Genomic DNA, 72,089 nt, shown 5'->3' with positions numbered 1-72,089 from the left:
ACTCTGGTCATCGCCACAGGATACGAGGCGAGGCGAGGCTACGTCAGTAATGCCCCGCTTAACTAGATCACTGGCGGGTGTTTTGTGGTGAGAGGTGTGGGAGGGAGGGTGTAGAAGGGGGTGAGGTTAAAGAAGAACGAAGAAGTGAGGAAAGGAGTGAAGGAAGGAGTGGTGAGAGGAGTGGAGGGAAGGAGGGAGTGGTGAGAAGTGTGGAGGGAAGGAGGGAGTGGTGAGAAGTGTGGAGGGAAGGAGGGAGGGGGGTGAGGAAGTGAGAAGTAGAGGGAGTAAATTAAGTGTGTGTGTGTGTGTGTGTGTGTGTGTGTGTTTTCGCCTCTAGATTAGCATTACAGTAAGAGTGAGATGTGATGGAGAGGGGGAGAGAGCCTCAACCTTCCTGCCGTAACTCGACCCTCACCGCCAATTACGTCACGTCACTGTTTCATTCACCGTCCCGTCACATGTCTCACATCTCACCTCTCCCTCACGTCACATGTCTCACATCTCACCTCTCCCTCACGTCACATGTCTCACATCTCACCTCGACCTCATATCAACGTCACATCAATCACACCTTTTGTTATAACTCACGTCAGTTCAATCACATGTCACATCACCCACACCCCATAACCCCCTCATATCACATCACCCACACCCCATAACCCCCTCATGTCACAACACCCACACCCACCATCACACTGCACCCGTAACATCTCCGTAAAGGGCGTTGTGTCATTTGAGTTTTGTGATCATTTCTCAAAACATTACGTCACTTTACGTCACTTTTCTTTTAATTCTTGTCTTTTGTTTTCAAAGTCCAAGAATTGAACGTCACTTTTTGTTCCAGATTTAATATTTTTTCTTTTTCATCTAAGTTTCACAATATACGCGCGACTTGTACTGTAGGTTCATTAGTTCCTTGGCGGTGACGTAGGCGTGCGGGAAACTCTCTCCACATACATATATAAGTCGATTATATTAATTATCTGTTATTTGTTTTTCTTTCAAAGTTTCACCACACACTTGAAGGTATGTGGGAGAATCATCAACACACCACAAGTGATGTTAAGAATGTTGTTTTGAAGTGAAATACCGCGTTAGGCGAGTCCTATACGCGCGCCCACTACCAATCATAACTGCTGGCCGTCACTACCACACACACACACACGTCGGTCCTACGTCAGCGGCGCTCGGGTGGTGGCGCACACCGACCCTCACGCCAGCCCACCGACCACTGAGACTGAGCTGGTGGGTGGTTGGTGAGCCTCTCTAGCCCAGCCACCCCGGCCTGCCTGCCGGGACCCTGGCCTGCCTGCCACCACCACAACCACCACCGACCAACAAACCAGCCAACCAGTTCTCAACCCTTCTCTCTTACCATAACCAGGCTTGCAACCCAAGCCATCTGACCCATGATAGGCAACCCAACCAACCACACACACACACACACACACACCTCGGGTTTCAACCTTGAACCTTACACACCACCACCAACTACTTCGACTGATCCACCAAGTCACCCACAACCAAACAAGCCAGCCAACCATTCACTCGACCAGGTCTGCCGTCCACCCACCACCACCTACACACCATCACTATCAACCAGTCAACTAGCATTTACTGTTGGTCAGTATCCGGCAGCCAGCACCACCTACCTACCCCCGCGCACCAAAGGGTCAAACACAACTTGGCATAGGTACTTGTTTCCAAGACAATTATTCTAAAAGTCTGCCCAGTGCCTAAGGGCATTAGCCCACCCGGGCACAGGTCATTTTGAATGACCCACATCAAGGCCTGGGGAGGGGGGGCAATAATATAATTAAATAATAAAAATTATAATTATAATGATGATAATAATAATAATAATAATAATAATAATAATAATAATAATAAAATTAATAAAAATATATAAAAATAAGCAAACAATTATAATACAAGAAAAAAATAATAATAATAAAGACCCACAAATAAATACAAAATAAAAAAAAAGATCAACAGTGAGAAACAATATATGTGTGTTGTGTTGTGTTGTGTTGTGTTGTGTTGTGTTGTGTTGTGTTGTGTTGTGTTGTCAGAGTAAGAGAAACAATTGAGACCCTGCAATTGTGCGTAAATGAGGCAGAAAGTCAGATCAGCAACCTGGGACTTGGTCACAATTTTCGTGGTACCATATGACAGCAGGGTCTACCATTAGACAATACATTATGCTTCCAATATCTTCCCAGGCAGTAGTACCTCCCTGTTTGGTAGACATTAAACAAACACTAAGACTCATATTCCTTTCTCCTTTGGCCTCTCAGGCGAGTGTCGCGGGACAATTCGCACGGTGCGGACTGACAAAGATACGTACTGTAGATATTATTGTAACAGAAGATATAAGAATGTTCTTAACTCGCTGACTGAAGCTCAAACGCTAAAATACTGTAACACCCAAGAATAATCTCAGCACAGCACCGTTACTCTACCTTAACTATATAGTTCACTTAATACAAGTTACAGTATAACCCACGAGGAGTGTTCACCTGCACCTACGAGGAGTGTTCACCTGCACCCACGAGGAGTGTTCACCTGCCCCTACGAGGAGTGTTCACCTGCACCTGAGTGTTCACCTGCACCCACGACAGTGTTCACCTGCACCTGAGTTCACCTGCACCCCACGAGTGTTCACCTGCCCTGTGTTCACCTGCACCACCTGGTGTTCACCTGCACCCAGTGTTCACCTGCCCCTACGAGTGTTCACCTGCACCACAGAGGTGTTCACCTGCCCCTACAGTGTTCACCTGCACCTGTTCGAGGTGTTCACCTGCACCCTACGAGTGTTCACCTGCACACAGTGTTCACCTGCACACCTGCCGAGTGTTCACCTGCACCCACGAGTGTTCACCTGCCTGAGTGTTCACCTGCCTACGGTGTTCACCTGCACCTACGAGTGTTCACCTGCACCTACGAGGTGTTCACCTGCCCCTACGAGGTGTTCGCCTGCCCCTACCCAGACGAGTGTTCACCTGCACCTACGAGGAGTGTTCACCTGCACCTACGAGGAGTGTTCACCTGCACCTACGAGGAGTGTTCACCTGCACCTACGAGGAGTGTTCACCTGCACCTACGAGGAGTGTTCACCTGCACCTACGAGGAGTGTTCACCTGCACCTACGAGGAGTGTTCACCTGCACCTACGACGCGTGTTCACCTGCCCCCTGTCCTTCCAATTATATTCACTGACGTGTACGTACTGTACCTCCCGTCTGATGTTTTAAACAGGGATTTATTTCTCTTTTGGGCTTCCCTACAGCCTACGGGGGCCCCTGGATCATCTCAGGGTAAGGTGGGGCGCACAGGCAGCTTTCTGCACTCACAAGTTAACAGATAAAATCATCATCCTCGACTTTATCTTAATTTAACTGGCAGTAAGATACACACTGGCTAGTTTACTTACTTGATCAATTAGTACAACAGAACCACTATCATATTGTCATCTACGAAGACACAAAAATGGTGAATATAATTTTTGATGTTATAGTGTGTAGCTAAGACCGAGAAATGTGGCTTGATTGGGGAACACAACAACAGATACTGACGACTGAAGAACTTTACTGCGAGTGTCCAGTGTGCCCAGCCAGGCCTTAACACCCACAACTGTATACTGCGTACTTGTTGCTGTCACACACACACACACACACAATTTAAAAGGGTGTGCGCGTCTCCTTAAATGACTAATGAATTCTATGACCAATAATTATTCAAGAAATTAATTTAAAACTTCGAATAAGTTGCGTTAGGTGTGTGTATATATATATATATATATATATATATATATATATATATATATATATATATATATATATATATATATATATATATATATATATATATATAATAAACAACACAAACTTACGAAAGCCAAAGCAGTGAGATGTGTGTCGCCTCACCCATCACAGTGACCCACCACTACCGCCTCACCCATCACAGTGACCCACCACTACCGCCTCACCCATCACAGTGACCCTACTACCTCACTCAGTAACCCTACCTCCTCACCCTTCACAGTAACCCACTACCGCCTCACCCATCACAGTGACCCACCACTACCGCCTCACCCATCACAGTGACCAACCACTACCGCCTCACCCATCACAGTGACCCACCACTACCGCCTCACCCATCACAGTGATACCACCCACCCGCCTCACCCATCACAGTAACCCACCACCACCGCCTCACCCATCACAGTAACCCACCACTACCTCACCCATCACAGTGACCCACCACTACCTCCTCACCCTTCACAGTAACCCACCACTACCGCCTCACCCATCACAGTAACCCACCACTACCGCCTCACCCATCACAGTGACCCACCACTACCGCCTCACACATCCTGATGACCCACCACTACCGCCTCACCCATCACAGTAACCCACCACTACCGTCTCACCCATCACAGTGACCCACCAACTACCGCCTCACAGTGACCCACCACTACCGCCTCACACATCACAGTAACCCACCACTACCGCCTCACACATCACAGTGACCCACCACTACCGCCTCACCCATCACAGTAACCCACCACTACCGCCTCACACATCACAGTAACCCACCACTACCGCTTCACCCATCACAGTAACCCATCACTACCGCCTCACACATCACAGTAACCCACCACTACCGCTTCACACATCACAGTGACCCACCACCACAATACACCATTAGTACCAACACATCACAGTTCCTAGAATCATCGATACAAGTGGACGGTAAGTGTATGGTGCTCCGTGTTGACAGTACCAGGCTAGATGAAACACTCACTACAACCAGACGATATTATACACAAATAAATAACATCTATTAAAATACAACATTGAATTAAATTGCTCTTCTTTCTTTCTTTCTTGTCTGGTAATACTGAATCTAACGCTGGGTAGGAGTTTTTTTATTTTATTTACGTGCGTTATTTTCACACAATAGGTGAACCCACATCCAGTCTCCCCCATCCCAATTGATGCTCATAGCTACCCACCACCTCCTGCAAAAACCCAATCTCTCTCTCTCTCTCTCTCTCTCTCTCTCTCTCTCTCTCTCTCTCTCTCTCTCTCTCTCACCACACAAACACGTGCCTCCAGTCTCAGCCCCGCCCACCTGGATAATATGTCATCTAATGGGGTCAGGGGTTAATTATATTGCACACCTGAGTGGCCGCCTCAACACTCAGGTAACTAATTCACGTTGACGGGGTAAATCATTCGGTAAATTGCAATTATTACCCAATTATAAAAAACAAGCAGATAAATAACATCACATGAGGATGAGACACCCCAGCTTATTTCATCTTAAGATTTAGCATCCTAAAATTAACCTAACCTAACCTAACCTAACCTAACCTAACCCCCACAGGTAACTTGAGGGTATTTAATTATCAGGTGATATAAGTTTGTGGGTGGGGGTTAATCTTGAGGTGATCCGAAAAATAGAAACAAGATGGGGAGATAAATGTTGACTCGACAAATTATCCACAACTTCAATAACAAACACGACGATTAGAATTCCATGAAGAACACGACTAATTTAAGAACAGAATATATCACGAAGAACTCCACGGGGAGCAGGCAAGAACATCTTGGCTGGATTGAGTGTAGTTAAGTTTGGTTGTGTGAAGTAAGGTTAGGTTGGGTAGATCCCAGGTCAACATGACGAGTGATCTTGTCGATAATTGTGAGGTATACAAGGTGTGTGTGTGTGTGTGTGTGTGTGTGTGTGTGTGTGTGTGTGTGTGTGTGTGTAAAATAATAATAATATAATAGTAATAATAATAATAATAATAATAATTAACGGTTTATTGAAAAAGCAAGGCAGCCGGAAGTCTGAAGATATACAGTTACATAATGGGGAATGGGTCTCTTGATGGACAAATAATATACAAGTAACCTATTTGATACAAATGTGATATACAATGACTAAATGGGGAGAAGGTCATATACTACAGGGTATTTCAACATAGTGACAGTGCAAAAAGGTAAGATTGACTGGGAGGAAAACACTGGTTGATTACGAGTTGTTGATAATTTTTACAATGGTTAGGACTGGGCTGTTCTTAAAGCGATCAGTACGTGCTCGTATGGGCTGGGTGTGGTTGTGGTGTCGAACAGCAATTCGCAGACGAGGGATCTCGGGTGGTAGTAGGAGCCGGTGTCGAGGATGGTGTAGAAGGCTTCTCACCAAATTTGCAGATGAGGTCGTGATGATGGTCAGAGAGAACCGAGAGGGTCAGTGTGTTGAGCGCTTCTTGATATGGGGAGTAGGAAGGGGAGAGAATAATTTTGCACGCCCTCTTCTGCACTTTTTCTAGGTGTTTACGTTGTGTGGCATTTAGGGAGGATGACCAGGCAGGTGAGGCATAGGTGAGCTTGGGAAGTATGAATGTTGTGTAAACACAGAGGAGCTCGTGTGCAGGAACTCCGAGGGACTTGAGTCGGCGGAGGAGGTGGAGACGGAAACTGGAGGATTTGACAACTTCACTGACGTGTGTTTTCCAATTTAGTTTGTTGTCTATAGTGACGCCGAGGAGCTTAGTGGAGTCTACAACCTGGAGTGTGTTGGGGTCTAAAGTAATGGAAGGGGGTGGGACAACGTCGGAGGGGAGGTTGATGTGCATAACCATGGTCTTGGTATGGCGTGACGTGATTGTTGGTGGCCCAATTATGGAGACTTCAATAAATACCGGAGGGCGGTATAGTCGGGAGCGGAGTTGTTGACACTGATCCCAATGGTGGAGTCGTCGACATATTTCCAGCGAACAGGGGTATCTCTTTGGGCATCATTGATGAGCATAAGGAAGCAGAGCGGTCCCATATTGGTGCTTTGGGGACGCCACAGGTGAGTGACTGAAAAGTGGAGACAGCCCCTCGGAAGCGTACAGCTTGGCGTCGGTCACTAAGGAAGTCTGTAAGCCATAGTATGAGACTTCTTCGAAACCCGAGGTCGATAGCTTTGTTGATGATTAAATTGTGGTCGACTAGGTCAAATGCCTTGGTGAAGTCAATGAAGGCGACAGCCACAGACGTTTTTCGTTTTTCCAGATGGCGGTATATGTAGTCGAGAAAGCTGACAAGACAATGAGTGGTGGAGGAAGTTTTCATATTGCCAAATTGCTGAGGATCTATGGCGCCTGTGTGTGTGTGTGTGTGTGTGTGTGTGTGTGTGTGTTGAAGAACTTATACTGTACATCTTGTGTTCCGTTAAGACCATCAAACATGTTAACAGATTGTGACACACACACACACACACACACACACACACACACACACACACACACACACACACACACACACACACACACACACGGAAGGTCAGGAATGGTAACAGCATTAAAAGATCATATTAGATAAGAGGCACAATTTCCCACGTATATAACACAGCTCGTAGGTCAACTCTGTCTCTCTCTCGGCTAATTTGTTGAGACCACAACACGTCAGATGCCGTCCTTGACACGCACACACCCAGGCCTGCTGCCCACCGTGCAGAACCAAATACACAATGTGCTTGAATACTTCTCACGCAAATGTGAATAACAAAGTGTGAGGCCAGACATACTGCCTCACACGCCTGTACTCACGCATTTGTGAATAAGTTACCCTTTATGTATAGGACTAAACAAATAATGTAATTGAAATACTGTGTAACATTCAGTGCCATAATATCCTGACCACGGGGGTTAATTATTATGACCCGTTGTAAACTCTACTCTGTAATCCTTTTGCGCTACCGCTCACAGGATGAGTGTGGGGTGCACAATAAAGTAGCCGCTGTAAGTGGCAAAATAAAAAATCAATGCTGCCCACCAACCGTCACGGACTGTACTCTTGTCCTGTCTCCACGCACTCAGAAGCACCCGGGCCTGCCACCTACCCGTCACGGACTGTACTCTTGTCCTGTCTCCACGCACTCAGAAGCACCCGGGCCTGCCACCTACCCGTCACGGACTGTACTCTTGTCCTGTCTCCACGCACTCAGAAGCACCCGGCCTGCCACCTACTCGTCACGGACTGTACTCTTGTCCTGTCTCCACGCACTCAAAGCACCCGGCCTGCCACCTACCCGTCACGGACTGTACTCTTGTCCTGTCTCCACGCACTCAAAGCACCCGGGCCTGCCACCTACCCGTCACGGGCTGTACTCTTGTCCTGTCTCCACGCACTCAGAAGCACCCGGGCCTGCCACCTACCCGTCACGGACTGTACTCTTGTCCTGTCTCCACGCACTCAGAAGCACCCGGGCCTGCCACCTACCCGTCACGGACTGTACGTATTCTGTCTCCACTGACACACCAGCAGCCAGACCTGCCCCAACCTTGACCTGGACACTGTTATGTGCTACGACTATATACTAACCTAAAGACGCCACCATCAACACTAGTTCACACCTAAACATGTATTTGGAATCACTTTAAGATCAGCTCCCCAGCTTTTATCACCCTGAGACTACCTTCTCTATCAGGTGAAATATGGTTGGCGGTAAGTTTAAGGTGACACTGTATTTGGAATGGTGTTTCTGAACAAATATTTTTTCATTAATTTCATGTGTTGATTGTTCAATGTTTTTCCTGCCCGAGGAGGGAGGGGAGTTAAAGGGGAATTCAAGCTTATGACCCACTCCATGATCCAATTATCCCAGGCCCAAATGCATATCTGTGTCTAGCTTTCAATCATTCACTGATCCGGCGAATGTCCATAAACATTCATATGCTAATGAATGTATAATATAACTACCAACGACTGGCCAATACTAAAGGGTCTTGGCACGCACCCGTAAGACACCCCGGGAGGATCGATATTGTCTCTCACTCCTCTCCTATCATCCCTGAGTTAGGATATGTCTCTAGGACGTCTTTACTGATGTTCTGATGATCAACAGGTAACCTCTAGTGAACATCTTCGTCGTTAAGTGGACGCGAGTAGTACACTGTTAAGAGGTCAACTTTTATTCCACTGTGGTCAAGAGGTTCGCTGTGTGCTGTACAGGAAATCTTTTCGCATCACTAGTAGATTAGGCACCCAATTTATTTCACTTTAAGATTAATCACCCTAACACTAACCTAACTTAACCCTCCCAGGTAGCATTAGGGTGTTTAATTATCAGGTAAAGTAAGCTGTGACGACTAATCTTCATATGATACAAAAAGTCTCCTAATGTGCCTGCCTCTCCCTCATATGTACTGAATAACAAATAACAAGTCAAGCGTAAGAAAATTATTTAATTTTGTTTTTACTGATGAAATGTGCGGCAGCTCCCGGTGACAGGTGCGTATCACTGCCTCTCTCCAGCCCTCACAGGAATGAAAGCCTACACGGGTCTGGTATTTATTTTTTTTTTTTGTAGAGTCTAATTAGTCCTTGTGGTAAAAGGTGAGGCCTGATGAAAGTCCCTACATACCTTAAGGGAGGGAAGGAGGGAGCCCACACGCTGACACCATTACCACAATCCTCACCACCACCATCACCACCACCATCCTTAGCATCATTACCATCATCTTCACCACTACTACCATCACCATCATCACCATCATTCCACAACTACCATTACCAACACGACCACTACCACAACTACCACCACCACTACAACCATTACCATCTTCATCAATGCTCACACCACCACAGCTACAACCACCACCATCATCACCACTCCCATCACCACCATCACCACTACCACAACCACCATCATCACCACTACCACCACCACCACTACCACTACCACCACACACCATCATCATGACTACCACTACTACCACCACCACCACCACTACCACCATCATCATCACCACTACCACACACCATTATCATCACCAACTAGTACCACCACCACCACCACCACTACCATCACCATATCCTCCACAACCACCATCATCACCACTACCACACACCATCATCCTACCACCACCACCACCACCACCGCTACCACACCATCATCCTACCACCACCACCACCACCACCATCTCCAGTTTAGCCTTAAAATCCCACAACACGAGGACACAAGGGATATTAACCCTACACGTCCCCCACGACCCATCCTACTGGTCTAACCCAAAGGAATTCCACCCATATGGATCTCTGCTTCCCATGAATGAGCTCCGCAGCAAGAAAGTGTTAACACAACCACTCCAATACGACCTACCGTAATGGTTTCAGTCACACGATTTTCACCGTTAGTAAATCAAGGCTTTCAGTGACCGACCTTCCTTCAGTGCTGTATACGCAGTAAAGTGTCGGGCAGCGTGTAAACAGTGATATCCCCGTCGTAGGATTCTAGGTGCTTCTAAGGGCTGGGTGAACCTAAGGGCTGGCTGAATCTGAGGGCTGGGTGAACCTGAGGGCTGGTGAACCTCTGAGCTGGGTGAACTTCGCCTGGGTGAACCTCTGAGCTGAGTGAGCTCTGAGCTGGGTGAAACCATGGGTGAACTTCTGAGCTGGGTGAGCCTGAGGGCTGGGTGAACCTCTGAGCTGGGTGAACCTTGAGCTGGGTGAACCTCTGAGCTGGGTGAACTTGAGCTGGGTGAACCTCTGAGCTGTGTGGAGACGGTGCTGTAAGAGAATCAGGGCTGCCAGTCTTATCTCAGCAACGGATGATGAGGAGACCATATGATGACACACACACACACACACACACACACACACACACACACACACACACACACACACACACACACACACACACACACACGATGTCGCTTGTATCATATAACAGTACAACGGTAGGAGACAATACTGTTGTGAGGGAGAGTCAAGAATGAGGGAGAAACAGGAGTGGAATGAGGGAGAAACAGGAGTGAGGGAGAGACAAGAATGAGGGAGAGACAAGGAAGAGACAAGAACGAAGGAAAGACAGGAGGAGGGGAGACAAAAGAGTGAGGGAGAGACAAGAACGAAGGGAAAGACAGGAGTGAGGGAGACAAAAGAGTGAGGAGAGACAAAGAAGGGGAGAGACAAGAAAGAGGGAGAGACAAGAATGAGAGAGACAAGAACGAGGGAGAGACAAGAACGAAGGAAAGACAGGAGGAGGGAGACAAAAGAGTGAGGGAGAGACAAGAATGAGGGAGAGACAGAGTGAGGAGAAACAAAGAGTGAGGAGAGACAAGAATGAGGGAGAGACAAGAAAGAGGAGAGACAAGAATGAGGCAGAGACAAGAACGAGGGAGAGACAAGAACGAGGAGAGACCTGAATGAGGGGAGAGACAAGAATGAGAGAAGAATGAGGCAGAGACAAGAACGAGGGAGAGACAGGAGGGAGACAGAGGAGACAAGAACAGAGAGAGGAGGAGACAAGAGTGAGGAGAGACAAGAATGAGGAGAGACAGGAGGGAGAGAGACAAGAACGAAGGAGACAAGAACGAGAGAGACAAGAACGAAGGACCTGAATGAGGGAGAGACAAGAAAACGAAGGAGAGACAAGAATGAGGGAGAGACAAGAAACGAAGGAGAGACAAGAATGAGGGAGAGACAGGAGTGAGGGAAGGAAGCCATAAGCAGAAACACACAAGGAAGAAATACTAACATAAACACACAAAAAAAAGGAACAATACTCCAGACAACAAGAACAAGAACAACTATAACAAAATAACAAAAACACGAGAACAAGGAACACATAAGAGGAACAATAACCTACATAAGACAAAATAACAAAAACACATAGGGAACAAAAATATGAGGGAGAACACGCAGGTAACATACAGGTATCACACACACATACACTAACATACACAGGTGTAACATACACACACAGGTAACACACACAGGTAAACACACAGGTAACACATAGTAATACATATGGGCACACACACAGGTAACACACACAGGTGTAAACACACAGGTAAAAACACAGGTAACACATAAGGAATACATATGGGCACACACAGGTAACACACACAGGTACACACACAGGTAAAACACAGGTAATACAGGTAACACATATGGCAACATACACAGGTAACACACAAAACAACAGGTAAAACACACAGGTAACACATAAAGGTAACAATATGGGCAACACACACAGGTACACACACATATAACATATACATATAACACACACAGGTAACACAGTAAATACACACAGAGGACAGTGACTAAGAGAGGCACACTGATAAATATCAACTCTAAAAGAGTAAGATGTGTGTGTGTGTGTGTGTGTGTGTGTGTGTGTGTGTGTGTGTGTGTGTGTGTATAAGACATACATCGACATTCATCCAAGTTTAAGTTCTACCTCAATTACTATGGTTCTAATTCAGTTCTATCCCTGGGAGGGTAGAAGGAGGAGGGGTGATGAGTGAGGGTGGGGTAGTGAGGGGTGGGTGGGTGAGGAGGGGTGGGAGAGTGAGGAGGGTGAGGAGGGTGGGTGGATGAGTGAGGGGTGGGGTGAGTGAGGGTGGTGAGGAGGGTGAGAGTGAGGGGTGGTGAGGAGGGTGTGATGAGGAGGTGGGTAGGAGAGGTGGAAGAGGAGGGGAGAGGAGGGTGGGTGAGTGAGTGAGGGTGGGTGGTGAGTGAGGGTGGTGGGAGAGGGGTGGGTGGAGTGAGGGGGTGGGTGGTGAGGAGGGTGAAGGAGTGAGGGTGGGTGGGAGGGAGGGGTGATGAGTGAGGGTGGTGGTGGGAGGAGGGTGGGTGATGAGTGGAGGGTGAGTGAGGGGGTGATGAGGAGGGGTGGGTAGAGTGGAGGGTGGGGTGATGAGTGAGGGTGGGTGGTGGAGTGAGGGTGGGTGATGATGAGGGGGGTGATGAGTGAGGGTGGGGGATGAGGAGGGTGGGTGATGAGGAGGGGTGGTGGATGAGGAGGGGTGGGTGATGAGTGAGGGTGGGTGGGTGAGGAGGGGGTGATGAGGAGGGTGGGTAGAGGGAGGGTGGGTGAGTGAGGAGGGGGTGGGGAGTGAGGGTGGGGAGAGGAGGGTGGGTGGGAGTGAGGGTGGGAGGAGTGGAGGTGGGTGGTAGAGGAGGGTGGGTGTGAGGAGGGTGGTGTGAGTGAGGGTGGTGGTGGAGTGAGGTGGGTGGATGGCGAGAGGGCTTACCTCCCCACACACATCTACACTACCATGGAGGGCGACTATCCTAGGTAAGGTGTGGACACCCTGTTTGACCGGACGGTGAAGGGCGAGTATGTGTGGGCGGGTGTGGGCACGTGTGGACGAATGTGGCCACCTGGTAGTGTAGGGTGAGACAGGTGGGCGTAACACACACACACACACACACACACACACACACACACACACACACACACACACACACACACCTGAGTATTAGTGAGCCAGAACTGTGAGTCACCTGACATCCACACGTCATCCACCAAATAAAAAGATAAATGGTAAATAACTTGACATAACTAACTTAAAAATAGAGACATACACATTTTACGTAACCCCGATATATAAAAAAAACTCAAACCGTATATAAAAACATAACTAAATTACACTTGGGTCGGGGGGGGGGGAGGGGGGACCCAAACATATTTCACAATTTTGCACTACATGACCCCACCATGACCTTGACCTTCTGACCTCCATGGTATGTCCAGAATGAACTAACATGATCATGCTGCTGAGTCTCGACCAACCAACTGACAGACAGACGGACAGATGGACGGACACTTAACCCACCATCAAGGAGGGTAATAATTTCACCTCACTCAGATATAACAATAAAGAATAGGATCACATGAATATTAGGCACCCCAGCTTATTTTACATCAATAAACACCTTAAAGTTAGTCCTGGTTGGGGGTTAAAGTAAAGTTGTTAGGTAGTTTGTTAGGTTAGGTTAGGTTAGGTTATCGTCAAGGTGTTCATTCATCAGGTGAAATAAGTCGACGTATCTAATCTTAAGTCGATAAAAAGTAAGATTCCCCCAAATCATAAAAAAAAGGAGAGAGAAATAAAGGAACCGCCGTTCCCAGAAAGTTAAGATGAAGGAGATGACTGGTGAGCAGCAGGTGGAAAACACACACACACACACACACACACACACACACACACACACACACACACACACACACACACACACACACACACACACACACACACACACACACACACACACACACACACACACACACACACACACACACACACACACACACACACACACACACACACACACACACACACACACACACACACACACACACACACACACACACACACACACACACACACACACACACACTTCCCTACCCACTAATTTGAGTAAGTAAATGCATCATACAGCATCTTACTACAGAATTCAGATTATATTATGACATTTTATCTCAACTGATGGTTATACTGTATATTGCAGGTGTATACTATATGTTATTGCAGGTGTATACTATATGTTATTGCAGGTGTATATTATATGTTATTGCAGGTGTATACTATATGTTATTGCAGGTGTATACTATATGTTAAGGTGTATACTATATGTTATTGCAGGTGTATATACTATATGTTATTGCAGGTGATATTATATGTTATTGTGTATACTATACGTTATTGGTGTATACTCTTGTTATTACAGGTGTATACTATATGTTATTGCAGGTGCATACCTGTAAATGGTTGCAGGTGTATATTATATGTTATTGCAGGTGTATACTATATGTTATTGCAGGTGTATACTATATGTTATTGCAAGTGCATACATATATATTATTGCAATGGCATGTCATATATACCTTCATCTTTTTGTCCCCAACTAATGGTAGTAATAATTTGGGTGATTTTAACTTAATACTTTGGTAATTTGGTTAAATATTTTGGTTAATTCACTAAAATATTCGATCAGTCTAGTTACGCCCTCGATGTAATACTTTTTGTCACCGAGTATTAATTAGACACAGACAGACTTAAATTATGTACTATGATATTGGTGGTACAGAGGTCAGAAGTCAGGTGTATTGTTGGTGTAGCAGAGGTCAGAGGTCAAGTATATTGTTGGTGTTGCAGAGGTCAGAAGTCATGTATATTGTTGGTGTAGCAGAGGCAGAAGTCATGTATATTGTTGGTGTTGCCGAGGTCAGAAGTCAGTATATTTGTTAGTGTTGTAGAGGTCAGAAGTCAGGTATATTGTTGGTGTAGCAGAGGTCAGAAGTCATGATAATTTTTGTGTTGTATCACAAGTCAGGTATATTTGTTAGTGGTAGAGGTCAGAAGTCAGGTATGTTGTTGGTGGCAGAGGTCAGAAGTCAGGTATATTGTTGTGGTAGAGGTCAGAAGTCATGTATATTGTTGGTGTAGCAGAGGTCAGAAGTCATGTATATTGTTGGTTTACAGAGTAGGTGTATTGTTGTTAGGCAGAGGTCAGATATATTATTGGTGTTGCAGAGGTCAGAAGTCAGGTATATTGTTGGTGCTGTAGAGGTCAGAGGTCAGATATATTATTGTTGTTACAGAGGTTGAATCATACCGGAGATTTTGGCATTTGTATTTATTTCAGTGTCATATAGTGAGATATTATCATCGGTGTATACTATAACAAGGAAGTATTAACATATCTACTGTTAATGTGTTATAATAACGTGTGTGTGTGTGTGTGTGTGTGTGTGTGTGTGTGTGTGTGTGTGTGTGTGTGCATTTGAGTGTGTTCGCACGTATATATGTTTCGGTCTCGCTACAATATAAAAAAAAATGTGGCTTCTTAAAACAAAGACTCAAAACATGTCGCCAACAACACACTGGAGACCATGTTGTACTATACGAGCGATACACTACACCGGCCTGGCCTCAGCGTCTCACGTGGGTGGGTTAATTTCCCCAAGAATGTAAGTAAAAAAAAAAACACCACCTGAACATATAAGAAGTTTGTAAACAAAAAGCAGACATCTTCTGGGCGTTCACCACAGAGTATGCAAATTATGCCTTCACAAACACGACACAAAAACACACTTTACTGGTACAGATATATTAGTATCTTCTGTTACCTTATGTTTGTTTTCCTTTAAAATAATCAACTTTTCTCACTCCAAGAAAATAAGATAACGTTTTTATCCATTTAAGGAAAATGGATTGATATTCTTCCTTAAAAAAATGGGCAATATTTTTAATGAACAGTTTTCCTTAAAATAAATTCAATGGTTCAATAGCCTTTACCTCCTCAAACACAACGATTTAACATACACTTCTCCTCAAAGTAAATGGTCCAAGAACCTGTTAACCAAAGAAAACTGTTCTATTACGTCTATCTGTAAAGTAAATACCACCATAATGTCCTTCCAATAACAGGTTCGTTCCCCCTGATGTATTCCTATGATGAAGAGGTTTTCGGGACAATTTAAACTTGTGACACAGACGGGCCGCAGATGTCGATAAGGGAGCAAAAACCTTAGCGGTCAAGTCAGGACAATAAGGTGAGGGCGCTAGTAGGGAGAGGCACTGATGACGTCGTGATAAGACACACACACACACACACACACACACACACACACACACACACACACACACACACACACACACAGTGACAATACCGAGAGCAATAAGATTTTCCACCGACGGTTTGAATTTGTTTTTTTCTTGTTATTTTACCTGTTGATCAAATACCTTAAAGCTATCTGGGAGGTTAGGTTAGGTTAGGTTAGGTTAGGTTAGGTTAGGTTAGGTTAGGTGAGGTGAGGTTAGGTTAGGTTAGGTTGAATTTTATTAGATTAGGCTAGGTATGTGTTGGAGTGTTTAGTCATCAGGTGAAACAAGTTGGGGTGCTTAATCTTCAGGTGACCCCCATATCAATACGCTGACCTCTACTGGGTTATGGGATTATTGTAGATGTATGTCACTCTTGACCTCAGCGAACCACCTTACCGACTTCATAAATAATATACAATAGCTTTGGATTTTTTTTCCTCCATGAGAATTTCATTATAAGTTATAGTTATCATTAAAAGTATTATTATTATTATTATTATTATTATTATTATTATTATTATTATTACACTACAATATAGTAGGAAATGACTTAAAAGACCTACAACAAATATTCTAATCAACTGCACAGGACACTCACAAGGCACCGAGCATCTTATAGTCTGGGAAACGTAATTCTGTAAACACGTCAACACCAGATGACCGAAATACTGCCAATACCTGGACAAAGGTTACGTACACTTGACCTCAATATGGAAGATGAGGAGGGGAACAAGTAGAAGAAAATGAAAAATAACCAAGAAGAACAAATGAATGAATCAAAGGAAAAGAAACAGGGAAACAGCAGAAGAGAAAAGGTGGTGGTGTAGAAGGTGTTGTGTGTGTTAGTGTAGGGGGACTGTCACCACCACCAGCATGAGACAGTGTGCCTCCAGCCTCCCCACATACGGTATGGTCCTCCTGAGATACTGCTTGCTTGTCCACCAGATTAATTATTCGTCTGTAGGTATCTAATACTAACACAAGCGTCTACACATCACAAACACCACCATCACCACCTCCACCATCACCACCACCACCACATCGAGCATCACCATTACCAATAACACTTTCACCACCACAACCTTCAACACCACTACCACCATCCTCACCACCACCTTCCTTCCCCAGCACCACCACCACCACCCACAGCTTCCTCGCCTCAGTCCTGGACACAACCATCTTCAACTAGATATTTTATCTACGTCAAAACATGAAGTAACTCCTACACTAGCAATCAACTGGTAAACAGGCTTACTACACACACACACCATCCTCGACACCGGCTCCTACTACCACCTGAGATCCCTAGTCCAAAAGCTGTTCGACACCACAACCGCATCCAGCCCATACGTGCACGAACTGATCGCTATAAGAACAGCCCAGTCCCAACCATTGTAAAATTATCAATAACTTGTAATAAACCAGTGCATTCACTCCCCAGTAAACACTACTCCTTGCACTGTCACTATGTTGAAATGCACTGTAGTTTGAGCTTTTCCCCCATCTGATTATATATTCTTATTTGTAGTTACTTATGTTACTTGTATATTATTTGTAATTCAAACCCATTCCCATATGTAACTGTATATTTTGCCTTCTGGCTGCCAAGCTCTTCAATAAACCGTTAATTATTGTTATTATTTTATTTTTGACACCACACCACCCGGCCAGCAGTCATCAGCCACTCACTGGGATGTGCCTAAACACCACCCACACAACACCACACCACACACACACACACACACACACACACACACATAACGATAATGCACACGAGGAGAAGGAAGACTCGTCCTTGTGTGGAGGGCAGCCAGGCTAGTTCATGCACCACCCCCGGCAGACAGGTTCTCCCACCATCTCTCTTGATTAAAAATAAATAAAAACAGAGGTTCCTCGTAACATGAGCTGCACTAACACCGGTAATTTAGAAGTTTGAACCCTTAAAAAATACACCCACAGTATAGAACTCTCGATAAATCGCTCTTCTAATTTGAGCCAATTGACTATGATAGCCGTACAAATAATAGGTTAAGTTCAAGACAATAAAATATAGCGTTACTAATTATAAGTTAAGTTTCAATTCAGAGTTTTAATGTTTATATTTGTGGTGGCGATGTTAACCTTGGAGCCTGAGTGGGTACTGTTACCTGACCTGTCCTAGCTGGCGGTCATTACACCCTTCCTCACCTGTCCTGTCACTGATCCTCACTACCTCCTCACCTGTCACTGATCCTCACTACCTCCTCACCTGTCACTGATCCTCACTACCTCCTCACCTGTCACTGGTCCTCACACCTCCTCACCTGTCACTGATCCTCACTATATCCTCACCTGTCACTGGTCCTCACTATATCCTCCCACCTGTCTCTGGTCCTCACTACCTCCTCACCTGTCACTGATCCTCACTACCTCCTCACCTGTCACTGATCCTCACTACCTCCTCACCTGTCACTGCCTCACTACCACCTCCTCACCTGTCACTGATCCTCACTACCTCCTCACCTGTCACTGATCCTCTACCTCCTCTGTCACCTGATCCTCACCCTCCTCACCTGTCACTGATCTCACTACCTCCTCACCTGTCACTGGTCCTCACTACCTCCTCACCTGTCACTGGTCCTCACACCTCTCCTGTCACTGGTCCTCACTAATCCTCCCACCTGTCACTGGTCTACTACCTCCTCACCTGTCACTGATCCTCACTACCTCCTCACCTGTCACTGATCCTCCTACCTCCTCACCTGTCACTGGTCCTCACTACCTCCTCACCTGTCTGATCCTCACTACCTCCTCACCTGTCACTGATCCTCACTACCTCCTCACTCCACTGATCCTCACTACCTCCTCACCTGTCACTGGTCCTCACTACCTCCTCACCTGTCACTGATCCTCACCTACCTCCTCACCTGTCACTCAGTCCTCACTACCTCCTCAACTGTCACTGATCCTCACTACCTCCTCACCTGTCACTGTCCTCACTACCTCCTCCACCTGTCACTGGTCCTCACTATATCCTCACCTGTCACTGATCCTCACTACCTCCTCACCTGTCACTGGTCCTCACCATATCCTCACCTGTCACTGTTCTACCTCCTCCACCTGTCACTGATCCTCACTACCTCCTCACCTGTCACTGGTCCCTCACCATCTCCTCACCTGTCACTGGTCTCTACCTCCTCACCTGTCACTGGTCTCACTACCTCCTCACCTGTCACTGATCCTCACTACCTCCTCACCTGTCACTGGTCTCACCATATCTCCACCTGTCACTGATCTCACCACCTCCTCACCTGTCACTGGTCCTCACCATCTCCTCTGTCACTGTCCTCACTACCTCCTCACCTGTCCTGGTCCTCACCATATCCTCACCTGTCACTGGTCCTCCTACCACCTCCCTCACTGTCACTGGTCCTCACTACCTCCTCACCTGCTACATCTACCTCTGCCTTAAGTAGTTTCTTAACGTGTTTTAAGTGACTTGTTGCTGAACATTATTGCCTCTGATAGGTGAGACACCTGCTGACCATCTCACTACACACACACACACACACACACACACACACACACACACACACACACACACACCACCACACCACACACACACACACACACACCACACACACCACACACACACACACACACACACACACACACACACACACACACACACAGAAATGATGAAATACCTGATAACAGTTTTTGGAAGCCAAGGTAGGTATGTAGGCCTACACCAGATAAGCAACTAAAATGGCCCAAAAACGTATTAAATTTAGACAGCAGTCGTGAGTGTAGCCCCTTCCTGACGACACAGCCAGCAGCAATAAAACAATAATATAACCCTTCTATAAATACACGTCTTCCGGAGGATGTTGGGGTAGGCCCTTAAAGGCTCATATGCTTCCTCCAGGTCCAACACACCCAGCTGTGATCCTAGCAAGTTCAGAACACAGACTAGTCCTGGTAGAACTAACTGTGGCTCTGGTAAGTGTAGAAGATAGTGGTCCTAGTGAATTAGGGGGTGGTCTGAGGATGTTTAACAGAGATGAACCCTGTCAGACCCAGCTGTTGTGGTCCTAGCAACCCTAGTAAACAGCACTCCTAGCAAGCCCAGCATATTATAATTCCAGTGGATCCTGTAAGCAATGGACCTAATTTACAAGCGTCCCTATATAGAATAATCCCAGCAAACACGGACCATGGTTGTCCCAGCTAGTGACCATCCTCTACACAGCAGTCTTAGGAATCCCAGCAACAGATGGCGCCCCCAACTCCCCTCTCTTCCCCTCTCCTCATGTCCTCAACCACAAATAAAGATACTGGCCTCCACTCCTTTCCCCTCGTTACCACACACGTTTACAACCAAGCGTATATACCTTCACAAGACAGTATTTATGAATGGCTACAGAGCTCTGGGCCCCGACCACAGAACACGCGACCACTAGACCACCGCTACTACCGCCATCACCACCATCACTAACACCACACCAGCATTCCCCACCACCTCACCTGTCACACATCCACTACCAAGGTATGGCAAACACAAATACTTTTAATACTAGTATACACTTCGTAACTCTCTTGATATACCTGTATACTCGTATACCGTAAACTTCCCTCCCGCGAAAGACATTATCAGTCTAATCGAGAAAGGTGGAAATCGAGGATAATTAAAACAAGAGACAACTAAATAAGTGCTGTTAATAACGAGTCGTCAGAAGGTATAACCAGGTCAATGAAGTGTTTTTTCCTGGCTCTGGCATGGAGATGTCTCGCCACCTGACGCTAAGTTTCTCTCGTCTATATTTCTTTTCAAAGCAGATTATTTATGCCTCACTACGTATGTGTGTTGTGTATATTTACTGACGGTGAGCAAGAAAACTAATCTATAATGATTCTTGTGAGGGTAAGAAGTATATTCCCTGTAAGTATATAGTTTTTATAAGGTTAAGTATATTTCATATCTTGTTTCCTTGGACTAAAGTAAATATCTATTTTATGTTTTGTCTTGTATATGTTTATGTACGTATATTTTTGGCTTGGTTTAGTCACCCGATTCTCACCTGTCTTTCCTGACCTAACTAATGTTGTAAACGTTTATTCTGTCAACTGGCTACATTCAGCGATTGTTGTGGTATCAGTCCCTGCCACCGTTTGCTCTGCCAGTTACCTACAATGAACGTTTGTTGTAGAGTTAGTCCCTGCCAACGTTTGGTGTATCAACGGGCTACAACTAGAGCTTGTTGTCGCAGTATCCAATTTCTGCTAACATCTGCGATAGCATTTAGGGGTAAGTGAAGAAGGCACAGAAAGTCCCTTGTTGTGTTGGAAAAAGACAATATGATTTCCTCAGAGTATCTCAGCCGTGGCCTTGTGTCCGGCGCTAATAATAACTCTTACCGTTCCGTTCCATCAAGGTGGGGAGGAGGAGGAGGAGGAGGAAATTGTGAGTGAAACGATTCCTAATATGGCTTGGTGTATGCCGGGGGTATGCCAGGCTCTCGTGTCCACTCCACGGTTGCTCGCCCGATGGGGGTGGCGGAGAGGGGGGGGGGGTTGTAACATCCACTGGATACAACAAGTGAGCACCACCAAGCACTGGGTACAACAAGTGAGCACCACCAAGCACTGGGTACAACAAGTGAGCACCACCAAGCACTGGGTACAACAAGTGAGCACCACCAAGCACTGGGTACAACAAGTGAGCACCACCAAGCACTGGGTACAAACAAGTGAGCACCACCAAGCACTGGGTACAACAAGTGAGCACCACAGCACTGGGTACAACAAGTGAGCACCACCAAGCACTGGTACAACAAGAGCACCACTACACTGGGACAACAAGTGAGCACCACCACACTGGGTACAACAAGTGAGCACCACCAAGCACTGGTACAACAAGAGCACCACCACACTGGCAACAAGTGAGCACCACCAAGCATACAACAAGTGAGCACCACCAAGCACTGGGTACAACAAGTGAGCACCACCAAGCACTGGGTACAACAAGTGAGCACCACCAAGCACTGGGTACAAACAAGTGAGCACCAAGCACTGGGTACAACAAGTGAGCACCACCAAGCACTGGGTACAACAAGTGAGCACCACCAAGCACTGGGTACAACAAGTGAGCACCACCAAGCACTGGTACAACAAGTGAGCACCACCAAGCACTGGTACAACAAGTGAGCACCACCAAGCACTGGGTACAACAAGTGAGCACCACCAAGCACTGGCACAACAAGTGAGCACCACCAAGCACTGGGTACAACAAGTGAGCACCACCAAGCACTGGGTACAACAAGAGCACACCAAGCACTGGGTACAACAAGAGCACCACCAAGCACTGAGTACAACAAGTGAGCACCACTACACTGCAACAAGTGAGCACCACCAAGCACTTAGTACAACAAGTGAGCACCACCAAGCACTGGGTACAACAAGTGAGCACCACCAAGCACTGGGTAACAAGTGAGCACCACCACACTGGGTACACAAGTGAGCACCACCAACACTGGGTACAACAAGTGAGCACCACCAAGCACTGGGTACAACAAGAGCACCACAGCAATTGGTACAACAAGTGAGCACCACCAAGCACTGGGTACAACAAGTGAGCACCACCAAGCACTGGGTACAACAAGTGAGCACCACCAAGCACTGGGTACAACAAGTGAGCACCACCAAGCACTGGGTACAACAAGTGAGCACCACCAAGCACTGGGTACAACAAGTGAGCACCACCAAGCACTGGGTACAACAGTGAGCACCACCAAGCACTAAGATAGTAACAGGCCATCAACTCCGTACTCTGAAGGGAAGACTGTCAACCTTAATCATTCCCCCAACCCCACCGAAGACCTTGTCAACACTGCCCCAATTGTCAGTGTTACTCCGCCGTGTCTTCGTCATTAACTCAAAAGTCTCTACAACATAAAACGAAAACAATTAAAACGTAAATAAAAAAAATCAAGGACATTTTCAACCATTGTAAAGAAAAATGATTACAATACCAAGGAGGCCATTTGACACAAGGACATTTACCAGTTTCTATTACAACGTGTCTGTCACCTCCCAACTTCCTCATTTTAGTGTTAATTATTTGACTTTAACTTCATAAAAAGAAATCACCATAAAAATTGAAAATTGATAAATAAAATAAAAACAATTGTCTGATTGTGTCACATCGAGGTTAGAGCCTCGTAAGTGTTAAAATTAATTGGATATATAACTGAAGGTGTGATGATTAATTGTTAAGAAGAAGAAGAAGAAGAGGAGGAGGAGGAGGAGGAGGAGGAGGAGGAGGAGGAGGAGGAGGAGGAGGAGAAGATGAAGAAGAAGATGAAGAAGAAGAAGAAGAAGAAGAAGAAGAAGAAGAAGAAGACTTAAATGCCCCTTCTTCTAGATAAGACATAATTAATCGCGTGTTCTGATATGAAGGTTGTGGTCAGCTATAATTAAGTAAAAGCTGTGGTTAGATAAATTTTTACGAAGGCTGAAATTAATAATACTTAAATGATGACACTAGTTAGCTGTGGTTAGATACAATTAAATGAACGCCGCTATACTTACTCACAGTAAACACACATGAACATAACGATATAAACATGAGTATAGAGGAAGATAAACCAGAGAACATTATTAATATAGATTGAGATAATTACAAATATATAAAGAGATATAAGAAAGAATAAACAGATCTGTGGTCATTACGAGAGCCGTGTATACATATAATAGAACATTACCTTATATATATACTGCATCACAAAAAAAAATATATCCTTGACTAAAGAGCACACTTACCGTCCAAGTGGCTATTACGAGTGATTACAGCCAATGAGGTCGAGTAGGATGACCTTACTGAATAATGCAGCCCAGTGGCATGTTGGAGTCTTATTGTGATAAATGAAGTTGTTGCTTATTGTAGGTCGCGGACTGTTAGGAGAGTAATGAGCACGTATACTGACTTCATTTTAGATGTTTAAAACGGATCTTGCGTTGTGCGCCAGGTAAGGCAATTCACGCGGACGGACGGACGCAGACGGACGGAGACATACATGGCAAAAAATCAAGTAATATTTTATGTGTTTAATGACCCTTGACACCTGCAATACTCCCGGCCTCCAGCCCCGTGCAGTAGGGAAGGGGTAATGTGGGTAGGGGTAGGGAGGAATGATGGGGGTTAGGGGTAAGGGAGGGGGTGAGGGAGGGAGAGGGAGGAGTAGTACAGGATTGGGTGGGGAAGTGAGGGTATAGAGGGGAAGGTGTAGCGGTGGGGTCAGAATGTGAAGGGGGGTGAGGGGAGAGGAGGGGTACACCTACCACCTCGTCTGACCAAACAGTATTGGTTCCGTTTCCTGCCAGAACTAAAGTAGCCAGGCAGGCAGGCAGGCACACTTACTCTACCAGGTCCAAGTTACTGGTGTGGGAATGCAACAGGAAGGTGATGTAGAACATAGCCAGGTAGCGTACACTTCACTACAGTCTATTTACCAGTGTTTATTTTTATTACTCTCTCTCTCTCTCTCTCTCTCTCTCTCTCTCTCTCTCTCTCTCTCTCTCTCTCTCTCTCTCTCCGAGGCAACTGCTGGAAGTCACGACTCTTGTAAGTCTGTACATCTAAATATTAACTCTAATTTAATTTGCAACTCAGTACACACACCAAAAAAAAAAATGAGATTTGTTCTCTGGAAATTGAAAATAAGAAAAAAATCACGAGCAACGTAAAATAGTTTTTTCTTTTATCCCAGTTTTAAAATCATACAGTAATATGAATAAGTTATATATGTGTTCCAGAAACTGTAACTCTACTGCTGCAGGAACAAATTACAATGTATTCTTGTGTACTGAATCATCTATGGAAACGTTATATTCCTCTCGCTAATTCACCTAAAGCGTGTCAGTCCACTCTACCACCAGCGTGCAATACAACCCTTGCACTTCTACCAATTACAGTGGATATGTGTGGCTCAAGACACGCACAGGGAATGTGACACTACGCAAATGTCCCCCCCTGCCACTACACACGCACGCAATGCCTCCCCCACACACACACACGCAAATGCCCCCCCCCCACACACACACGACTAATTCCCCTTCCTCACCTTTCCCATCAGGCAGTAAACGAGTTCTTGAGTTCTCTCACCTGCAGCTCACGCCAAACTCCCATCATCTAACTTAAAATTACCAAGTCTTATATACCCAGGAGTACTTAGCCTTCGTCAGCACCTACTATGAGAGGGTGAGTACTTTCAATGAGCGTGTCAGGACGCTGGGGAGGGGGTGAGAGCCTGGCCCACACTGGCCACGGTCTGTCAGTGTCGCTGTCTGCCAGTGATTACACTAACACCTGGGAGGGTGATGACGTCATCTCACACACCTGGGAGGGTGATGACGTCATCTCACACACCTGGGAGGGTGATGACGTCATCTCACACACCTGGGAGGGTGATGACGTCATCTCACACACCTGGGAGGGTGATGACGTCATGTCACACACCTGGGAGGGTGATGACGTCATCTCACACACCTGGGAGGGTGATGACGTCATCTCACACCTGGGAGGTGATGACGTCATCTCACACACCTGGGGGTGATGACGTCATCTCACACACCTGGGAGGGTGATGACGTCATCTCACACACCTGGGGGTGATGGCGTCATCACACACCTGGGAGAGTGACGTCCTTTCACACCTAGGGGTTGATGACTCATCTCACACACATGGAGGGTGATGACGTCATCTCACACACATGGGAGGTGATGACGTCTTCTCACACACCTGGGGGTTGATGACATCTACACATGGGAGGGTGATGACGTCTTCTCACACCTGGGGTTGATGACGTCATCTCACATGGGAGGGTGATGACGTCTTCTCACACCTGGGAGGTGATGACGTCATCTCACACACATGGGAGGGTGATGACGTCTCTCACACACTCGGGGTTGATGACGTCATCTCACACACATGGGAGGGTGATGACGTCTTCACACCTCAACAACTCAGACAGGTAATTTCGACAGGTACTGAAAAATGTTGTTACTGCTGAGTCATGACCTAAGTCCCATCTGACGGGGGTTCAGCGGCGCTCTGTGAGGCGTGAAGATAGGCCGGCTGGTAGTGATAACACAGTGTGGCAAGTAACTGTGTGTGTGTGTGTTGTGGTGCACGTACTCTCTCATACCAAACACACACACACTTACAAACCCCAAAAATGAGCTAGGTCGGGTCAAACAACGGAGAGAGAGAGAGAGAGAGAGAGAGAGAGAGAGAGAGAGAGAGAGACGACAGTGATGATGTACAATATCGACAGCCCATGGAGGCAATATAAGGCCCGTGGACACAGGCTAGCCGCCGCCACCCCCTCCACACACACACACACACACAAACGTCACCCCACACAGTGGCACACACACACACACACACACACACACACACACACACACACACACACACACTATTACTACTTTGTTGTCACCCGAATCAAGTGATGATCATCCAGCTATGAGACAATGATAGGAGTTATTATGATGTCACCTTGCTTGTGAGCTCTGAGGTAACTAGGTGAGGACCACGGGACCGGCAGGGTGTCCACAGATGTTGCATATGAGGAGGGCTACAACTAGTGCAGGAGGGCGGCGGCAGCGTCTTCCGGCGTTGGCGGTGGTGCCCTCCCAAGCGTTGCGGTGTGGAGTAATCATCTCCCAGGTGAGGGGTCGATTTGGCACTTTTTCAGGTTTGTCTTTAAACTATCCTTAAACTTTTTCAGTTGCCCGTCAGCGTTACGTTTGCTATTCGTTAGGTGACAGTAAAGTAGCTACTTTGGCAGTCTACTATCGTCCATGCGGGTAACATGGCCAGTCCAGCGTAGTTGTTCATGAATAATGGTAGCCTCGATGCTCCCTACAGTTGGTGTCAACAAGAATACTGGCATTTGTTCTCTTGTCTTCCCAGCGAACTCGGAGGATGGAACGTAGACTACGTTGGTGAAAGTTTTCACGCCTTGATGTGCCTCCTGTATGTGACCCATTTCTGGCTGCCTTTAAAGCAGGGTGGGGAGGACCACTGCTCGATATACGTGCACCATTTTAGATAATTTCAGCTCCCTACAGCTGAAGACACGGGTACGGAGTCTGTCAAAGGCTCGAGATGCACATCTGATCCGATGTTGAATATCTTCATCGATGTCCGCGATGGTGGACAGGTGGGAGCCGAGATACTGAAAGTGGGTAAAATATGAGAGGGAATTGCCGTTAAGCTGGATGAATGGTGGAGGTGTGGCTGAACCAGGGGCAGACTGAAAGAGAATCTGAGTCTTACGAAAATTCACCTCAAGTCCGAAGTGTGCATATGCATCTGTGTAGGTGTTCAGGATCTCCCAGGTCGAGTTTAGTGTGAGCGACAAGGGTGAGGTCGTCTGCATACTGAAGTTCAGTAATGGAAGCTGCCGACGCCTTTGTTCTTGCCTGGAGTCATCTTATGTTGAAAAGACCCCCCCTTCACCCGTTACTCGATGTCGACCCCGCCTGCTAAATTGGCACTGGCACGAGTAAGGAAGGCAGCCAAGAAAATAGAAAAGAGAGTTGGTGCCAGTACACACCCTTGTTTTACCCCCGTTTGGATGGAAAAGAACTCAGACTGGGTGCCATTGTACAGGACACTGCCGTTCATGCCATCGTGGAGTTGTTCCAATGGCGATGAATTTTGGTGGGCAGACAAAACGGCTGAAAGTTCGCCAGAGGGCATCCCTGTTGACTGAGTTGAAGGCCTTGGTTAGGTCGATGAAGGCCATGTACGGGTCACGACGCTGTTCTCTGCACTTTTCCTGTATATGGCGGGCAGGAAAGATCATGTCAGTGGTGCCACGTGATGGTCTAAAACTACATTGAGATTCTGGAAGAAGAGGTGTTATTGGTGTTGACTGTGTAAAGTGTGTTTCTGGTTGTTTATTGTGTGTTACTGGGTGTTGAAGTAGTTAAGTGTGTTGTTACTGGGTGCTGTTAATGTTGAATGTACTTTCACACACACACACACACACACACACACACACACACACACACAAGCAACATACACATGTTCAAATATACACACAGCAAACATACATTCAACACTTACTAACAAACACATATATAGACAGTAACATATACTAACACCTACCAACACAAGCAACATTCCAGTAACACACCCAACACACAGTAACATATTTAACACACCACAAACACTCACTATTTAAGAACACACACTTTAAAATCCAGCACACACTCTCAACACACACACTCAATACAGAAACACACACTCATCCTAGAAACACACACTCAGAAAACACATTACTAATACACACTCAACACTCAGCAACACATGCAAATATCAACATAGTTTTACAGACCAACGTTCAGTTAACTCGGAGGAATAAAATATATACTGTATTATTTATCTTCAGGACAACGACATTAGTGCATGGAGTGTGTGTGTGTGTGTGTGTGTGTGTGTGTGTATGTGTGTGTTGTGTGTGTGTGTGTGTGTGTGTGTGTGTGTGTGTGTGTGTGTGTGTGTGGTGTGTGTGTGTGTGTGTGTGTGTGTGTGTGTGTGTGTGTGTGTGTGTGTGTGTGTGTGTGTATGTGTGTTTTGTGTTTGCATGTGTGTGTGTAAGGTTTGTTTTTAGTGTGTTTTGTGTTTGATGTATGTGTACATGTGCATGTGTGTGTGTGTGTGTGTGTGTGTGTGTGTGTGTGTGTGTGTGTGTGTACTGAATGAATGAATAATTTATTTTGTTAGTGGACATGTTAGGTTGTTTGACTGAATGACTGAGAGAAAGAAAGAGAAAGGACTGACTGACTGACTGACTGACTGAAAGGCTGAAAAGGAAGTTTTGGTGACTGGTTCAGAATTAATTCTCTGAGTGACTGACTGGTTGATGACTGAGAAAAAATATTAACCCTAAAAATATTGTCGCGCGATTCTCTGTACCGAAATATCAGAAAATAATTATCTAATAATAATGATGGCACGTCACACACTGTCTCCTCCCACCCCTCTATGATATTAAATATCTGTCCAAAATATGCCCCAGCAAACGATATCTAATGAACATTTTAAATATGTTTTTTGAAGATCACTTTATCATTCTATTTATCTTATTTTCTGTCACTTATAGACAAAATCCCTGAATAGCCTTTGACAACAAGTAGTGGCGGTCACGTAAGGTCAGGGTACTTGGATTTACATAACACCGCAACATATAAACCAATCACACAGGCAGACAGATATATGCCAGGTAGTGTCCAAGGAATATTGGTTGTAGCTGTATATCAATATTCACCACTGCACCAGCCTGGTCTCATTCCATACAACACAACATTTATCTTCTGTATAAGATCTTATTTTGCAGTATTTCTATTTTCATTGTTTTGATTGTGTTATTAATTTTTGTATTATTCAGTCATTCATTCTGTGTTTTTAATTAATTTAAAGTTGGTTATGTCTATGTAGGTATTTCTTTAGTCATTTATGAATATTAATTTAGCCTGTTTACCTACTGCTGTTTTGGGGAACGATATTTTATGAGGCACGCACACACGCCTTTAACACTTAAGAGACACGAGACGCTGTCAAAGAGTTACTTAGTAAATAATACCCCCCAGCCCCCAGGTATGACAACACTGGGTCAGGTGTTGGCGGACAGCACAACACAACAACATAACACAACACCCCTTACACCAGGGAGGTGTAAGTGTCACACTATACTCATCACTCCTGCAACCTCACACCACAACAACCAGACGCGGATTCTCCAAAAGTATGATTAATCAGTTTGTTTCTCCTTTTAACTTGAGACTTACAATCGTTTCGTAATGTTTCGCCCATGTTTACTGACTAAGATGAATTGTCAAATTACTTAAGACACGGTGATAGATGCTGACCACCACGCTACGGTAAAGAGTTATATTTTGAGTCTCAAACATTCCTTTCTTAACCTCCACCGTAACAAGGCTCAACATGAGGCTATACCATCATGACGTTCTGGCCCATCAGTCAAGAGGAACATAAAACCAAATCACCATTCTTTAAGACAGACTGTGGAGTCTTCGCTCACACACGACGAGAAAAACTTGATGCAGAGAGAGGCCGTGTGTGTCCTGACAGGATACAGTGTGAAACCCTATTTAAGGGACTATATTGAAGAAAATCCATTATATCGAATGTCAGCTAGACGTAAAACCCATCTAACGAACACAACACACACACACACACACACACAGAGGATTCCACCCTCGGTATTATCAAAAATTTACCCAGTAACAAAACACTTGTTAACTTTCCAACAGCATTTAATGAATTCTGGCCGGAATTTTATGAGAGTTATCCCTGGTGCGTGTGTAGAGTATCCCCAAGGAGGGTCAAGTTATTACCCCAATGAGGGTCGTGTTATTAATCCCCAAGTGAGGGTCAAGACACTCTAAGTGAGGGTCAAGCATACCCCTGAGTGAGGGTCGTTATTACCCCTGAGTGAGGGTCAGTATTAACCCAAGGTAAGGGTCAAGATACCCCAAGTGAAGGTATAGGTCAAGATACTCCCCAAGTGAAGGTAATATCGTTATTACCCCAAGTAAGGGTCAAGTACACCCCAAGTGAAGGTACAGGTCAAGCATACCCCAAGTGAAGGTACAGGTCTGTTATTACCCCAAGTAAGGTAACCCGAAGGTACAGGTCTAATACACCTAGGAAGGTAAGGGTCGTTATTACCCCAAGGTAAGGGTCGTTATTACCCCAAGTGAAGGTACAGGTCAAGTATACCCTATGAAGGTAAGTACGTTATTACCCCAAGGTAATGTTATTACCCCAAGTGAAGGGTAAGGGTCAAGATACCCTGGCGTAAGGGTCGTGTTATTACCCCAAGTGATGGTGTGGGTCGTTATTACCCCAAGGTAAGGGTCAAGTATTACCCCAAGGTAAGGGTCGTTACATTCCCTGTGAAGGTAAGGGTCGTTATTACCCCAAGGTAAGGTCAGTTATTACCCCAAGAAGGTAAGGTCAAGATACCCTAAAGTAAGGGTCGTTATTACCCAAGGTAAGGGTCAAGCATATAACCAAGTGAGGGTCGTAAGCATACCCCAAGTGAAGGTAAGGGTCGTTATTACCCCAAGGTAAGGGTCAGTTATTACCCCAAGGTAAGGGATGTGTTATTACCCCAAGGTAAGGGTCGTGTTATTACCCCAAGTGCTGTAAGGGGTCACATACTCCGGTAAGGGTCGTATATACCCCTGGTGAAGCGTAAGGGTCGTTATTACCCCAAGTGAAGGTAAGGATCAGTTATTACCCCAAGGTAAGGGTCAAGATATTCCCCAATGAAGGTAAGGGTCAGCATTCCAAGGTAAGGGTCACATACTCCCATGAAGGTAAAGTTACAGGTTATTACCCCAATGAAGGTAAGGGTCAAGTTATTACCCCAAGTGAAGGTAAGGGTCAAGCATACCCCAAGGTAAGGGCTGTTATTACCCCAAGTGAAGGTAAGGGTCGTGTTATTACCCCAAGTGAAGGTAAGGGTTGCAAGCATACCCCAAGTGAAGGTAAGGTCAAGTATTACCCCAAGGAAGGTACAGGTCGTGTTATTACCCCCAAGGTAAGGGTCAAGACACCATGAAGGTAAGGGCTATTACACACCAAGTGAAGGTAAGGGTCGTGTTATTACCCTATGAAGGTAAGGGATAAGTGAGGGTGGGTAGTGTGGTTGTTTGATGAGTGGTGGGTAGTGTGGTTGTTTGGTGAGGTGGTGGGTAGGTGGTTGTGTATCGGCAGAGGCGTTGTGTCTCCGTGAGTAGTACAGTAGATGTGGTTAGTATAGGACGGGAGAGGGAGGGGAGGGGGGAGTGAAGGAGAGGGAAGGATAGAGGATAGAGAGAGAGATGAAGAGAGAGATGAGAGGGAAAGAGGAGGGGGAGGGGAGGAGGAGGAGGAAGGCTTTGTGTGGTAGGGAGAGGGAGTGAGGGAGGACTGCTGTGTGGTAGAGAGAGGGTGGAGGGAGGACTGCTGTGTGGTAGAGAGAGGGAGTGAGGAGGACTGTGTGGTAGAGAGAGAGTGAGGGAGGACTGCTGTGTGTGGGGAGAGGGAGGAGGGAGGACTGCTGTGTGGTAGAGAAAGGGAGGAGGAGGGACTGCTGTGTGGTAGAGAGAGGGAGGAGGGAGGACTGCTGTGTGGGGAGAGAGGGAGGAGGAGGACAGCGTGTGGAGAGAGAGGGTGAGGGAGGACTGCTGTGTGGTAGGAGAGAGGTGAGGGAGGACTGCTGTGTGGTAGAGAGAGGGAGGAGGGAGGACTGCTGTGTGGTAGAGAGAGGTGAGGGAGGACTGCTGTGGTAGAGAGAGGAGTGAGGGAGACTGCTGTGTGGTAGAGAGAGGTGGGGAGGACTGCTGTGTGGTAGAGAGGGTGAGGACTGCTGTGTGGTAGAGAGAAGGAGGAGGAGGAAGGACATGCAACCTGACGCTTTGAGAGAAAATCCCGCTAGTCCACGAGAACACTTGAGCCTACACCTCACCTACCCACACCACCCCCTCCCACACCTGCCAAAACCACCTCCCCCCCACACCTGACCACACCGCCCCCACACCATCCAACACCACTCTCCTCATACCTGACCACACCGCCCCCTCCTCACATCTGCCCATACCACCCACTCCCCACATCTGCCCACACAACCCCTGCCCACACCACCCCCTCCCCACACCACCACCTCCCCACACCTTCCCACACCACCCCCTCTGCACACCTGCCAACACCACCCCAAACCTGCGTGCACACCACCTCTTCCCACACACCTCCTACAACACCTCCCCACACCTGCCGACACCACCCCTTCCCACACCACCCCCTCCCCCACACCACCCCTCCTCCCCACACCACCCCCCCTCCCCCACACCACCCCCTCCCTCCCCACACCACCCTCCCTCCCCACACCACCCCCCTCCCCAGACCACCCTCCCCACACCACCCCCTCCCCACACCACCCCTCCTCCCCACACCACCCCCCTCCCCACACCACCCCCTCCCACACCACCCTCTCCTCCCCACACCCTCCCCACACCACACCCCTCCTCCCCACACACCTCCTCCCCCCACACCACCCCCTCCCCCACACCCACCCTCATCCCCACACCACCTCCTCCTCCCACACCACCCTCCTCCCCACACACACTCCTCCCCCACACTACCCCTCCCCACCACCCCCTCCCTCCCCACACCACTCCCCCTCCTCCCCACACCACCCTCCTCCCCCACACCACCCTCCCCACACCACCTCTACTCCCCAAAATTACCGCCTCAGCACCACCCTGCACCGTCCTGACCAACAGCACATCATCGTGTTCTTCCTCGTGAGGGCCAATCAAACGTGTTTTCTCATTACTACAGTTAGGGAGAAAATTACTACCATGATGAATTTTCTGGGAATCTGTTCCGTGTTGATGTGGTTTCTATTACTGCGAGAAAATTACCTCAAACCCTCATGGTATCCTTATTACGAAAACCACAATGTATCGTTCAGATAAGATGTGTGTGTGTGTGTGTGTGTGTGTGTGTCAGGTAATGCTCTTATGAGTTATGTATTCTATGATTAAAAAAAAAACTGAGGTAGAGTTCATGTTGGCATCAGAGGGAAGGAGGGATTGCTTAGAAGGTGGGGATTAATCTGAACAGTGGTGAGGGTTACTTGGATGCTGGAGGAGGTTGCTTCTAAGGTGAGGGATTGCTTTAGAGGGTGGAGGGATGACGGCACTTCCTGAAGGTGGGTCTATTCCAACTCGGCCCCACTCCCCGTGTGTCACAGCCTACCCTGTGACACAACCTCCTGTGTGATACAGCTCTGTGTGGCACAGCCCCCTGTGTGACACAACCTCCCCGTGATACAGCCTCCTGTGTGGCACAGCCTCCCCCAATGCGACACAACCCCAGTGTGACACAGCCCCCGTGCCACAGCCTCCACGTGACACAGCTTCCACCCGTGTTACAGAGCCTTCCCTGACAGAGCCCCTGTGTGACACAGCCTTCCCTGTGACACAGCCTGCCAGTGTGACAGAGCCTCCTCCCTGGACACAGCCTCCCCCGTGTGACAGAGCCTCCCCTGTGTGACAGAGCCTCCTGTGACACAGCCTTCCCACCGTTACACAGCCTCCCACCGTGTGACAGAGCCTCCTCCCGTGTGAGACACAGCCTTCTTCCTGTGACACAGCCTTCCCCAGTGTGACAGAGCCTCCCAGCATTACAGAGCCTCCCCTGTGTTACAGAGCTCCCCGTGTTACAGAGGCCCCCCTGTGTTACAGAGCCTCCTCAGTGACACAGCCTCCCCAGTGTGACAGAGCCCCCAGTGTGACAGAGCCTCCCAGTGTTACAGAGCCTCCCCAGTGTGACAGAGCCTCCCAGGTTACAGAGCCTCCCAGTGTGACAAGAGCCCCTCCGTGACAGAGCCTCCTGTGACAGAGCCCTCCGTGATGACAGAGCCCCCTCTACGTGTGACACAGCCTCCCCACCGTGTGACAGAGCCCTCCCCTGTGCAGAGCCCCTGTGACAGAGCCCCTGTGTGACAGAGCCTCCTGTGTGACAGAGCCCCTGTGTGACAGAGCCCCCTGTGTCAGAGCCTCCCGTGTGACAGAGCCCCTGTGTGACAGGAGCCTCCCGTGACACAGCTCCCCTGTGTTACAGAGCCTCCTGTGTGACAGGAGCCTCCCCTGTGTGACAGAGCCACCCCTGTGACAGAGCCCCCCCAGGACAGAGCCCTTCACGTGTGACAGAGCCTTCCACTGTGTGACAGAGCCTCCCGTGTGTCAGAGCCACCCCTGTGATGAGCCCTCCCCTACCAGAGCCCCCCGTGTGAGAGCCCACCCCTGTGACAGAGCCTCCCCGTGTGTCAGAGCCCACCCTGTGTGACAGAGCCCCCCTGTGACAGAGCCTCCCCGTGTGACACAGAGCCCCCCCGTGTGACAGAGCCTCCCCTGTGACAGAGCCCACCCCTGTGTGACAGAGCCTACCCCTGTGACAGAGCCTCCCGTGTGACAGAGCCCCCCTGTGTGACAGAGCCCTTCATGTGACAGAGCCCTTCTACGTGTGACAGAGCCTCCCCACTGTGACAGAGCCTCCCGTGTGACAGAGCTCCCTGTGACAGAGCCTCCCTGTGACAGAGCCTCTACGTGTGACACAGCCTTCCACGTGTGACAGAGCCTCCGTGTGTCAGAGCCCACCCCGTGTAGACAGAGCCTCACCTGGGAGCTCTGTGTGACAGAGCCCACCTGTGAGAGCCTGTGTGTCAGAGCCTACCCCTGTGACAGAGCCTCCCCGTGTGACAGAGCCTCCTGACAGAGCCCACCCTGTGTGACAGAGCCTCCCTGTGACAGGAGCCTCCCCTGTGACAGAGAGCTCCCCCGTGTGACAGAGCCCTTCTACGTGTGACAGAGCCTTCTACGTGTGACAGAGCCTTCCCCACTGTGTGACAGAGCCTCCACCGTGTGACAGAGCCTCCCTGTGTGACAGAGCCTCCCCTGTGACAGAGCCACGTGTGACACAGCCTTCCACCGTGTGACAGAGCCTCCCCGTGTGTCAGAGCCCACCCCGTGTGACAGAGCCTCCCGTGTCAGAGCCTCCCCTGTGTGACAGAGCCTCCCTGTGTCAGAGCCCACCCCGTGTGACAGAGCCTCCCCCTGTGACAGAGCCCCTGCAGAAGAGCCTCCCCCGTGTGACAGAGCCTACCCCTGTGTGACAGCCTCCCTGTGTGACAGAGCCTCCCCGTGACAGAGCCTACCCCTGTGTGACAGAGCCTCCCCCGTGTGACAGAGCCTCCCCTGTGTGACAGAGCCTCCCCGTGTGAAGAGCCTCCCACCTGTGACAGAGCCTCCCCTGTGTGCAGAGCCCCCCCGTGTGACACAGCCTTCCCACTGTGACAGAGCCCCCGTGTGCCAGAGCCCACCCTGGACAGAGCCCCGTGTGTCAGAGCCTGTGCAGAGCCTACCCCAGTGACAGAGCCCCGTGTGTCAGAGCCTACCCTGTGACAGAGCCTCCCTGTGACAGAGCCTCCCCTGACAGAGCCTCCCCCTGTGTGATGAGCCTCCCCGTGTGACAGAGCCTCCCGTGTGACAGAGCCTGTGTGACAGAGCCCCGTGTGACAGAGCCTCCCCCTGTGTGACAGAGCCCCCTGTGACAGAGCCCTTCTACGTGTGACGCCACAGTCGACATGACGACAAAGCATGAATATCTCACGGTACACCATCCTCCTCTCTCTCCATCACGCATGTACACACAGACACACACCGTAGTATGGACACACACACACACACACACACAGAATGGTACCCAAACATAAATAAATGGTACACATGGACAGTACTTATGGAAAGTGATCGTAACATTGGACTAATAACGTCTCCTAGGGTCGGTGTGGTGGTAGTCTCCAAGGTGGTGGTGGTGGTCTCCCTAGAGTAGTGGTGATCCCTAGGTAGTGGTGGCCCCTACTGTGGTGGTGGTCTCTGAGGGTAGTAGTGGCCCCGAGGGCAGTAATGGCCCAGGGTGGTAGTGGTCTGCTAGGGTAGTGGTGGTTTCCTAGGGTGGTGGTGGTGGCGGTGGGTCTCCCTAGGGCAGTGGTGGTGGTGGTGGTGGTGGCTCCTAGGTGGTGGCGGTGGTGGTCTCCCAAGGTGATGGTGGTGGTCTCTTAGGGTGGCGATGGTCTCCAAGGGCAGGTAAGAGACAGGTCAAAGAACCCTATCATTATCCGGGTACTCAAATTGCCCATCAAACACACACACACACACACACACACACACACACACACACACACACACACACACACACACACACACACACATACACACACACTGACCTCTTACCTGTCTGTCTGTAATCTGTCTAACTGTCTCTCCGTTTGTTTGCCTCCACTTGTCTCTGTGATACCACTTAAAAAGGGTGATCAAGTATTCACTAATTAAATTACACAGTAGCCGCCTTCCCCACCCCCCCTCCCACCCCTCGCCGCCACCCAACCAGCGAGAACACTCCCCAACACACGTCCAGCTGGTCACACACAGACGAGGGGCACACAGGCAATATGGCAGGTGGTCAGGCAGACAGATAAAATGAGAGAGAGAGAGAGAGAGAGAGAGAGAGAGAGGAGAGAGAGAGAGAGAGAGAGGGCTAATACGACGTCGGCTGTCAACAAGAGTCAAATTAAGAGAACGACACACACACACCAGAAAAGGCAGTCAGATAGACAGTCAGTCAGCCAGCAAGCCAACCCCAGTTAGCCTGACATCCGCCCGCATCCACCAAATCCTCCCTCCTCCTTCCCTCTTTCTCCTACTCCCCTCTCCCCCGCCTCCCCATTCTTCTTCTTCTCCTCCTCCTCATTCTTATTCTCCTCCCCCCTCCTCCTTCTTCTCTACTCCCCTTCCTTCTCCTTACTCCCTCCTTCCTCCTCCTCATTCTTCTTCTTCTCCTCCTCCCTCCTTCCCCGCTCGGCCCGACACTAATGCACATTTTACATTCACCTCCAAAACGGCAACAAGCCGCCGCATGTAAATGACGGACGACCTCCACCTGATATTGAAGCCTTCCCTTTCTCCTCTCTCTCCGTCTTCCTCACCTCACCAACTGGGCGTCCACAGCTATTAAAAAAGCACCTTTGGAGGAGTCTTTCACGTATGGTAGAGTATCCGAGGAAGAGCATTGTTATCTAAATCTCCACAGCTTGGGAGGGAGGGGGGGTGAGGTACAAGAGGAAAAAGAGGTACACATTCTCCTTTTTCCTTATAAACCATCGTGTGATAATGTAAGAGTAGGGGGAGCACGGTGGGGGGCGTCTCTCATTTCATTCACTTTTTCATTTGCCTGAGGAAGAGAGAGAAAAGCATATGGGAGGGATGGGAGGAGGGGAGCAGCCTTAGTTAGAGTGTCGGCACAAAGCCTTAGGTCAGTCTAGCCTGCCACCCACCCCAACACACGCCTCCTGAAGCTCCCAGCAGTGTAAACAAACCAGCTTCCACCACACACACAACAACAAAATAGCTCCCTGGCTCCTGATTCTTTTATCCACATGGCGTTCGGATAAAGGGAAGAGAGGAGGAGAAAGAGACGATAGTGTATAAATGAGTGTCCAAAGAAGAAGAGAAGACGTAAGAATATCCGAATAAAGAGAAGAGAGAAGAAGAATAAGAGACAATAAAGAATAAAGAGGAAACAATGAAAAAAAATAGATAAGAATATCCCCCTTTACACGACACAGATACATACACACGGGACATTACTATAGTTTACTATAGTTTAAGGACATTAAATTACAACACTGAACTGACGTCATCTATACAAGGTCTGAGTTATTAAGAAACAGTTTATGTGTTAGATAATCTTCCCTCCCACACACACACGAATCTCTCTCTTCACTATCTTACATCACTGCCGAGCACAGGATACAGTTTTATATATTTGTCGTGTGTGTGTGTGTGTGTGTGTGTGTGTGTGTGTGTGTGTGTGTGTCAAAAAATTAAAATATCACAAATATTTTTGCACTTATTAAAGTGTGAGATGATACATACATACATACATACATACATACATACATACTCCCCTCCCACATGTACAATATTAATCCCGTACAGACGATATATTGACTATATTACGCATGCATATTAAGCTGCAGTCGCACTAGAATTTCTACCCAGAATAAATCCACCGTAGCGTTGATTGTTCAACGAACTCCTCAAGTTGTCTCTACCGCGACAACCTTCGATTGTCGAAAGTGGGACGACACGGAGCGTCTGAAAATCAACGGAACGGTGGGTTGACGTTTGTTATAGTATAGAGAGTGTATTGTATGGATAAACTTTACACCGTTCATATATTTTTCTTATTAATGTTCAAATATAAAAAAAATATAACAAGTGCATTTCAATAACAAAACCCGAGCAAAAACGTCATAGTACGAGAATTTCATTTGACTCTACTTGCGTCACTTCTGTAAACAAACATCGCCTGGACGCTACAATCGTCCCTTTTTCGTCTTGGACTTCTTTAACAGGACCACACATCTCACTCAAGCTGTTATTACCGCCATTGAAACATACAGTGAATTCATCCTGCTCGCCAAATGAGCTCAAACTAGCCGCACGAACTGGGCCGCATGGCCAACGGTTCCCTTCGCCAGTGTGACCAGTGTGCGGATCGTACCGTAGACTTGTTGCCTGCGGATGACATGCTGTCGTGGATTTATTACACGGAAAAATCTAGTGTGACCGTAGCATTACAGAACCTCCTCCAACATCTTACAGAACCACCAATAGGAGTAAGTCGTAAAGGCGAGAGGGGTGAGCCAGTCACATAATGACACAGTACCCAGGGGGCCGCTACAGCTGCTGCCGGGGAACACAACGACCTCAAACCACCTCCTTAAATTGCCTCTCTCTTGACCCCAAGTCCTTAGGCGCTGAGAGTGCTCTGAAGACAGTCACTACATGCATTGAAGAGCGGCATACGATCGTCTGGCGAAATTACATTGAGTTTTTGGTCGAAAGGGGGAATCAGATTGGCTGATCACCTCCTGGCGTCGTATTGGTGGTAAGGGTGAAGGTTCGTCAGGCGCTGGTGATCGCTCGTGCTGGTGTTATCATTATTATAACGAGGTGATGAATCACAGGTTATCAGAGCGGTGAGGTGGTGATTGTTGGTTTCAAGGTGTGACAGCCAGGTATAGAAAGCTCCTCAGTGTTGTTCTAATACCTCCCTCCCTCTTCCTCCACCTCCTCCTCCTCCTCCCTCCCTCACTGTTGACCTGGTACCTCCCTCCTCCTCCTCCTCCTCCTCCTCCTCTTCCTCCACCTTCACCCGGCGTACAGCTCACCTTGATAACACACAGGAAGGAGATATTCGCTACTTCCTGTACTAACACACACAACACACTAAGCCGGGGTGATGTCCTTTCCTTATCTTTTCTTTTGTATTAAAAAAACAACAACAATTTGGATAACAAGTTTGAGCAAGACCTTCACGAGGCAACGGGACAAAGACTGGGCAGATTCAGAGAGAAGTGACCACAGAAATAACCTAAATTAAATAATATTAATTCCACCCGAGGCAGACTTTGACCCAGGCATCACCGGGACATATTTTTAGGCTTTAGGTTCAAGTCCTCACAAGCGTATAGCTGATAAATGTTTTTCTCTGCTTTACAATATTATCTGGCTGCTGAAAGAGAAGCATGCTGTCGTGAGCACGTGACGACGCTGCCAACATGACCTTTCACAGTCTGTCAGAATATGTATTAACAAATATAAAATACAAACAGTGTACTGTAGTGTGTAGCTGGAATAATTCAATAATTCCCAGGTGGTGACATATAATTCCCAGGTGGTGACATATAATTCCCAGGTAGTGACATATAATTCCCAGGTGGTGACATATAATTCCCAGGTGGTGACATATAATTCCCAGGTGGTGAAATATAATTCCCAGGTGGTGACATATAATTCCCAGGTGGTGACATATAATTCCCAGGTGGTGACATATAATTCCCAGGTGGTGACATATAATTCCCAGGTGGTGACATATAATTCCCAGGTGGGCATATAATTCCTAGGTTGTGACATATAATTCCCAGGTAGTGACATATAATTCCCAGGTGGTGACACATAATTCCCAGGTGGTGACATAAAATTCAGGTGGTGACATATAATTCCCAGGTAGTGACATATAATTCCCAGGTGGTATATAATTCCCAGGTGGCATATAATTCCCAGGTGGTGACATATAATTCCCAGGTGGTGACATATAATTCCCAGGTGGTGACACTCTAATTCCCCAGGTGGTGACATATAATTCCCAGGTGGTGACATATAATTCCCAGGTGGTGACATATAACCCAGGTGGTGACATATAATTCCCAGGTGGCACATATAATCCCCAGGGAGACATATAATTCAGGTGGGACATATAATTCCAGGTGGTGACATAATTCCGGTGGTGACATACATTCCCCAGGTGGGACATATAATTCCCAGGTGGCACATAATTCAGATGCTAACAGTCTAATATTCCTGCACAGGTAACATGGCTGTACCTCCTTGGCCTACCATCCACCAGGTGAGAGAGAGGTAGGTAGGTAGGTAGGTCTGGTCTGCCCCTGATAACACCTACAGGTCTTCCATTGCCCACCTCCATTACATAAGAGAGAGGAGGTCTGGTCTTCCCCTTGGCCTACCCTCCATTACATAAGAGAGAGGTTGGTCTGGTCTCCACCCCCTTGGCCTACCCTCCATTACATAAGAGAGGTAGGTCTGGTCTCCCCATTGGCCTACCCTCCATTACATAAGAGAGAGGTAGGTCTGGTCCCCTTGGCCTACCTTCCATTACATAAGAGAGAGGTAGGTCTGGTCTCCTTGGCCTACTCCCCATTACATAGAGAGTCTGGTCTCCCCTTGGCCATACCCTCCATTACATAAGAGAGGTAGGTCTGGTCTCCCCCTCCCTTGGCCTACCTCCATTACATAAGAGAGGTAGGTCTGGTCTCCTTGGCCTACCTCCATTACATAGAGAGAGGTAGGTCTGGCCTGCCCTTGATAAACAGTCACTACTGTTTACAATATCAAGTTTCATTAATGCCTTCACAGCATCACCGGAATAATCGTTAGTGAATTATATCTTAACCGAATACAGTGTTTAATTTCCATGTGTGTGTGTGTGTGTGTGTGTGTGTGTGTGTGTGTGTGTGTGTGTGTGTGTGTGTGTGTGTGTGTGTGTGTGTGTGTAGTTTATCTAACATCGTGTTTGGTTTGTATACTGAGTGTGTATAGCCACGTATTCAAAAAGTATATAGCTATTGGTTGTTTACTCTTGTATTACGAGTGTACAATGTAGTTGCTTTGTGTACAGTAACAGTGGTGCAGTTCAACTAAGACGGTTTACACTGTTACCTGTATATAGGGAGGAACCATATAATTGAACCTTGTGTACAATATGGAAGGTCCAATATAACAAAATTATTTTCACATTGTCTACTATGAGTGTATAGTAGAGGGTGTGTGTACAGTATGCTGTGTGTACAGTACAGTGTGTACAGTACAGTGTGTGTACAGTAGAGCGTGTGTACAGTACAGTGTGTGTACAGTAGAGCGTGTGTACAGTGACAGGTAGAGAGCGCCACACCCTGGCATATGAGCCGCCAGTCTTATATTAACGCTGGAGGTCCAAGTATGATGTATTAGACATGTAGGGCGGCGCCTTTTGTGTCCACTCTCCCTCCCACTCCCCCCACCTACACCTCCTATCCCCACCCTACCCCCCACCCACACCTCCTCACCCCACTCCTACCCCCCACCTACACCTCCTCCCTGTCTCTACCCCCCACCTACACCTCTTGTCTCCCACCCCCTTTTGTCCCCCTCCTACTTCCAACTTCTATCCCCATCCCCTACTCCCACCTTCACCTCCTCCATCCCACCCTCACCAACATACACATCACCTGCCGACTCCAGTCCTCGAGTTCTGCCTGCTCCTCAGTGTTTTACACAACATTCATACTTCCAAGCTCACCTATGCCCCTGCCTGGTCTTCCTCCCCAAATGCCGCACAACGTAAACACCCAGAAAAAGTGCAAAGAAGGCATGCAAGATTATTCTCTCCCCTTCCTACTCCATATCAAGAAGCGCTCAACACACTAACGCCCGTATTATTAAACATTATCTTCCCTTGATGAGGGTCGATTCAACCCGAGTTTTAAACTAAATGAGTCCTGAGGACACCGCAGTACAGTACTTAACGGGTGGTGGCGGTAAAATTAACTAATTTTAATAAAATTAATTTATAATATTGGAAGATGTTGTTTAATAATACGGGCGTTACCCTCTCGGTTCTCTGACCATCACTACAACCTCATCTGCAAATTTGGTGAGAAGCTTCTGCAGCATCCTCGACACCGGCTCCTACTACCACCCGAGATCCTCGTCTGCGAATTGCTCGACACCACAACCATCCAGCTCATACGAGCACTTACCGATCGCTATAAGAACAGCCCAGTCCCAACCACTGTAAAATTATCAACAACTCATAATCCACTGTATTCACTCCCAGTCAATCTTATCTTTTTGCACTGTCACTATGTTCAAATGCCTTGTAGTATGACCTTTCCCCAACCTTGTTATTATATATCATATTTGTATTCCACTTATGTTACTTGTATATTATTTGTCAATCAAGTGATCCATTCTCCAATTATGTAACTATATTTTCAGCCTTCCGGCTGCCATGCTCTCTTTCAATAAACCGTTATTAATTATTATTATTAATATAATTATTATTATAACACACACACACACACACACACACACACACACACACACACACACCTTTCATAAAGAATAAAATACCCCACTAAAATATTATTCGGCACCCGTGTCATATAGCATCACGCCGTAAGGGTGCTGAATAATTTTTAGTGGCACATGCCAAAGTCTCTCAGTGAGTTCAGACTCAACTGTACGTGGAAAGATGGTTCAGTGTACAACAATGGTCTTAAGTACACCAGGACAGTAAGTACAACTCTGTGTCTATCATACTATTCACTAATTATAGTATACCTCAACAAACTAATATTATACTGTAATTTAACCTAACCTAACCTAACCTAACCTAACCTAACCTAATCTGTCTAAAAACAATTCAATTCACCTGTTAATTAAGCCAAATATCACCTGAATTATTTGGAAAAGATGTGTTGGTCGAGTTACATACACGTGTAGACTAAAGCTATGTGTTACGGCTTGTTACTACAGTCTTAGTTCAATGTTGTATTTATCTCAGTGAGGACAGTTACCCCCCCCTACTTCTGCTTCCCCCCCCCCTATTCTCTGCTCTCCTTCCAGCCAGGCTACCACGAGGAGAGAAGGAGGGGGAGGGGAAGAAGGAAGGTGGAGGGGAGGACGAGGGAGTTCTTGTGTGTGTGTGTGTGTGTGTGTGTGTTATCAGTCAGTTATGGTACACGGTGCCCACTTCCACCACCACTACCACCACTACCACCACACACTCTTAAACGATGGGACACGACAGTCACAACAAGGACACAGTCAGTCAGTACAGTTAGTTGTCCCCACTTGACGGAGGTAGAGAGAGAGAGACTGTTTTTTCCTCCCTTCCATTACATCATTATCCCCACCATTCAACCATTGCTCTCCAACTAAGAGTTTTCTCCACCATTCTCCCTACAGCTACATTAGTCCCCATCACTTAATTATTTCATAACTACAAGATTTATCCTACAGTATCATTCTTTCTACAAACCGTTATTTTCCCCAATCATTCTACATCTTCTGACCATTTTTATATGATCTTCCCTCACTAATTCCATCGTTCTTGCTGTATCACACTGGCATTACTCCATTGGATCATTCTAACCTGTAAGTAAATCATCCTCCCCTGCCTCCCTTTATCATCCCCCTACCCTTAGTCAGTCAATCTTCCTGGTTATTCCCCCATCAACATTTCCTCCATACCCTGCAGTTCCACCCCCCCCACCCCCTTCCACCACCACCACCACCACCACCACCACCACTACCGCCACTACCACCACCACCACCACCACCACCATCTAACACACACTACTAACTACCATCACAACCACCCACCACACACCACCACCTACCACACCAACAACCACCATCACCACAACCCACCACACCACCACCCACCACACACCACCACCCACCATCACCACCACCCACCGCACACCACCACCCACCACACACCACCGACCACCACCACCACCACCCACCACACACCACCACCCACCGCACACCACCACCACCACACACCACGACCACCATCACCACCCCACACCCACCACACACCACCACCTCCCCATCACCACCACCCACCACACACCACCACGCACCACCACCACCCACCACACACCACCAACCACCACCCACCACACACCACCAACCCACCACCACCCACCACACCCACCAACCACCCACCACCCACCACACACCACCCACCACACACCACCACCCACCACACACCACCAACCACCATCACCACAACCCACCACACCACCACCCACCACACACCACCAACCACCACCACCACCCACCACACACACCACCAACCACCATCACCCACCACACCACCACCCAACACACCACCCACCACACCTCCCACCAACTACCATCACCACCCACCACACACCACCCCCACCACACCACCACCCACCATCACCACCACCCACCACACCACCACCCACCATCACCACCACCCACCACACACCACCAACCACCACCCACCACACACCACCACCCACCACACACCACCACCTACCACACACCACCAACCACCATCACCACAACCCACCACACACCACCACCCACCACACACAACCACCCACCACACACCACCACCTACCACAAACCACCACCACCATACACCACCACACCACCACCCGTACCAACACCACCACCCACCACAATCACCAACCACCATCACCACAACCTACCACACACACCACCACCCACCACACTACCAACCACCATCACCACAGCCCACCACACACCACCAACCACAATCACCACAACCCACCACACACCACCCACCACACACCACCACCCACCACACCACCAACCAACACCACCACCCACCACACAACCAACCCACCACACCAACCACCCACCACACACACCAACCCACCACCACCACCCACCACACCCCACCAACCACCACCACCCAACACACACCACCACCCAACACACCACCACCCACCACACACCACCACCCACCATCACCACCACCCACCACACACCACCAACCACCTCACTCCACTACACACCACACCCACCACACACCACCTACCACACCACCAACCACCATCACCACAACCCACCACACACCACCACCCACCACACACCACCAACCACCATCACCACCACCCACCACACCACCAACCACCACCACCACCCACCACACCACCAACCACCACCCACCACACACCACCACCCACCACCAACCACCCACCACCACCACCCACCACACACCACCACCCACCACACAACCACCACCACCACACACCACCACCCACCACCACCACCACCCACCACCACCACCACCCACCATCACCACCACCCACCACACACCACCACCCACCACACACACCACCACCAACCACACACCACCACGCACCACACACCACCACCCACAGCACTCTACCACCCACCACACACCACCACCTACCACTACCAACCACCACCACCACCACCACCCCATCACACACCACCACCCACCACCACCACCACCAACCATCACCACCACCACCTCTTAGGTTCAGTGGTGACTAAACCTTCAGTAGAGTCTCACCCATACTCTACTGACCTGATCAACACATACTTACCTGTCCCTCCCCCACACCCACGAAGGTCAGAGTCAAGGAACACACACACACACACACACACACACACACACACACACACACACACACACACACACACACACACACACACACACACACACACACACACCTCCACTTTTATAGCCAATTTAATATACATAAACCGTAAAGCCAAAATAATCTTATCAACAGTATACTCTCGTACATAAGCATTTAACTTATCAATAAATATTGTATCCTATTTTGACAAGATAATACAGTATAATGATCCATTTATCTCTGTATCCGAACTCATTCCTGTGCCTCTTGAAGACGTAGTTTAATTTCCTGGAGACAAAGATCATTCCTGTCACCAACAAAGGTTCCAATAATATTCTCAGAAGTGGATATATATATATGGGGAGGGAGGGGGAGGAGGGTCACTATAGGTTTATTTGGCTTCCTGAACCTGTATGACCCCCACCCCCAAGGCCACGTGATCACCACTATACGCCAACAGGTAATTCTTGTAATTTTTAATTGTATTCTAAAATGTTTCTTGTCAAAACATATATTTAATCTTAAAGATTGTTAAGTTTTACTGAGAGTCGCCTCATGATCAACCTGCTGTATATACCCACATGGCAGTTTGGTGTAAACTAGACAACGAGAAGTGAATACATATTAGACTAACATCACATCTCTCAACGAGGAAGTGTACTACATCAACATATCATAAATAAACATAATATCAATACATATTAATAGAAGTTATCATCATAGAATAAAATCTTCAGTCACCCCTAAGTCGCGTTCTTATTTACAATATACTGTAGGAGACTCAAGAAGAACCAGGTGGTCATCATACCTTCTCACTACTGAGTAATCGTAGCCTCTTGATCATGGTCCGCCATATTCTTCATACCAGGCCATACAGTCCAGGTTGTGTCGCCTCTAACTCAGGTATTTCCGGTTCCTCGGGATAAAATGTAACTCGTCTTGACGCGCAGGATTACCACACACAGCTCCGTAATCTACTGAGCACGACAAGTATTGGCTTCAGGTATCATCAAGATAAAAGGCCTTATCTCTGGCTCACACGTCTCTCATACTGATAAAAACCACACGGAGTTATGAGCACTTGGTGAGTTTATACCTCCCAACATTATCTCACTCACCAAGGTACAAGAATATTTCTGTGCAAATAAACAATTATCAAAGTCATACACAAATATCATTAACCATTATTTACATCTCACTTATTAACCACCATAACACCAACGAAAACTGACGTGGTGAGAAGGATACATCAGTGACGATGATCTCAAGTGATCAGTTGTACGAGTCACCACGAGCAGGTGAGGATGGGGTGGTGGAGGCAGGAGTGAGGGCAGGTGTGGCCTCCTCACACATGTGTCGCACGCACCTGTTCCTTTGAGACTGGTGGTGGCCTGCATCATGGAGCCCAGTCAGGCAACTCGCCCTCGTTGCCTCAACCTCCGGCTAGGTGGCGCCCAGGTCGAGCTAGGCGCACTATCGCCCCGATAAGAACCTACCCATATCACATGTTTAAAAGGTAAAATCGTGGATCCTTCTGCTTATTGTCGGGAACCTGATGCAGGTGGATCATCTCTGCCTGACCTTGATTCACAATGGGGGTGATCCAGGACATGGCCACGCACAAGGTAAACAACGTCGCAAATTTAGAGTAAATCTCAGGTGATCAAAGATGAGTATATGAGGCTAAAGGCAAGGGTGATGAAGGAGGTAGTGGGGAGATCTTATGAGAAAGGGAGGGAGAACTTCAGTGAGAGGAGTGAGGAAGAACTTCAGTGAGAGGGGAGGAGGAAGAACTTCAGTGAGAGGGAGTGAGGAAGAACTTCAGTGAGAGAGGGGAGGAGGAAGAACTTCAGTGAGAGGGAGTGAGGAAGAACTTCAGGAGAGGGAGTGAGGAAGAACTTCAGTGAGAGGGAGGAGGAAGAACTTCTGAGAGGGAGTGTGGAGAGAACCTGAATAGATTAAGATAGATGAAGAGAAGAAAAACAGGACGATAACATCAAGTCCATAGAAGAAGAATGAAGAAGAGGGAAGACGAAAGAACACGAGAACAATAACCAGAAAAGGAAGAGATAAAGGAGGTGAAGAGGACATGATGAAGAGAGGAAGAAGAAATGGAATGAAGGAGAGAAAGAAAGAAAATAATGAAGGAGGGAGCACGAAGAAAGAAAGAAAGAAAGAAAGAGGAAAACAATAATGAAGACAAAAAGGAAAACGAAATGTAAGTAAAGGGTAAATGAATGTCTGAGAAAAGAAGAAAATAAGAGAGAGAGAGAGCATGAATAAAGGGAGATGAAGATTCGATGAAACAGGGAGGACGTGAAATATTGATGATGGAGGATGAACCATAGAGAGAAAAAATTGAAAAAAAAATGGCATCATAATAAAAAAGAGAATAAAAAGATAAACACAAATATGAAGTTAAGACATAAAATAAATAATAACAACGATTTAGACAAAAAATAACAAAATACAAAGAAAAGGAAGGAAGAGCAAGAAACTGGAGAAATAGAATAAAGGTAATTGAAAAAAAATGCAAATATGTAGAGGAAGAATCGTCGAGAGGCCAGAACGACCATAAAAGAGGGAAGAAGAGGGAGAGAAGAGGGGAACAAAGAGGAGGGAAAAGGAAGAGAAGAGGGGAACAAGGAGGAAAAATGAGGAAGAGATTGAGGTCCCCAGCGCCAGGTGATCCACACTATCCTAAACACACAAGGTCCTCCACCACCCTGCGTGACCTCTTCCTACCGTCCCTCACTGACCCACCTGTCCCTCCTCCCCCCACTCTCTCGTTCTCTCTCCCACCTCCTCGTTCTCCCCCTTCCCCAGTCTCGTTCTCCCCACTCTCTCGCTCTTCACACCTCTCGTTCTCCCTCTCCTCTTCCACTCTCTGTTCTCCTTCTTTCTCCCTCATTCGTTCTCTCCTCTTCTTTCCTCCTCACTCTTTCGCTCTCTTCCTTCTTCCCTCCCCCACTCACTCAGTTGTCCCTTCCTCCCTCCCTCCTCCTTCTTGTTCTCTCCCTTCTCAATTCAGTCTGTTGCATGTCTCTACCTTATACCAGACAGACCCACGTCCACCCTTTCCTGTCTTCCTTCCTCCCTGCCCTGCCTCCTGCCTCCCTCCCTCCCATCCCTGCCCTCCCTCCCATCCCTCTCACCTCCCTCCCTCCCCCACATATATATCCTCTTCGTCCCAATATCCGAGTTCCTTTGACAGGCAACATCCTCCTCCCTCCCAATGCTATCCATCAGTTTGTCTGTTTATTTGTTTTGTGTGTGTGTGTGTGTGTGTGTGTGTGTGTGTGTGTTCTCCCATTCTGTCACTTCCTCCCCCTCACAACCTCCTCACCATCACGACCCTCTCCCTCATAATCTCCCCACCACCATCCATCCTTATCTCCCGCACAGCTTCTCCAACACCACCAACCTCTTCATCCCAGCCTCCACCACCACACCACCCCCCGTGATTCACATAACCCGTCAACAATTCTCAGATTCGACGGTTTAATTGGATCGATCCGGTCGGGTAAAACTAACTAGTTGTCGGGTCGGGTCGGTCGGTGGGTCACAGCGGAGTAGTATCGAGCCAAGACAGGCCGGGGTCAACCTCTCTGTGTGGATTATAGAACCAATTTTAAGTTTGTTTGTAATGTTTTTATAAATGTCATGAACGTGTCAAGCTTTTTACGTTTGAATGCTTTTATAAATTTCAAATTGGTATGTATATTTTAGACCAAGTTTTAATCATACCAAACAAACCATTACAAATATATATATACCTGTACTTAATACTTTACAGCCTGTACTTAGACCCTATTTTGTAACCTGTAACCTGCACCTCAATACATAAGTCTGTAACTCGTCCTTCATACATATTACTGAATTTGTATTAATATTTCTGATTAAATTTCTCAAGTAGTCATAAATACTGTCACCATAATGAGTATTGGGGTACAGGTACTCCAGAGGCTGCAGGTACAGGTACTCCAGAGGCTACAGGTACAGGTACTCCAGAGGCTACAGGGTACAGGTACTCCAGAGGCTACAGGTACAGGTACTCCAGAGGCTGCAGGTACAGGTACTCCAGAGGCTACAGGGTACAGGTACTCCAGAGGCTACAGGGGTACAGGTACTCCAGGAGGCTGCAGGCACAGGTACTCCAGAGGCTACAGGTACAGGTGACTCCAGAGGCTGCAGGGCACAGGTACTCCAGAGGCCGGTGGCACAGGTACTCCAGAGGCTGCAGTGGCACAGGTACCCAGAGGCTGCAGGTACAGGTACTCCAGAGGCTGCAGGGGTACAGGATCGGGAGACTGCAGTACAGGTACTCCAGAGGTTACAGGGCACAGGTACTCCAGAGACTGCAGGGTGGCGGTGGTACCCAGAGGCTGCAGGGCACAGGAACCCAGAGGCTGCAGGGCACAGGTACTCCAGAGGTTACAGGGTACAGGTACTCCAGAGGCTGCAGGGTACAGGTACTCCAGAGGCTACAGCAAAGGGGCAGGTATCCAGAGCAGGTACAGGCTGAGGCTACAGGGTACAGGTACTCCAGAGGCTACAGGGTGGCAGGTGCTCCAGAGACTGCAGGCACAGGTACTCCAGAGGTTACAGGGTACAGGTACTCCAGGAGGCTGCAGGGTACAGGTATCAGAGACTGCAGGGTACAGGTACTCCAGAGGCTGCAGGCACAGTGCTCCAGGAGCAGGGCACAGGCACTCCAGAGGCACAGGACAGGTGCTCAGGGCTGCAGGCACAGGCACTCCAGAGGCTGCAGGCACATGGCACTCCAGAGGGCTGCAAGGGCACAGGTACTCCAGAGGCTGCAGGGCACAGGTACTCCAGAGGCTACAGGGCAGGTACTCCAGAGGCTGCAGGTACAGGTACTCCAGGAGGCTACAGGGTGCAGGAACTCCAGAGGCTGCAGGTACAGGTACTCCAGAGGCTACAGGGTACAGGCTCCAGGAGGCTGAGGGGGTGCAGGTACTCCAGAGGCTGCAGGGTACAGGTACTCCAGAGGCTGCAGGAAGCTGGTACCCAGAGGGCTACAGGGTACAGGTGCTCCCAGAGGCTGCAGGTGCAGGTACTCCAGGGCTACAGGGCACAGGCCCAGGAGACTGCAGGGGTACAGGTACTCCAGAGGTTGCAGGCACAGGTACTCCAGGAGGCTGCAGGGTACAGGTACTCCAGAGGCTGCAGGGTGCAGGTACTCCAGGAGACTGCAGGGTACAGGTACTCCAGGAGGTCAGGCCAGGTACTCCAGAGACTGCAGGGTACAGGCTCCAGAGGCTACAGGGTACAGGGACTCAGAGGTTACAGGTACAGGTGCACTCAGAGGCTGCAGGGCACAGGTACTCAGAGGCTACAGGGCACAGGGTGCTCCAGAGGCTGCAGGTACAGGTGCTCCAGGGACTGCAGGCAGCAGGTACTCCAGAGGCTGCAGGGGCAGGTACTCCAGGAGGCTGCAGGGTACAGGTGCTCCAGAGGGGCCAGCAGGGCACAGGTACTCAGGGCTGCAGGGTACAGGTACTCCAGGAGGCTGCAGGGGCACAGGCACTCCAGAGGCTGCAGGGCAGGTGACTCCAGAGGCTGCAGGGTGCAGTACTCCAGAGGCTACAGGGCACAGGTGCTCCAGGAGGCTGCAGGGCACAGGTACTCCAGAGGCTGCAGGGTACAGGTACTCCAGAGGCTGCAGGGCACAGGTACTCCAGAGGCTGCAGGGGCAGTGGTACTCCAGAGGCTACAGGGTACAGGTACTCCAGAGGCTGCAGGGCACAGGTCACTCCAGAGGCTGCAGGGCACAGGTACCCAGGAGGCTGCAGGGCACAGGCACTCCAGAGGCTACAGGGCACAGGCTCCAGAGGCTGCAGGGTACAGGACTCCAGAGGTTGCAGGGCACAGGTACTCCAGAGACTGCAGGTACAGGTACTCCAGAGGCTACAGGCACAGGTACTCCAGAGGCTGCAGGGCACAGGTACTCCAGGAGGCTAAGCAGGGTACAGGTACTCCAGAGACTGCAGGGTACAGGTACCCCAGAGGCTGCAGGCACAGGTGGCTCCAGAGGCTGCAGGGTACAGGTGTACTCCAGAGGCTGCAGGGGCAGGTACTCCAGAGGCTGGCGAGGTACAGTGGTACTCCAGAGGCTGCAGGGCAGGTACTCCAGAGGCCGAGGTACAGGTGTCCAGAGAGGCTGCAGGCACAGGTACTCCAGAGGCTGCAGGGTACAGGTACTCCAGAGGCTGCAGGGTACAGGTACTCCAGGAGGTTACAGGTACAGGTACTCCAGAGGCTGCAGGAACAGGTACTCCAGAGGCTGCAGGGTACAGGTACTCCAGAGGCTGCAGGTACAGGTACTCCAGAGGCTGCAGGGCAAGGTGTGGCCTCTGAGGCTGCAGGGTACAGGTACTCCAGAGGCTGCAGGCACAGGTAATCCAGAGGCTACAGGGTACAGGTGCTCCAGAGACTGCAGGGTACAGGTACTCCAGAGGCTGCAGGGTACAGGTACTCCAGAGGCTGCAGGGTGCTGGTCAAACTCTAGGGGACTTACACACTATTTTTCAGCACCGTCACCAAACTTTGTCCTCGTCGTCATCATCACCGTCATTATCAACACCATTACTCCTTCATCTTTCCTCTTCCTCACTATCTCCTTCCTAAGTACCGCCTCCTCTTCCTCTTCCTCCTTCTTTTCCTCTCTCCTCCTCCTCCTCATTTCTCCCCACCATCATCTCCTCCTTCCCCACCCCCACCCCCACACAACATGGCAGGTCAGGGAAGGAACATGTAGTGGTCAGTAACTACACCATCCCATCGTCTGCCTTATTCACACCCTTCACTAAATGACTCACACCTTGACCCCCACACCTTGGCTCTCCCACACCTTGACTCCACACCTTGACTCCTACCTGACTCCCAGTCAAGGAGTGAACAGAGGTGACAAGAGCCGTGTTCACAGCTGATGGTGGTGTGGCAGGGGTGACAAGAGCCGTGTTAACAGCTGATGGTGGTGTGGCAGGGGTGACAAGAGCCGTGTTAACAGCCGATGGTGGTGTGGCCCGGGGTGACAAGAGCCGTGTTAACAGCCGATGGTGGTGCGGCCGGGGTGACAAGAGCAGCGTTAACAGCCGATGCGTAGTGGCCGGGGTGACAAGAGCAGTTTAACAGCCGATGGTGAAATGGTTGCAGCGACAAGAGCCGTGTTAACAACTGATGGTGTGGTCAGGTGACAAGAGCCGTGTTAACAGCCGATGGTGGTGTGGCTGGTGACAAGAGCCGTGTTAATAGCTGATGGTGGTGTGGCTGGGTGACAAGAGCCGTGTTAACAGCCGATGGTGGTGTGGTCGGGGGACAAGAGCCGTGTTAACAGCCGATGGTGGTGGCTGGAAGACAAGAGCAGTGTTAATACCGATGGTGGTGTAGTCGGGGTGACAAGAGCCGTAAGAACAGCTGATGGCGAAATGGGCCGGGGACAAGAGCCGTTAACAGCTGATGGTGGTGGCCGGTAAGACAAGAGCAGGTTAACAACTGATGGTGGTGTGGCTGGGGCATGCAGCCGTGTTAACAGCCGATGGTGGTGTGGCCGGGGTGACAAGAGCAGTGTTAACAGCCGATGGTGGTGTGGCTGGGGTGATGTAAGAGCCGTGTTAACAGCCGATGGTGGTGTGGCCGGGGTTAGTGTGACCGTGATCGAGTACTACATTCTGAGAAGCGTTTATCCAATGTACACTTCTTCCTCTTCTTCCTCCTCCTCCTCCTCCTCCCTCATTCTCCACATTTCCCAGCCTACTCCTCCTACTTCTCTACCTCATAACCTCCTCTTTCTCCTCTCTTTCGCTCCCTCCCAGTCTCCTTACCTTCTTTTTACTCCTTCATTTCTCAGCCAACCTCCCGCCTCTTCTACTACCTAGACTCCTCCTTCTCCTCCTCCTTCTCCTACTCCTCCTCCTTCTCCTACTCCTCCTTCTGCACCACTTCACAGCCTCTCCTTACCCTCATTAACAACAATTGTGGCAGCGTGTTGTGAGGTGAACGTGTTCTTAAGTTACATTGAAAGTGTTCTTGAGAGAGAGAGAGAGAGAGAGAGAGAGAGAGAGAGAGAGAGAGAGAGAGAGAGAGAGAGAGAGAGAGAGAGAGAGAGAGAGAGAGAGAGACTAAAAACAAATTTTTAACTATACATATACAGTAATTATATGTATACGAATTGTCACATGTATAACTCTTCTGACGATACATTACACAAGGACTGTTGTATTTCCTGTAAAACAGAGACTATATTACCCTGGGGAGGTGTAAACAGCGTGACAGACCCTTAAAATACACACACAAAAAACACGTGGTACAGACCCTGAGCCCCACGTGGGTACCAGGCCAGAGAACAAACAAAACCTGACGTTGGGTCGTAGAGGTCAGACGGCGTCTCCTGCTGGGGGGTAAGAGGAGAGGGGAGGAGAAGAAGGAGGAGGAGATAGGGGGGAAGGAGGAGAAGAGACGGATAAATAGGAAGATGAAGAAGAAGATAGATGAGGGAGAGAAGGAGGTGGAGGGCGGGGTTAGGAAGAAGGTAAGCTAAAGGGGAATAGGTTAACAGAGGTAAGAGGGTGAGAAATGAAGGAGGGAAAGGGGTTATGGAAAGAGAGGTAAGAAATGGGTAGGAGAAGGGGTGAGGAAGGAGGAAAGAAATATAATTAAGCAGAGGAGGAGAAGTAAAACGCCGGGGTCAAGGTTAGACAGAGTAGAGGATGATGGAGAAGTGAAGGAGGAGAGGAAGAAGGCAAGAAAGGAGAAATTGGAAAGATGACTGCAAGGAGAGGCGGTGGTAGGGTCAGAGTCGTGGAGGGAGGAGAGGTAAAGTGAGGGAACAAGAGAAGGATCAGGGGTATGTGGCGGAGGAGGAAGGATATGAGGGAGGTGGTATGAGTGTAGGGGAAGAAGAAGGGGATGAAGAAGGGGGTAAAGAAGGAGGGGGGTTACGAGAGAGCTAACACTCCACCTTCACCTCTCTCCACCCCTGTTCTACATATTATTAAGCGGGGTGGTGTTATAGTGGTGGAGGTTGAGATGTGGGAAACAGCGAGTGTGTGGGTACAGGAGGCTGTGGGGGGTGTTGGGCTGCGGGTAGGCTGTGGGGGGTGTTGGGCTGTGGGTAGGTTGTGGGGGGTGTTGGGCTGTGGGGTGGGGTTGTGGGGGTGTTGGGCCAGGGCAGGTTGTGGGGGGTGTTGGGCTGTGGGCAGGTTGTGGGGGGTGTTGGGCCGGGCAGGTTGTGGGGGGTGGTGGTTGTGGGGGTGTTGGGCTGTGGGGTAGGTTATGGGGGTAAGGCTGTGGGTAGGTTGTGGGGGTGTTGTATTCTTGTGAGCAGATTGGGAGGTGTTGTAGTGTTGTGAAAGTCCTGAGGGGGGTGTTGTGCTAGTGCTGTGTGGATATTGTGAGGGTAGTGTAGTGCTGTGTGGATATTGTGAGGGTAGTGTAGTGCTGTGTGGATATTGTGAGGGTAGTGTAGTGCTGTGTGGATATTGTGAGGGTAGTGTAGTGCTGTTTGGATATTGTGAGGGTAGTGTAGTGCTGTGTGGATATTGTGAGGGTAGTGTAGTGCTGTTTGGATATTGTGAGGGTAGTATAGTGCTGTGTGGATATTGTGAGGGTAGTGTAGTGCTGTGTGGATATTGTGAGGGGTATCGCTGGACTTTACCAAACCATAAAAGGTTCTAGATCATGCAGGGACGAATAGCTAATCCTTTACTAATGATTGGGAATTATACCAAACCCTTTAATTCAACCTTATATTCACTTTATCAATTCTCGCGTCATTTATCATATTCTCTTTTTCGTCATTTATCTACTAATTTACTAATTCATCTCTCTCTCATCTTCATCTCCCTCCTCTTCCATTTTCTACTAATTTTTCCTACCTCCATCAATCACCAACCACTATAATTTTGTTCTTTTATTCTTCTCCTTTCTTCATTACGTCTTTTCAACAATTTAATTATCTCCTCTACTTCCTATCTTCATATTACATCTCACTTAACCCTTATTCTGCCATCATCTATAGACCTCCTCTCTCCCCTCTTCGCGGATGAATAGCGTGAATAGGGAGACTAACTCCTCTGTGGGGTGAAAAGGCGGAAAAATAATAAATAAAGATGATGGGTGGGAAAGGTGGGTGATGGGTGGAGAGGGTGGGTGATGGGAGGTGAATATGGGTGATGGGTGGGGAGGCTTGGATGATGATCGAGGGAAGTGAATGATGGAGGTGTTAGGTGGGTGGGAGGTACCAAGAACCGACCTAAATAGGGTAACACAGGAGGAGGTTGTCCCCCCCCCCTCCTAACACTACATAATGGACCCACGAGGACTCAGGCATCAGCAGTAATACGAGTCCTCAGGTAGGCAGGTGTACACCACCCTGGTCCTCTCGCGTTACTGAGACCGGTGCACTGAAGGTGAAGTGAAGATTAAAACACAGGTGATTGTGGCTGGCAGCTTCGACCCTAATATGGGGATATGTATGAATAGGTCACCGTAATGAGAGTGAGTGAGTGAGTGAGTGAGTGAGCGAGCGAGTGAGTGAGTGAGTGAGTGAGTGGATATGTAAGTGGGTGTAAGAGTGAAGAGTAGGTGAATGGGGGACTGATTGGGTGCGTACCTCCTGCACTAATGTATTGCCTTGAACATCACTCCAGGTAAATCATCACACAACAACACCGGCTGAAGGTGTAAGAGTCAAGCACCTCTTACTCGGCTCACACTCTAACTCACACCTGAAGGGACTTGACCCAGTGAGCCAAGACCAGTCACGACAGTAACAGTTTAGACCTGAGAGGATCACATATAACCCTTCAGTACCGGTTCATATGGGGTCTACCGGGCCAGAGTAATGAATTAGAGCACAGAGCCCCGGCACATCTGGGGTCCATCCGGCTTCCTCCGCCTGGCCTCCACAGTCGTATGTAAATGTATGCATAAGCCTGACCAGCATTCCCCTCACACACACACACACACACCCACACACACACACACACTCTCACCCACACACCCTTGACCACACCTAAGAACATAAGAACATAAGAATGGAGGAAACTGCAGCGGGCCTATTGGCCAATACTGGGCAGTCCCAGTTCTCACCCACACAAGGTCACCCACACACCTTTACCACACACCCTTACAGAAACACACCATTACCAACACACCCTCACCCACACCCCAGCACGTACCCTCCATCAGTCGCCAGAAAATGCAGCACCCGTGAGAGAATGCACAAAGCGCCAGTTTACAACCGCGGTAAAACCTTGCTATACATTTTCCACCAAACTTACTCAACCTTATACAGCGTCTCCACTGAAGTCTTTAATCCATTAGTCTCTATAAAATATACCTCCGTGACCTCACCTCCAGCCTCCTCCTATACGTATATACCTGCACAAGTACACCATCATCCTCCCCTCCACAAATACGGTACTGTACCCCCCTCCCCCTCCCACCTTTCCCTTACGTCGCCAACATCACTTAGAGCTCAAATATTTATCATTAATGAGTTCTTACCAAAACAAGTGTGCACCATCATCACACACACACATATTAACTACCTCGTTCATGGTCCTGGTATTAAGAGGGGGGGGGGGTGGTTGAAGGGGTCAATGGGGAGGGGGTGGTGGAAGGAGTCAATAGGGAGGGGGTGGTTGAAGGGGTCGATAGGGAAGGGGTGGTTGAAGGAGTCAATAGGGAGGGGGTGGTGGAAGGAGTCAATAGGGAGGGGGTGGTTGAAGGGGTCAATAGGGAGGGGGTGGTTGAAGGGGTCGATAGGGAAGGGGTGGTTGAAGAGGTTCAGAGGAAAGAGAAGAGGTCGATCGAAATGTTACTCTTCGTGATGGTTGTAATGTGGAGGTGTGAGGAGCCTTCCACCTATCTCCACCTTGACATAAACAATCTTCATGGGTGCAGAAACAGGTGCTCAGATACCCGCTACTTACCTGAGTTGGGGATTGTTTTATGTGCGCCAAAGGTTACTGACGAACGACTCAGGTACTCACAAACCAGCTTAGTGCCCAATGACAGCGCATCCCTATATTGTCAACCTAACCCACACACGACCCATTCTACCCTGATCCCATAGTCCGGGCACCAATGAAGACCCATGTAGCCTGAGGATATCAGCTAAACCCACACATAGCCCATCTTAACGTGACCTCAGTGCCTAGTGCCAATGAAACCGTATAGTGCCATGCTAACCCCTACACACACACATGGCCCATCCTACCCTGACCTCAATGTCCGGTGCCAGTGAAGACCGACAGTGCCCGTTAGTGTCAGTGCGGGTTACATCACGAGGTGTGCCTGACCGCTGTTCCGCCACCATATATGAACAAGGTGTACCCAGGGGAGACAGGCGGGCAGGTTGAGTAAGGCTTCACCATAACTAGCTAAAGTTAGACACCCATAAACAGCTTCCATGAGTCGTGGCATCTCTCTGACCAGCGGAAACAAAGAGAATGACGAGGGTTATATGAGAGAGAGAGAGAGAGAGAGAGAGAGAGAGAGAGAGAGAGAGAGAGAGAGAGAGCACACTGTTATAACTAGAAGGAAAAAATCCTTATTCACTCATTCACTCACTCACTGACTCATATAAACACCCACTCACCCACACACCCACTCACCCACACACCCACACTTACATTACCCAGGAGTCAACAACATACACAGACATACACATATGCCTGCCCTCGATGAACGCAAGATACGAACCAATCGCCGTATCTGTAGGAGCCAATTTACGAGTAGGGTCAAGGAGCCCCTTATCAGTCCTCTGGCGTCCTGAGGGTTAACAAGACCGCCTCCTCCCTCGTCTTATCCTCCTACAACGTCCCCATCTTGTCGAGGGTCCGAGCACCTCACCTGATGGTTCTCAAGTTCGTGTTATTAAGAGTTCTCCAGTGCAGGCAGAGATGGCAGGCGAACGTAGGTCAGACGTGTCTTTCATAACTGGGTTTAGAGGGAACATTAAGGGGTTTTCCATTGCCCATGCTGGTGCTGATCATAGCTCTTGCTGGCGATGGTATTTTATGGTAGGAGGAGCAAAGAAAATACTATAGGTCTCCTCTTGGTCTTGGTGGTGGTGGCCCTCGTAGCGGTCAGGTGAGTCTCCTTAAGGTGCTCTGCCAAACATGGGTCGACCATCACCACCTCGCCTCGTGCACCCCCACCAAACACGCACCCTCACCCACGTTTTCGTCCCACCCTATCTCACACCCAAGCTTTCCTCCCACCCTATCTCACACCCAAGCTTTCCTCCCACCCTATCTCACACCCAAGCTTTCCTCCCACCCTATCTCACACCCAATCCTTCCTCCCACCCTATCTCACACCCAAGTCTCTCTCTCTCTCTCTCTCTCTCTCTCTCTCTCTCTCTTTATCCCTTCATTCTTATTTCCTCTCTTCTTCCTCCTCCTCTTCAAGTCTTCCTTTAGTCTACAGCTCCTGGATACAGTTCATTTTCCAAGTCCAAATACCTTCACTACAACGATTAAAAAATACCTTCAGACTACAATTTACACACTCCTCCCAAGAAATACTACTACTACTACTACTACTACTACTACTACTACTACTACTACTACTACTACTACTACTACTACTACTACTACTACTACTAACAATAATACTAATACTAATAATAATAATAATAATATTCCCTCCTGTAAAACTGTATCCACATCTGGTACAAAAAATACAAAGAAACAGACTTCCATCTTAATTACAGAGACCAGTACAGTACAAGATTGCCCCTCTTCAATATAACCCCAGGCTGTAGCCATGTCGACCCAGGTCAAACACACCAGACAATGGAATAAATCAAGAAGCTGACCACCACAGTATAGGGCACGTGACCTCTATGGCGCCAGGAGGTCACTTGCGGTCACAGATCACACCCATGATCATAGGTCAATTGGTTCTTGAAACTTAAAATTGTTTACGGTTTTCAAATCTGTTTACTAATAGCTTTCTTAATTAAAATAAACTCTGGTATTACACGAAAACCCTGGATAGCTTTATATTTCTATTCTAGTTATTTAATTAACGATCGTAAATATATACCTAACAATCTTCCTATATAATTTAATACTCCAAATATTACTAAGACACACAGTGTCAGCTCGGTGAGACACAGATGGGGCGGGAAATTATTTAACGTAGTTGTTCCTTTAGTTTGAAACTGGTGCCTCCGTTTTCTGTGACACAACAAGACTCCAAAGAAATTGATATGGCAAGACAAAATACTGCATTGTACAGTAAGTTGTTTCTTAATAATAGTTGTCCAGTAGAATTAACGCTGATGGTAACAAAACAGCCAGCAATCATTTAAATACTCTTATAAAAAGTCGTCATGCGTATATACGTTCGTTATAGTAACTAAAAAAAAAAAGGTACAATGTAAGTTACTAAGGATAGAAGCCCCGACAGACGATATTTAATATTGATAAGTCAAAAGAGTTTGAAATAAAATTGCAGTAAATAGACGTACCAGTGTATCATACAGACGCACAGTGTACCATACAGACGCACAGTGTATCATACAGACGCACAGTGTATCATACAGACGCACAGTGTATCATACAGACGGTACCAGTGTACCATACAGACGCACACCACAGACGCACAGTGTATCATACAGACGTACCCGTGTACCATACAGACGCACAGTGTACCATACAGACGCACAGTGTATCATACAGACGCACAGTGTATCATACAGACGCACAGTGTATCATACAACGTACCAGTGTACCATACAGACGCACAGTGTACCATACAGACGCACAGTGTATCATACAGACGTACAGACGCACAGTGTACCATACAGACGCACAGTGTATACAGACGCACAGTGTATCATACAGACGCACAGTGTATCATACAGACGCACAGTGTATCATACAGACGCACCAGATCATACAGACGCACAGTGTATCATACAGACGCACCAGTGTATCATACAGACGCACAGTGTATCATACAGACGCACAGTGTATCATACAGACAGTGTATCATCAGTGTCATACAGACGCACAGTGTATATCATACAGACGCACAGTGTATCATACAGACGCACAGTGTATCATACAGACGCACCCATGAGACGCACAGTGACAGTGAGACGCACAGTGTATCATGTATCATACAGACGCACCAGTGTATGTGTATGACAGACGCACAGTGTATCATACAGACGCACCATCATACAGACGCACCAGTGTACCATACAGACGCACAGTGTATCATACAGACGCACAGTGTATCATACAGACGCACAGTGTATCATACAGACGCACAGTGTATCATACAGACGCAGTGACAGCAGTATCATACAGACGCACAGTGTATCATACAGACGCACAGTGTATCATACAGACGCACAGTGTATCATACAGACGTACCAGTGTACCATACAGACGCACAGTGTATCATACAGACGCACAGGTACCATACAGACGCATTAGTGCACCATACGGACGCATCAGTGCACCATACGGACGCACCAGTGTATCATACAGGCGCACCAGTGCACCATACGGACGCACCAGTGTACCATACGGACGCATCAGTATCATCCAGACGCACCAGTGTATCATCCAGACGCACCAGTGTATCATCCAGACGCACCAGTGTATCATACGGACGCACCAGTGTATCACGCACCACAGACGCACCAGACGCACCAGTGTATCATCCAGACGCACCAGTGTGTATCATCCAGACGCACCAGTGTATCATCCAGACGCACCAGTGAATCATCCAGACGCACCAGTGTATCATACGAACGCACCAGTGTATCATCCAGACGCACCAGTGTACCATACAGACGCACCAGTGTATCATCCAGACGCACCAGTGTATCATCCGACGCACCAGTGTATCATCCAGACGCACCAGTGTCATACGGACGCCAGTGTATCATACCAGACGCACCAGTGTACCATACGGACGCATCAGTGTATCATCCAGACGCACCAGTGTACCATACAGACGCACCAGTGTACCATACCAGACGCACCAGTGTATCATACAGACGCACCAGTGTATCATACAGACGCAAGTAGACGCACCAGTGTACCATACAGACGCACCAGTGTACCATACGGACGCACCAGTGTACCATACAGACGCACCAGTGTACCATACAGACGCACCAGTGTACCATACAGACGCACCAGTGTATCATACAGACCTGGTGTACCAGTGTATATAGACGCACCAGTGTACCATACAGACGCACCAGTGTAGACGCAGTGTACGACGCACCCATACAGACGCACCAGTGTACCATATACAGACGCACCAGTGTACCATACAGACGCACCAGTGTACACGCATATACAGACGCACCAGTGTACCATACGGACGCACCAGTGTGCCATACAGACGCACCAGTGTACCATACGGACGCACCACATATTGTATCACACAGATTCATCCGTGTATAATAAAATGCACCACACAGTGTACCATACAGACATACCACACAATGTACTATATGGATGTACTACTCCCACACACACACACACACACACACACACACACACACACACACACACACACACACACACACACACACACACACACACACACACACACACACACACACACACACACACACACACACACACACACACACACACACACACACACACACACACACACACACACACACACACACACACACCACCACACTGGCATGCCGAAAGATGTACAAAGGCAAGAAAATGGCACTAAAGCCCGAGACACTGACACCCTCCTTCTTCCCCGTCCCTTCCCTCCCCCTTCCCTTCCCCTCCTCCTTCCCTTCCCTTCCCTCCCCCCTCCTCTTCTCCCTTCCCTCATCTATCGCTCCTTCCCTTCTCTTCCCTCCTCTCCTATCCTACCTTCATCCTCCCCTTCTTCATCCCTCCCTCCCTCCTTTTATTCCCCCTTTCTTTCCCCTAGTTCTCCCCCCCCACCCCCATTTACCAGGTCATAGCACACACACGGCGGCACTTCAGTACACGGAGGGTGTGAGGATGTGCGTGTCTCCTCTCTATTCCTTTAGTCTCTCCCCTTACAAAGAAAACTACTACACTGGGCTATTTAAAGTATAAGTACGGCTATTTGCTATTATATATACGTTGGGCTATTTGTTATTTAAAGTACGTAAACCTAATTGGTATTTTAAGTATATACGATTACTCGAATAATGCACACATAAGGTGAACAAACCATGTCACAACTGTCGAGAGAGAGAGAGGGGGGGGGAGCAGGCCTACAGGTGAGGTTCCTCCCTAACACGTGTCAACACATTGTGAGCAATTTTTGTTGGTTCCTCCGTCAGGGTGGTGAAACGCCTGTTCCATCACCACCACACATGGGACTGACTCCCTGCTACGCCTCAAACATTCTCCACGGTGTGTGTGTGTCACTTATGGAGCTTCCGATTAGATCTGTTTTAACACCCAAGTTTGAGGAGTTCACACGCATGCGCACACACACACACACACACACACACAAGCTCCCTCTCAGGTGGTCACTACCATCCATCAGCATCATTGTGTGGGTGAGAGAGGTCAGCCTACACAGTGCTGAGATGACGCTCTTGTTGCTGCCTGCTCAACACACAACAACACTACTTCACCAACACTACCTCGCCAACACTGATTCACCAACACTGTCTCCCCAAAACTACCTCACCAACACCTACCTCACCAACACTGCTTCACTAACACTACCTCACCACCTTTATTTCACCAACACCAACGCACTTGGCTAACCCTCACACACACACACACACACACACGCTATAAACAACATAAGCTGCCTCAATAACAAATGACAATCGCTATACTTCATCTTGGTCACTTCTCAAGTAAACATGACTGTATGAACACACCACTTACCACAATTCAACAAGAGTCATCACCCTTAAGGTAAATAAACATATCAACTACAACATGATACTTCTTCATATTTGTTATTAAAAAAAGTTAAAATACGTGTTCTCTATGATATCGACCAGGTAACACAAGAACAAAAGGGCAGCGTCAGTATGAGCAGTCAACATCGCCAGACGTACAGTACAGGCTTCTCTCTACCAAGTATTGACCCACTTTTGTGAGTTATCCCAGACGAAGGTTTGCTCGCCCCCATGCCTGCACTGACGATCTTTTTATGGCAGGAGTCTTAATTACCACGGGTCGGTGTCTTAAAGGTTTATATGTTTAATTTTCCTCGTAGGTGAAGTTGTTGAGTTAAGTTATAGAGTGACGTTGAGTTACAGCATATAATATATATATATATATATATATATATATATATATATATATATATATATATATATATATATATATATATATATATATATATATAATTACAAGGAAAAAGAAAATAGTTCCTAAGCGCTGTGGCCTGCGTTTTTTCCTTGTGGTTATCAGCATATACCTGGATCACGAGCACCTATAGGTGATTTATTTGCATATATATATATATATATATATATATATATATATATATATATATATATATATATATATATATATATATATATATATAATATGGCTTATGGCGTTACTCTGATCACTTACGAGGCACGGGCAGTCCCCTATTGGAGGTTCACGGAGCCATAAGCTCGATGAACAGGCTTTGTGTGAAATATAACAAAGTCTAGGAATGCTTTTAGTGTCCTAGTGGTCTAGAGGTAACGTTCCCCGGTCACACACATAAGATCGTGGGTTTGAGTCCTGGTGGGGTGAGGTTGTTGATTATATGTAGAAGTCCGAGTGCTTTATGGGCTAATGTATATATATATATATATATATATATATATATATATATATATATATATATATATATATATATATATATAAAATGACGTCATATTTACATTGAGACTCTTAACTTAATTAATTTTATTCATTGACCATAAATTTGGGGTTAAAATTAATATAGATGGTTTGTGAATTGAGTCTTAGGTAATTAGGTGAGACAAGCCAGTAAGACTCCCCCTACCCCCTCCCCCACCCGACCTGTTCACTACTGCCTAGGATCTGATTCACTTGCCTTACCACACCACACCACACTAGGTCTCACGTCCTTAGTGGAGAAAGATGATGAGAACATTTCCCCGTTAAAAACATCATCATGGCCACTGTTTCATCTCTACCTGCTGTCATCAACAAGATGAGATATTGTATGTGTTAAATAAATACTAAAGACATTTTCTATAAATCCTTGGCTATGAAATTGTTACCCAAATCATCAACCAAAATGTTCATTAAAAATTTCGTTAAGACGCGTCTAAACAACTGAAAGTAACAAGACTTTTCCTCTATGGAACTACATTCTTCACACAGCAATACGAAAAGTCTTAATTTAGATTCACATCACAAATCACTACGACCCAGTTCTGCGACACCCCATTACCACTCGGTGTCAAGTTGTCACGAGCCAAACAAACCAAGCTGGAGTGCCAGGGAGGCCAGGCACCATCAAGATAGTGCCAGTAAAGGTAACGTTACTCCTCCCTCGCACACCTACGGCGGCCTGCTGCCCCTACACCACACAAGGTGATCGTGAGTCTTACACAACACCCTGTAGGTACGGCAGCGAGGCGGTGACCACCCGTTACTCATTGTCAAGTACCCGGCGGCTATCATGTCCGGGATACAGGGGCGCTGTGTGCAGGGTCCCACATGCCGAGCTGTAAGGTATAAAGGCTGTGTTGTTCTGGACTTGCCCTGAGAGGTATACCACTCATGCTAAACACATCGTTCTGCTGGTAATTGCTCTTCAGATTTCGCTTCGCCGTCAAATTTGAAGATGCTTGTATATTAGGGACACAATGGGCATTATGCTGTGTTTATTAGTTTTATACACCCAAATTTGGACGAAAATTTGCGAAATTAACCATCCTGTGCAAGGTGAAGCGCACAAGCGTTTACAGTGCCCATCTGGGAAGCATGCGGAGTTCATGCTTGCCTTTATGACTCATGCATTAAGGGCGTAAGAGCCTGAAGGGTCATGGGTTTTGTCAGCAAGTTACATAAAGTGACAGAATGATGAGTGTGTGGGGGGAAATTTCCCTGTACAATTTATCTGTTTATGGCAAAGTGTGGCAGGTCCCTAATAATGTCAAGTGCCAGGCCATAGCCATAGGCATTGACAATATTGAGGGACATACCTTTTAGTGTGATTGTGATGGCGTGTACGTCGGTAGTGTCGGCTTCAAGGGGGACGTCGAGAGGTTGGTAGGGGACGTCCTTCTTGGAGTAGATACGTAGTCCACTAGCATGTCCGCAGAGTGGTCAAATGATGTGGAGAACTGGAGTGGATGGGCCCCAGGTGCCCATCCACTCCAGTTCTTCACGGTGGGTGGACGGGGGCAGCCCGGCCCGGGGCAGGCTCGGTGTGGACGCCAGTAGTGGTATCAGGCGGCGGTGGAGTAGGCCGTGAGCATGAGGGGCACACAGGGGGAGCTACCAGGTTGTGTCAGACCAGAAGAGGGGGGTGACTGGGTAGTAGCTGGAGGCAGGGGTAGTCTGTGTAGGTTGGAGATGGCGGTACAGAGTGTATCAAAGAGTCTTTCACTACAGTTGGTAAATTCGTGTAAGAGGGATATGATCTGTGTTGTGTCACCGGAGGGGGTTGTGGGGGGCACCGGTGGGGACACAAGGTCTGACAGCGTCTGAGTAGAGACGGGGAGGAGGCCCAGTTGTAGTTGAGTTAGGAGACGGCCGGGACTGCTGTGTTGCAGCCAGGTGAGGCCAGGCAGGGGCAGGTGTTGTTGAAGAAGGCTCGGTAGGCTGGGGGAGGGGGGGGGAGGTTGAGGTTGATGCAGCCTTCGGGGAGTCTTTTCTCCTGGGACAGACGGACGTTTGGGGCATTGTCGTAAGTCAGCATTGTGTCACCCACCACGATTACAACACCTGGGGTCAACAACATAGCCCAAACCACCCCCATTGAGGTGGTCTTTGGTTTTTTGGGCACAGACGGAGGAGTGATGGTTACGTGAAAAGGGGGTGACCTGGGTTGCCCCGTCTCAAGTCTGTCTGCGGGACACCTTGGGTGGCGCAGTTATACCTAGAGTCCTAGACTAATGAATAAACAAACATTTGAACTCCATTTTGAATTCCATTTTTTTTAAGCTTACTATGAGTGACTATCTCACTACATGGATTTAGCGCAATGTAATATGACAACAAAAATTATAAAAATTTTATTAGATAGGGGCGGCTTTAACTACAAACACCTTTACTGATTACAACATTATTTGGCTAAAAAATATATTGCCTTTAGGTCAGAGATGTTATTCTTAAGGACTTACACGCACCTGTAGTCTTTGATACCAGTGTCGCTGCTGTCACAGTGTACTGCATATTGGCAAATCGAAACGCCAATTAAAGGTACCCGAGTAATTAATCCACGGCACAGCGCCTCCATTCGCGCACACACCTAGACTCACCTCCCACCCGCTGCAGCTCTACACGCGCACACACCTAGACTCACCTCCCACCCGCTGCAGCTCTACACGCGCACACCTAGACTCACCTCCCACCCGCTGCAGCTCTACACTACTCTTGACAACGGAGTCTGTTGACTATTAAGAGGAAACCTCCTTAGTGAGTAACAACACTTCCTTAGACCTTTCGTGTTTCTAAGGGAAGATTCCTTTAGTTCTTATAGTTCATGTTCATAAAGTTCTCCTGTGTCATGTATGGCTGTCGTGTTTTATCATATTTTTAGGGTTACTGATATGTCACAGTTTAATATTTACGTCTTTACTACAAAACAATAGTTTAATAACACGCAACATATCGAGAAAATTAAATCAGTCATTCGTCTGCCACCGACATCATCCAAGGTTCATTAACACACAATAATACTGGTTTACTATGAACTAATTTTTTTTTTCGTATAATAAATGACAAAGAAAATAAAGACAAGTGATCCACAAGACAGGAGTCAAACAAGACGAGAACCATGAGGCCCTCGTCCCCTCGTCGTGATTCCATCATTATCCGTGACCTTCCCGAGACACACCAGCAACCCGATACCTTCTGATTGTCAGATACCGACCTCCTCCCTACTCCGGACGACACGAGAGAGAGACCTTGTTCTTCTGTGTCACTCGGGAGGATAAAAGGAGCGGGTCGTTTGTGTGTCACGAAATAATTGGATCAGGGGAAGGAAGGTTGCACGGGGGCTTAAGAGAGGCTTAACTCCTCCAGCGTCCGGGAGTGACAACACCACCTCCAGCCTCCCTGGTTGTCTCTTACTTTATCTCCTGCACCGTCTTCAGTCACTCCCCCTCTCTTACCCTAGCTTCTGCCTCGTGTGCTCGGTCTCCACTCTACCTGCATCACTATATCTCTTCACTATACACCACTACAGACTCGCCCCTCTCCGTTACACCACATCCCTCTCACCCCAGACAAGCCTCCCTTTCATCTGAACACGGCTCCCACTCCAAGACACTAATTCAGTCCCTCTCACCCCAAAACCCTTAACTCTAACAAAACTCCTCAGCTTCTTCCACACTCCACCACTCACCCCACTCTGCCCTCTCATGTCAAATGTGTCTTAATTCCCACATCCCATGGTACTGTGATAACACAAATCTCTCACCCATCCACTCACCCATCACCCCCAACTCATCCACACACTACCCCCATTCACCCATCACCCTACCATCACCCACTAATTCATCCACCCACTCATCCATCACCTAAATCACCCACAAAATATATTAAGTGGCCAATCAGAGTGAGTGTTTGGATACGTGTGTGTGTGTGTGTGTGTGTGTGTGTGTGTGTGTGAGAGGCACATGTCACTCCTCACAACACCACAATAGCAACAAATTCTGAATCCTTTACGGCAAGGAATCGGATCCTGTACCGTGAATTAAACAAGGGGATTCGAATCGTGTCTTCAGTAACTCACAAGGAGATCTGGTCATCTAGCCAAATGCGATCAGGTAAATCAGATCCTGTTTACTCTTACGGGCCAGTGGGTGAATCAGATCGCGTCTTCCTGACCGTGTAAGGGGGGGGGGAAGGTACGAAGGACAAGGAAATCAGATCCTTCTAGTTATAATGAAAGGGGGAATCTGTGTTGTGTGTTCGGTAATTTAAGGAGGATCAGGCCATGTATCCTACACTGGTCAGGAGGATCAGGCTATGTATCCTACACTGGTCAGGAGGATCAGGCCATGTATCCCTACACTGGTCCAGGAGGATCAGGCCATGTCCTACACTGGTCAGGAGGATCGAGGCCCCTGTATCCTACACTGGTCAGGAGGATCCAGGCCCTGTATCCCTACACTGGACAGGAGGATCCAGGCCCTGCTGTCCTCACTGGGCAGGATCAGGCCCTGTATCCTACACTGGTCAGGAGGATCAGGCTACTTATCCCTACACACTAGACAGGAGGATCAGGCCCTGTATCCTGCACTAGACGGGAGGATCGGGCCATGTATCCCCACTTGTCCAGGAGGATCAGGCCATGTATCCCTACGCACACTGAACCCAGGAGGATCGAGCCATGTGTCCTACACTGGTCCAGGAGGATCAGGCCATGTGTCCTACACTGGTCAGGAGGATCAGGCCATGTATCCTACACTGATTAGGAGGATCCAGGCCTATATCCTACACTGGTCAGGAGGATCAGTCCTGCTTATCCTACACTGGTCAGGAGGATCAGGCCATGTATCCTACACTGGTCAGGGAGGTCAGGCCATGTATCCTACACTGGTCAGGAGGATCCAGGCCCTATATCCACACTAGACAGGAGGATCAGGCCATGTATCCTACACTGGACAGGAGGGTCAGGCCATGTATCCTACACTGGGCAGGAGGTCAGGCCCTGTATCCTGCTGTGGACAGGAGGATCCAGGCCATGTATCCTACCATGGGAGGATCAGGCCATGTATCCTACACTAGACAGAGGGATCAGGCCCTGCTTATCCCACTGGGCAGGAGGATCAGGCCATGTATCTACACACTGGTCAGAGGATCAGGCCATGTATCCTACACTGGACAGGAGGGAATCTGGCCATGTATCCTACACACTGAACAGGAGGGATCAGGCCACCTTGTCCTACTACACTGGACAGGAGGATCAGGCCATGTATCTGCTGGACAGGAGGATCAGGCCCTGCTTATCCTACACTGGGCAGGAGGATCCAGGCTCTGTATCCTACATAGACAGGAGGGATCCCAGGCCATGTGTCTACCACTAGACAGGAGGATCCAGGCCATGTATCCTACTGGACAGGAGGATCCAGGCCCTGTATCCTACACTGGACAGGGAGGATAGAGCTCTGTATCTACACTGGACAGGAGGATCAGGCCATGTATCTACATAGACAGGAGATCCAGGCCCTGTATCTCACTGGACAGGAGGATCCCAGGCCATGTATCCTACACACTGGACAGGAGGATCCAGGCCCTGCTTATCTACACTGGGCAGGAGGATCAGGCCCTGTATCCTACACTGGTCAGGAGGATCCAGGCCTGTATCCTACACTAGACAGGAGGATCAGGCCATGTATCCTACACTGGACAGAGGATCAGGCTCTGTATCCTACACACTGGGCAGGAGGATCAGGCTCTGTATCCTACACTGGTCAGGAGGATCAGGCTCTGTATGCGCAACAGACAGGAGGATCAGGCCCTGTATCCTACACTGGGCAGGAGGATCAGGCCCTGTATCCCTACCACACTGGGCAGGAGGATCCAGGCCATGTATCTACACTGGTCCAGGAGGATCAGGCGTATGTATCCTACACTGGTCAGGAGGATCCAGGCCTGTATCTACACTGGGCAGAGGATCCAGGCCATGTATCCTACACTGGTCAGGAGGATCAGGCCATGTATCCTACACTGGTCAGGAGGATCAGGCCATGTATCCTACACTGGTCAGGAGGATCAGGCCATGTATCCCTGGTCAGGAGGATCAGGCCATGTATCTTACACTGGTCAGGAGGATCCAGGCCATGTATCCTACACTAGACAGGAGGATCAGGCCATAGATCCTACACTTGTCAGGAGGATCCAGGCCATGTATCACCACTAGACAGGAGGATCAGGCCTGTATCCTACGCTGGACAGGAGGATCAGGCCATGTATCCTACCTTGTCCAGAGGATCAGGCCATGTATCTCACTGGTCAGGAGGGATCAGGCCCTGCCTTCCTACACTGGTCAGGAGGGGATCAGGCCCTGTATCCTTCACTGGGCAGGAGGATCAGGCCC

General features: G+C 48.2%; 2 protein-coding genes across 2 annotated transcripts in view; both read left to right on the top strand.

The window, feature by feature from the left end:
- LOC121867109 (extensin-2-like) overlaps positions 1-3,218 on the top strand; it is a 33,077-nt gene extending 29,859 nt beyond the window's left edge. Inside the window, exon 4 of the mRNA XM_042366896.1 lies at positions 2,622-3,218. Coding sequence (XP_042222830.1) covers positions 2,622-3,218 — 597 coding nt within the window. The remainder of the gene's footprint in view (positions 1-2,621) is intronic.
- Positions 3,219-21,868: 18,650 nt separating this feature from the next.
- On the top strand, positions 21,869-36,143 carry LOC121867017 (proline-rich protein 36-like). The gene is made up of 6 exons (XM_042366802.1): positions 21,869-22,191; positions 22,960-23,163; positions 34,303-34,497; positions 34,714-34,831; positions 35,465-35,596; positions 35,970-36,143. The coding sequence occupies exons 1-6, from the start codon at positions 21,869-21,871 to the stop codon at positions 36,141-36,143; spliced, it is 1,146 nt and encodes a 381-aa protein (XP_042222736.1).
- Positions 36,144-72,089: the final 35,946 nt, after the last annotated feature.

This window comes from Homarus americanus, unplaced genomic scaffold, assembly GCF_018991925.1.
Source record: "Homarus americanus isolate GMGI-L3 unplaced genomic scaffold, GMGI_Hamer_2.0 scaffold51859, whole genome shotgun sequence".
Classification (NCBI taxonomy): Eukaryota; Metazoa; Arthropoda; class Malacostraca; order Decapoda; family Nephropidae; genus Homarus; species Homarus americanus.
Note: the sequence above shows the minus strand (reverse complement) of the source record. Positions and strands in the feature narration are given on the sequence as shown.

What these genes read in the sequence shown, in the direction of transcription:
- LOC121867017 (XM_042366802.1), top strand. Translation starts at nt 21,869, where the DNA reads ATGGCTTGGTGTATGCCGGGGGTATGCCAGGCTCTCGTGTCCACTCCA. An exon ending in AGGTTACAGAGCCTCCCAGT is followed by an intron (nt 34,832 to 35,464) that starts GTGACAAGAGCC and finishes CCTGTGTGACAG; the next exon opens with AGCCCTTCATGTGACAGAGC. An exon ending in CGTGTGACACAGCCTTCCAC is followed by an intron (nt 35,597 to 35,969) that starts GTGTGACAGAGC and finishes ACCGTGTGACAG; the next exon opens with AGCCTCCCCGTGTGTCAGAG.